General features: G+C 45.3%; 1 protein-coding gene and 2 non-coding genes across 3 annotated transcripts; all 3 read right to left on the bottom strand.

The window, feature by feature from the left end:
* Positions 1-24215: 24215 nt before the first annotated feature.
* Positions 24216-24324, bottom strand: LOC120677062. Its single transcript, XR_005676129.1, has one exon. It is a non-coding gene; the product is annotated as a small nucleolar RNA R71 (small nucleolar RNA).
* Positions 24325-45795: 21471 nt separating this feature from the next.
* LOC120677049 lies at positions 45796-45901 on the bottom strand. The gene has a single exon (XR_005676113.1). It is a non-coding gene; the product is annotated as a small nucleolar RNA R71 (small nucleolar RNA).
* Positions 45902-58852: 12951 nt separating this feature from the next.
* LOC120674772 lies at positions 58853-70920 on the bottom strand. The gene is made up of 6 exons (XM_039955898.1): positions 70773-70920; positions 61002-62437; positions 60490-60621; positions 60220-60399; positions 59361-59685; positions 58853-58863 (listed from the first exon to the last, which is right to left on the bottom strand). The coding sequence occupies exons 1-6, from the start codon at positions 70918-70920 to the stop codon at positions 58853-58855; spliced, it is 2232 nt and encodes a 743-aa protein (XP_039811832.1).
* Positions 70921-72089: the final 1169 nt, after the last annotated feature.

Raw genomic sequence — 72089 nt, 5'->3', positions numbered from 1 at the left:
AAGATTCTTTCAGCACCGGTTGAACCGGTGAGGCATCGGTGCATTGCATCGGTTCAACCGGTGGTCTCTGCGTCAGCTGTCAGGACTTCAACGGCTACTTCATGTTGTGAGTGACCGGATGAACCGACGCTACCCCACCAAGAGGCATCGGTTCTTCCGGTGATACGCAGATTTTCAGCTAACCGTTGGAGCAACGGCTACAAGACTTGGTGGCCTATATATATGCCTCACCCCGTCCATTTGAAGTGTGCTGGAGTTGCTGAACATCCCAAACACACCCAAGAACATCTCCAACCACCATAGAGCTTCATTGTACATCATATAGGCTTAAGCACACTTGTGAGAGTGCTTAGTGCTTGTTTAGGGATTAGTTCTTGCGAGAGCTCCCTTGAGAGAAGTCTTGCTACGGCAAGCAACTTGTGATCCGTCGTGTGACCCTCCGTCTTGGTGTGGAGTGGCAACGACACTTTGTGCGGGGGAAGAGGAGGCCCCCTCCTTGGTGGAGAAGCTCCATAGTGGATTTCGGCCGGGTGACCGAGAGAGACGGTGGCGGTGCACTAGACTCGGTGTCTTGTGCGCACTTGCCTTTGCTTGCCGGCATCGCCTTGGTGGCGTAGTGCAAGACGGTGATCGGAAGAGCCTCGGTGTCCCGTGGACGTAGGCGTTTGTGCCGAACCACGTTACATGACCGTGTCTACTCGGGAGTTTGCATATCCTCTCCCTTACCGCTTTACTTACCGCATTACGTTTCCGCATTTACTCTTTCTTGCTTACCTTTACTTTCCTAGTTAGTTTGATTAGGATTGGCTATAGGTTGCAAGTCTTTTGGGGTAAGTAGAGGGTAGCATAGATAAACCTTAGTCATAACTAGCTTGTGTAGGACGTGTTAGGTTTATCTTATGCAATTAGATTGAGCCCTAGGATAGAAAAGCGATTAGCGACCCTATTCACCCCCTCCCCCTCTAGGGTCGGACACCCCGGTGATCCTTACACTAGTTGTAACACCTGGTTTACAAAAGGACATAAACCGAGCAATCATATACGTGCCAGGATCAAGTCACACGTATATGCAATAGAATGAAAAATATATCACAGCACATATCATGTAAAAAGATATAATAAAACGAGTACGAATGTTATTTATTACATGAATGACAAAAATGTCTGATATAACAGAAGCGTAAAATACATATACGAAAACTCTCGGAAGCTGGGCGCCACAGGGAATTCGACTGGGAGATGAATGCCTAGAAGTCCTCGTACTCCTGGTAGCTCCGGGTGAACTCCGCGTCGGCAGGAACTGAGCAGCAGTAGGGTGTCCCCAAAGAGAACAAGAGGAAAAGAGTAGAGTAGGCAAGAGTGAGTACACAACTTGTACTCAACAAGTATAACACAAACTATGAGGCTCTAGGGTTGGCTGACTCAACTGCATTAGCTTTTAATCTTAGCAAAATTTTATTAAAGCTATTTACTACAAGTTGATGAATTACCATACCCCGGTTACATAGTAATTAATCAGAATTAATTATGAACTACTGAGAACCAAACCAAACCACCTGGGGAACCCCCCTAATCAAAGGAATATAACCCCGCTAATCAAAAGGAGGATCTGGGCCGCTCATGACCGTGAGCACGGCTAGTATACCAGTTTTACACTCTGCAGAGGTTGCACATCTTTACCCACAAGTCGTGAGCTACGCTAGTTGTTCATCACACTTCCGTAGGTGAGATGACTAGCAAACTCACTACGAGGCCGTTACAAAGAATCTCGTTGGTAAGGAGTAACTGCGAGGGTTGGATCGGCGATGATGGAGCAGGTCTAGTGGGCGTCAAGTCACAAAGCACAGACGAGGCCACTCTGTACGAGGGCCATAGAAGCTTACCACCCTTTCCCCGCAGGTAAGATACTCCAAACCAAAAAGACCTAATTAGTAAGCCAAGACCATCCCATTCCAGTCTTGTGGTAGCGCTGTTGTCCCAGGTTGTCGCTCTATGAACCGGTCCTTAGAGAGAGTGGCCAACCAAGCACTAAGCACCTTGCTGGCCCCCTAAACCATGTTTCTAGAAAAACCAATTTTTAACGAGACGTGAGCCACTCAAGCACAGAACACAGATGACGACTCTCAGAATTAAGTTGCATATACCATTAATCAAATTAAAAAAAAGACCAAGTGTGTTATAGCGCGGCACCTAGCACAACTAACCAAAATGCAACCCAATGGATATATATAAAGGATATAAAGTGGCTAGGAAAGTCCTTATAGGCATACAATATTAAAATGCAGTATGAAAATGTATTTAAAAGTGATAGGCGGTTCATGTTATACTTGCCTTCCTCAAACTGCTACTGCTACTTGAAGTCTCCCGCGGAAGGTGGCTCCTGGTACTCCTCCGACTGCTCAACGTTTACTCACGATCGCAACGCCAAAACAAAGTCCAGCACATACACATACATGCAAACAAGGCAAAAACTAAGAAACAGTACAACATTACATAAATACAGCAAATAAAACAGAGCTAGAACTATTGTATGCGTTGCAACGATCACGTGGACATAAAGAACGCCTAAAACGGAGCTAGAACGCGAAATCTAGGGCTAAAACAAGATTTAAGGACTAAACTGTGAGAAAACTAAGGTTTCAGGGGCTTTTGCGCAAAAAATAGGGACTAAAATGTAATTAATGGATAGATCCAAGGGCAAACTCGTGCAAACACGCGGGCTGGACTGTGGGTTCGATTTCTGGAAAGCTCAGGGGTCTAAACGTTAAAAATAGGGCTTATCTGGAATTACTTTTGAACTAACGTGGACTGTGGGTTGATTCAGGGAAAGCTCAGGGTCTCTTTAGCAAAGTTTCCAGGCCGAACCGGTACCAAGGGGTTCGGATCGTCGGACCGCGATCGAACGGCTCGGATCATAACAGTTCAGGATCTAATCGTGAGCGTCGGCTTCAAATCGGACGGCTGGAAAGCGTTGACGCGCGGGACGGTGGCGTAGGGTCACCGGAACTGGGGCCCCGCGGCGGCGCGCGGCTGGATCTCACCGGAGTAAACCGAATTCGGTCGTCCGGGGGTCAAATCGTCCTGGGCTTGGGTCTGGGATGATCTACGCGGTACGCGTAATCTACTGGCGGCCTTGGCTGGGCTCGGGGAGGCCTGCAATAGCGAGCGCGGCGGTGGCGGCGGGTCTGCGCAGCGGAAGACGCCAGTGAGCGCGTGCGTGAGCAGCTCTGGGCACGGGAACAGCTGCGAACAGGTGTATGAGCGTGCTCAAGGCCGAAGTAATGCGAAATGGGGTCGGTGCGATGCTGTACAGGGCTGCAGGGGCAAGGCCGTGGCGGAGCACTGGCAGCGGCGTTCCGGCCTCGGGACCGGCCTACGGGCCACTACATCTAGCGCACAAGGAAGGATAGTGTAGGTGGAAGCTCACCGAGGGCCTGGAGTGGAGAAGGCTACAGCGCAGGACGGCCGGCGTTATGGTCTAGCGGCGGCGCTTGACGGAGCTCGGGGAGGAGGTCGCTGCAGGGGTGCTCCGGGGTCCTGGCTCCGGGGTTCGATGCGGGGGTGATCCTGTGGAAGTGTTGCGGGAGTCAGGGTGGCCTGAACATCGCCGGCGGCGTGGAACTGCGGCGGCGGAGGAAACTTACCTACGGCAGATCTCGGTCAAATTCCGGCGAGGGCGCGGCTCGGACCGGGGCAAGCGGGCTCAGGGTGAAACCTGGGCTCGGGGCGGAGCTCTGGCGGGGGTCGGCAGGAGCGGCGGCATGGAGCTTCTGCACGGCAGAGCTAGGCAGGGGTGGTGGCGCAGAGGCTTGGGGCGGCGCTAGGGTGGCAAGATTGGGCTCTGGAAGGTGCGTAGGGGCCAATTAAAGGCCTGCGGTGATTCTGGGCATGCGTGCGCGCTGGAAGCGGTTGCGGTGATCGCGGCTGAGCAGATCATGCAAGAAGCGGATCGCGCTAACCACACGGCGTGATCCCGGGGCTCGGCGCGTAGCTTCTAGAAGGCAGGGCAGGGTGCGCTGAGGCTGGCCGGTGGCCCTACAGGGTCGGGGTGGTCCACGGGCAGGCGAGAGAGGGGCAGAGCAGAGCTGAGCTGGAACTCGGGCGTGGCACGGAGAAAGGAATGGAGGAAGAAGGAAGCGCCGGCAGCTGGGCTTGGAGTGTCGGTGAGAGAGAGGAGGCAGCGGCAACGCGCAGTCTGCTGGGAAAGGGTGCCGACATGTGGGCCCGCCCTGTCAGTGAAGAGGGCGCGAGCGGGCCGTGCGCTGGAGCGGCTTGAGCGGGTGGCAAGCTGGGCCTGCGGGAGGAAGCAGGCCGGCGCAGGAGGAAAGCAGTGGGACTGGTCCGGCTGGGCTGCTGGGTTGGGTTTGGTTTCTTCTCCTTTTCTATTTCTTTTCCAAACTTCACTCAAATCTATTTGAATTGAAAAGAAATTTGAATTCAAACTCCTATGCACTCAACCAAATAAAACTTATGCACCAGCATGAGTGCACAAACAAGTTTAAACCTAGAAAAATTTTATTTACTTGTGAAAGAAAATTAAATTAAATGCAAGGCTAAGCATAATAAACCTTAGAAATTTAAATAAACCAATTAAATTTATTACTAAATACTGAAATTTAAATTAGGGTGTTACAGCTATCTTGTACATTTTGAGCTCGTTCAAACTCATTGCCTCTCGAGTCTGTGTTGATGGCCATAATTTCACATTCTGAGCCATCAACTTCTCAGAAATAATATGAGCTTTACACTTTGTTCCATTCATATTTTATTTAATTCTAATGAGTTCCACGAGTTTTGGATGAGTTGTGATTCCAGGAACAGGTACACCAAAATAGAGTAGAATTGGGCAAAATCCCAGGCCGGGCGGCCTCTCCTAGGACGGCCGGCCTGGCACCTCCAAAGACATGACCCCGGCTTCGAACCAGTGTCAATGTGACACATTCAAGATGCTCTAAGTCGAGGATTAGGCCTTGGTTCCACTGGAAACACTGAAAGGCCTCAACATCCATCCAAAGATCCACAAGGCAGCCCAAGTTCACAAGTATTCCGAGAACCCACTTCCCTGGAGACTACACAAGACCAGTGCAGAGCCTCGGCCAAGTCAGAGGCCGAGATGGGCCAGAGGGAGGCCAGCCGGCTTAGCAACTGCAACACCAGCGCAAAACCAACAGCCAACCGCCTCCAGGAAGTGATCAGAGCCATTGTCCGAAAGACGGCGGCCACGTGGCGGCACCCTCAGGCCGGCCGGCCTAGGGGAGGCCGGCCGGCCCCACTTTGCAGCGTCTCAAGCCCCGGCTTCGAGTGGAAGTTAAGCACACCGACCTTACCTGCTTTCAACTGACGCTACAGAGGATAACTACCGGTTACCGACCTTGTGACGTGTAAGGATCGATGGACCAAGAGGGGGCGGGGCGAATTGGGCCTTTTTCAAATTTCTAAAAAAAATTTAAAGCAACCTTAACCTATGCAATGCTAGTAAGGCTCAATTCACCAACCGGCTAACTAAGCAAACTACACAAGCTATAAATAAAACCACAAGATATGAAACTAAGCAAGGTAGAGCTAAGTTATGATCTCTAAGGTCAAGCACAAGAATAATTGCATGAAAGTAAGTGCTTGAAAGTAAAGAGTGGGCAAGAGACAACCGGATTTTTTCCCGTGGTGTCGATGTGTTGGCACACACCCCTAATCCACGTTGTGACACTCACTAAGAGTCTTGTCACCTCCCATGTCACCGAGACGAGGGCACTCACTAAGAGTCTCCGTTCACCATCCCGGCGTGGTGGAGCTCAAACAACGTACAAACTTCTTCAGGCTCCCACAATCCTTGGCAAGCTCCGGAAGAAATACCTTCAATCACCAAGATCGCCTAGGTGCTGCCAATCACCAAGAGTAACAAGCTAGGGCCTTCACTTGAGCAAGAACCGATCACCAAGAACGGATGCACACAAGCTTCTCTCTACTCAAGTCCTTAGTCTTGCTTATTGAATGTTTGAATGAACAAATGTGTGGAATATGAAGCTCAAGGTGGCTCTCAACAATAGTATGAGTGTATGAATGTTGCCTGGTGTCAAGAGTAAGCAAAATGACCCATTGGAGGGGTATATATAGGCAGTTCACACGAATAGAGCCGTTGGAGAAAAGCTGCCAGAAAAGTACGCAATGCCGGTTAATCCGATGGTCCTCCAATTGTCATCGTCGGTTTAACCGATGAATGTAAACTGCCCATTTGGAAAACTAGCCATTACAACTCGGGCAGATTAACCGACGTATCATCGGTTTAACCGGTGAGTGTAGTTGTCCACTGATCAACTGAAAAACCAACTCTCTGGACAACTGCACCGATGTTAATTCAAATCCATCGTCGGTTTAACCGGTGAGTATAACTTTTGAAATCCCTGGAAAAACCATCTCTCTGGACAACTACACCGACGTTAATTTCAAACATCGTCGGTTTAACCGGTGAATGTAACCTTGAATCACTCTGAAAAACCAACGTTCTGGACAACTGCATCGACGTTAATTTGCATATCGTCGGTTTAACCAATGTATATACTTGTCCAGACTCTGATAACTGCGTTTAACCGACGTATATAAAAATGGAGTCGTCGGTTATGCCGGTCTATAGACTTTTTCTGATTTTGCCTTTTCTGATTTGAGTCTTGAATGAAATCCAAATATTCTTGAGATATAAGTTGAAAACCACTTATTTGAACTTCTTTAGAACCTGAGTGACCATAGTGTGCATCCATTTTTGATTGACCATGTCCATGCTCAAGTTACTCAGCCTTAACCCCTCTTAGTGTCCTTCTCAACTATAAAGATCCTTAGTCTTGGTATATAAAACCTCTACTAACCGAAGTGTCCTTCTCAACCTTGCGACACTTAGGACTAGAAAGATCCTTAGTCTTGGTATATATTTGAGTTGAATACCGAGATCACCTTTTTGAATAAAGAAATTGAGGGGCCTCTTTAACATATGACCAAATGAGCAATAATGTTTTATTAAGCTGCACAAACTCATTAGTCACAATAATGGTTGTCATTAATCACCGAAACATACCTAGAGGGCCTAGATGCTTACAATCTCCCCCTTTTTGGTGATTGATGACAACACAAACATAAATAATAACGAGAGAGCGAGAAAGATAATACAGGAGAAACTCAAGCAAACTCGAAAGAGAACCAAGGAGCTCAACGGCTCAAACGGAATCCATAGATATGTCTCAAAGCACAGCATACTCAAGAGTCAAATGTACATATCCATGAACTAACATCAAATGAGATATAAAACATCAAAGTCCTGTAACTACGAGCTCTCTCTAGCTCTACCCTCCCCCTGACTCCAACTCCCCCTAACTCTCTCCCCCTTTGGCATCAAAGCACCAAAAAGGCGAGCTACGGGTCCGGCTGTCGCGGTACGGCGAGGAACGGTCCGGGTCGTCGTCGTCAGACGGAGAGCCCTCGGTGACAGACGGGAGCTGAGGGTCTGAGCTAACTGGAGGTGTAGCTGTCGTGGATGCTCTCGTGCTGGCACTGCCTAGAAGAGGGTCCGTAGAAGTGGTAACCGGGTCAGTAGAAGAAGTGTCAATATCTGAATACGTGACTGCTGAAGCTGCCGGCTACGTCGACTGTGGAACTATAGACTCCTCTCCTCCTCCCCCTGAAAGTGGTGCCTGTGATACGACGGGGAGGGCGACTGACTGAACCACTGACAGTGAGTCCTGAAAGAGCGTAGTTGCTGGCAGTGGCGAGAAGAGCGGACAACCGGTAGACCCAATTAGTGCGGACATCGAGAACGTGGTCTCCGGTGTCGCCGAAGTAGCTGGGGCTACAGTAGGGGCTGGGGCTGGAGTGACTGCAAGCTGAGGTGCTCCAACACCCTGAAGTCCTGGCTGCTGAGGGGCGACTCCGGTGTGAGTGTAAAGCTGTGTGATCATCCCGAACATTGCCATCATGCCCTGTTGCATCTGCTAGAACTGAGCCTCTGTCCTCTGTGAAACTCGGTCAATGAGCCTGACAAAACGCTCCTCGCCTGCAGCACGCTCTCGGGCAGCCTCCCTCTGAATGGCTGCAAGCTGAACCTCATGGGCTCTCCTGGCCTCCTCCTGTGCTATCCGATCCTCTCTCTGCTGAGTGACAAGCTGCTGAAGGAGTGAGGTGAGCTCGGATGGCTGAGTCACCTGGGACTCTGAGACAGTAGTAGCTGCTGGTGACGAAGGAGCTGGCTCTCTGGACCCTCCTGCCTCGTGGTCGTGACTGGCTGGTGCTGCAGGAAAGTACTCGTCGTCCTCGGAGGAGTCTCACTCAAGCTCAGACCAGTGTATCTCATCATATCCTCCGGGAAGCTGTGCCTCTGCTGCTAGAAGTGCCTCGTCCTCCTGTGCTACTCGGGCCTGCGCCTCAGGTGACAATCGTGCCATAGTAGCTCTGTCTGCCTGTCTGCCCCTCCTCCTGTCCTGAAGTGCTGTGGGACGGCAGACCGGGAACCTGGGGGCCTCATCCTGATGGTAAACTGCACCGAATGGTGACTCAGCTGGCACGATCATAGAGCAGATATAACTGATCCAGTGAGCATAAGAAAACTGACGTACAACACCCATCCCATCAGGGATCACATCCTTGATCTCAGCTAGAATAAAGTCCACTATATCAAACGGCTCGTGAGTGAGGATGTGAAGTAGTAGCAGCTGCTGCAGGCCTGTGAACCCCTCTAGGTAGCCACTCCTCGGTAACAGAGTCCTCCGGAGGGCCATGTGAACTGCGTATGCCTCTGGGGTCCGCAAGCTGGGGACTCTGGCATATGAGACTGGAAATGGCCGGCGGAAGCACTGAGAGATCGCCTCGTGAGAAGGTGCAATCCCGCCAATCATCGCCCTGCGCAGTGGATCTGCATCTCTGTATACCCTCTCGTGCAGGGAGACATCGACCAAGTCGACTCCAAGGATCCCTGCAATGGTCGCCCTCGACACACCAAAAACCTGGCCTCCAAACACGAAGTGCACGGCTCTGCGCTCGGGAGCTATCCAGGCTGTGGCATAGAACACTCTAACCCAGTCCTCTATATATCTGTTCCGCTCTATCTGAAGTAGCCTGGGCAGACCTCTGAAGTGTGCAAAGTGCTCTCTGACATCTGCTCCCCTACGGCTATCCTCAGAGAGACCCAGTCTAGCACTCTGTGTGGGAAGATCCTGTGCCCTCGCCTCTGGTAGGTCTCATAGAAGCTGGCCTGAAGAAGTGTCCAGAACCTATGGTCGACCCTGCTATCGTGGGTCACGGGGAACAAGTCCTCCTCTACTACACTCCACCTGAGCCTCTTGACCTTCGCCGCATTGGCCTTAGTCAAGTTCTGGAGCAGCACACCTGGCTCCAGACGCACAACAGTGTCCATACGGAACATTGCGCGCTCGGCCTCTAGGGCCTCAGCTCTGCGAGCTGCTGCTGTGGACCTGCGAGGCTCCTGTGGCTGGTGACCTCCTCGCGTCCTGGGCCCGGTGCGACGCTCGGTCACAGGTGGAGACTCTACTCCAGGGGACGTCTGCCGAGTGCGGCCAGAACATCGTAAAGTCGGTGACCCCTGAGCACTCTCTCCCTGGGACTGCTCTGACTGCGCTGCATATGAATCTGCATCTGACTCTGAGTGTGACTCTGCAGCTGCCTCAGTCGTGGCCCTGGTGGCCCTGGCACCACGGACCCTGCCCATACCTCGGCCTCTGCCCCTGGCTGGCTGCTCCCTGATACTGAATGTGGCGGAACCACCCAAAAATACTGGGCCCGGTTGCACTGATCTTTGTTGCTAAGCAACTCCGACCCAAATTGGCACTCACCGGTAGTTCCTCAAGTGAAGCCTCGATAAAAGCCACGCTATTCCAGGATCAGCAGACAACACTCACACGAAGGTGAGCCCAGAGATTACAACACAGAACATTTCATACATCTCAGAGTGATTACAGCGGAAAAGAAATTTATTACAAACCATGTTCAAAGTAGTAAAGTTCTACAGAGTTCCATCTACTCAATTATTCAAGTCTCATTGTTCAGCGGAAGCATTAAAAGATAACTAGCGAGATAACGTGACGCATCGATAAAGCCCGTACGAATGCATCACTCAGCGGGAGGGTGATTAGCACTAGCTGAAGGGCCATCCCACTCAACAGACCAACCCGGAGGCAAGGTACACGGCCAAGTAAGACTTGCAAACAGATCTTCAAAGTTAGTACCTGAAAACAGTGCCACAAGCAAGGCTGAGTATACTAATACTCAGCAAGACTGACCCGTCTCCGGATATATCATAGTCCGATAACTAGACATGCAAGGCTTTTTGGTTTGTGGGGTTTGTTTGCCAAAAATGCCGCTAAGAGTTGATCCTTACTTTCAGGTTTTACCTAGCCAGATTCTAGTTGGATTTAACCATTCTAAGTTTGCAACTAACTCTACACAAACATGGTAGAGCAACCATTTAATCAACCAGCAGTATTATCATCATCAGGTTCCACTTGTTACTCTATGTGACCGAAATCATTAAGCAATCTCATGCCGTGAGAGGCGGACGATTCCGAATCGAATTTCAACCTGGCCAGGGAAACCTAGACCACACGCATGGGGATCGACTTCGCTCCCGCCCACGCTACTCTTCCCCTTTATTTCCAGTCCGTGGATCCGGAACACCCTCCCCGACTACAGAGTCCGACCACTCTGCACCCGTACGTCGCGACAAAAATATAAACCCTACTTCTATCAGGAGGGTGCGAGATCGTTCCACTTGCCGGTCCAATCAGGTACTTAAGCTTACCGATTACCATATTTCTCGGTATGTGGCTAGTACTTTCAAACGCTTAACGAAATGAGCCACACACCGCGACCTTAGCCATTTTTGACTACACCAGCGGGGTATCACGACTACACAACCCCGCCCGTTGTCCTTATATTTCAGCAGGAATTAAAGGCAGTGAAATTCCTATTTGCTCGCGAGAGGCAGGAAACCACTCGACTTCTACCGTACCTATTTAGCATGGCAACTAGTCGATAAAAAGATCCGGTAGCATACATAGGTTCCTAGGGACCATGCATCTAAGGTTTTCGATCAACTCCTAGAAAACTTAAATGTAGAAAACAAAATATTACAAAACATTACTAAAAAGATAGCTGAATGATAATTCGGAAATAGTGGGATTATGCTCCGGGGCTTGCCTTCCTGGGCACTGTCAGGCAGAAAAGCTTCTGGGGCTTGGCCCAGGTCTTGAGACAAGTTAGCATAATTCAGATTGACCTCCTGATCCACACGAGAGTCCGCGGGCACCAGCTCGTAGTCACCGTCCGCGAGATTAACCGTTTCTATATGCAATGCAAGATTATGAGTCACTCATGGATAACGATTCCTTTAAGTTGTAGTTCAACAAAGTTGAATTTAGTGATGATTTTACTTTTCATTTCATGGGCAGTCGTTTATAGAGTAGTAAACATAACTACGTTTCTTCATGAATGAGTGGGGGTTTTGGTTTTCATTTTCAATTTCAACACATAGCATGCTTCCATTATTTCATAACAACAAAACTACTAACGAGCTAGTGATAAAAAACTCAAGTAACACAGATCCAAACTTAAGCATTCATGGTATAAATTTCAGCATCTACCATAGAGCACAAACTATAACTATTCATGAAAAAGGATTACTCTAGTTGCTTCATCTTTTTGTACAGAATGTTCAACATGGGTTCTGGTGCTACAAAATTTATGGGAGCAACTTCAAAGCATATACTCAGCACTGAAATTGTTCCAGATTTTATACGCTTATACAGCAGAGGTGATGAAAAGAATAAAAACAGCAAGCCATTAACAAAGATTAATTCTACAGAAAGTTTTACTAAGGATTTGGTTCTCAAATTTTTACCAGAGACTATTCATGAGCTAAACATACTCCAGAAAAATTTTCAAGATTTATCTCTGAATGATAAATTAGTTATGCAGTTAACTTAGCATGAGTTAGCATAAATTTCTCAAGGTGCATTTGATCAGAACTGTATATGAACTTTTTATTACAGACAGAACATACTCTAAACAAGATCATGCCCAAAAATCATGATCATAAACATTGTGTATTACTCAGAACAAAAATAGTAAATCTAGCCCTAAGATGCTAAGCATGTTTATTCATCAAAGCAGAACTCAGTAACTGCAGCTCAAAATTTTTAGAAAGGAACACAGAGCTAAAAAGAGACTCCATAAATAAATATAGATTTTTCTGAGCATAAGAACTATATATGAAGAATTAAGTTGATTAAACAAGCATAAATCATGGTATATAGCAATTGAACTCTAATAAATCTGAAATTTAGGGATTACCAGGGATTAAGTGGCACATGCATGCATTAAAAATTTCAGAGCAAGCCCATGTTTATATTTTCCAGAATTAAATTGAGAAAGCTAACAACAGATTAGAGAATCTTGATTGTTCCAATATGATAACTATTTTGGTTGGGTGCCATCTTTTTACTGTAATATTAAAATTCCATTAGTGATAACATATCCAAAAATCAAGGTCATTTGATGAGCAGAACTTCATGAACATGCATAAGGTGGTTTTCTTATTCTTTTTCCTCAATTACAATTTGTTGGGTTTCTGCAGATGTGACTGTTACAAAATTTGTAGATTTTGTCACAAGGATTCCAGATCAGTTGAGTTTACATTTTTCTGATTTTTCTGTGATTTGTTTTGTATTTTAGAAGTTCACTGATATACACTGGAATACTTGCAGAAACACCCTTGAACGAAAAAAAAAGAAATTACAACCGGGTCCTTCGCCGGCCTTCTCCGCCGTGGCATCTTGCCGGTGGTGTTCTGCGATGCAGGGCTTACTGGGGCTGCCACGGGGAGGCGCGTGGGAGAGAAGGGATCGAGGAACACCTACCCTGGTCGGCGTTCGAGGGTGGGATGCACGGATTCGAGCTCGTCGGCGTCGATGGCGGGTCGGTTGTTCGGTTCGCCGGCGCTGGAGGTGAAGGAGGGCTCGGGGTAGGGGAACAGGGAGCGCACGAGCATGGCGGGTGCTTGTGGATGCTCCTGGGGTAGCTGTCGGGCTCGGTCTCCTTCGGAGCTGGCCGGTCCGCGGTGAGCCTGAGCTCGCCGGCGGCGGCGCAAAAGGGGAACGGCGTCGGGAGTCGGTTTGGGTTCGATTCCGCGCGTGTGGAGCTTAACTAGGATGTGGCGAAGCTGCTGCGGTGGTCGGAGGGGGCAATGTAGGGCTGGGTTAGCCGGTCCGCGCGAGCTGGATCTCGGCGGCCATGGCGGAGCGACGGAGGGAGGAAGAAGGAGGAGAAGGGGCGCGACGGTGGAGTTCTGGGGGTCTTTATAGGCCAAGGAGCTCCTGGGCGAGGGATATAGCTACTGGGGGCGGTTGATTTGGCCCTGGGTGAGTCGACGGCGAGCGGGCGGAGCGGCAGCGGCGTGGCGCATGGCGGGGGGTGTCGTGGCGGCTCGGGGAGCGGCCTGGGACGCGTGTGGGCGTGGGAGGGCGCCAAGGGGCGGGCCAGGTGGCGCTGGGGGTTTTCCCCGGGTCCATTTGGCCGCGGGCACGTGGTGGACGAAGTCCACCGGCAGCGTACGGCGGGCGGCGCGAACAGAGCAGGCCGGGGGAGAGAGAGATGGAGATAAGGGCATATTTGTGATTTCTGAAAATCCAGGGACCCCTCGGCAATCTAAAAATATCTTCTATTTAGAGGGCTCAAATGAAAAAGTGTTGAATACCACTTTTGCATAACTTTTCAAGATCTACAACTTTCGTGTTATGCAAATTTTCATTTGAAACTCACATTTTGAACTATTGGTACATTTGCAAATTTGCACAAAAGGACTTTAGTTTTATTCAGTTTTTGACTTGATTTTGGCTGAAGTTCAATTGAGCACATGTCAATTGAAACACCTCTCACGAGCCAACTAAAATTTTGTGCACAACTTTAAATTAAATTTTGAGTAGCTTTTCACTCCTTTTTCTTTTCCCTTTAATTTCTTTTATATGATTTGTCTTTTATTTGCCCCTTTCTCTTTGAATTAATTTCCCAAATTTTTATTTTTAGTTTAACTAAGGTACATTGATTGGATTTAAATGTACTGACACCAGAGGTGTCACACTGAACGGACGAGCACGGCTTGATGCCTGCTCCTCGGCAGCCTTGGCCACCATCTCGGCCCTATCGGCCTCTCTCTCTGCTCGGGTCCGCTTGCGGACGGGCTTCTCGACCACAACCTCCTTTCCCTTCCTCTTCTCGCGACCCATCTTGGTCAGGCAAACTGTCGAACACCTCGCGAGCTCTGAGCGAGTGAGTGAACTGCAACGCAAAGTGAACGGCGCTACTGCATGGGCGGCTCTGTGGCGGTCAGCGGCGGCTCTATGCGTGGAGGTGGCGCTGAGGTGCACGGCGGCGGCGGCGGCGGCGCACAGGCGGCGTGGAACAGCGACGACGGCTGCGTGGGCGAGCGGCGGCGGCTGCGTATGTGAGCGGCGGCGCAGAGACGGGTAATGAACGGGCAAAAAAGTGAGGGAGTGCACGTGGGCAAGAGATATATGACAGGTGGGCCCCGCGATTTTCCTTAACGCCAGTTAAACCGATGCTTAGGTTTAGAACGCCGGTTGACTACATCGGTTCAGTTCACCCGAGACTCCAGTAGAAACTCATCTGAAGGCCGGTTGATCCGACGATATGCATTTTGAACTCGCCGGTTGAACGCTGCTATCACCAGTTGATTGTTAGGTCAGATCTGCGTTATGCTCACCGGTTGATTCGATGCTCTGACATTTGCATACGCCGGTTGAACGCCTGAATTTGACTGAGCTGAGACAGAAACCTAGTAACGCCGGTTAAACCGATGGGTATAGATCCATTAAGCGTCGGTTTAACCGGTGAACCCGAAAATCCTTCACTCAGCTCACTCTTCTATGCTAAGTACAATAAACTTATAAAATCCAACTAAACACAAGTTAATGGACTTGCATAGACGACTATACCCCTCAAAATATTTAGGATAGCATAGAGCTTAGTAATTTTTCTTTTCGAATACAAGGAAAAGCCGCAAAGTGAGACAAAGCGCCAAATAAAATGTATGAGCCATGTCATAGGAATATTAAAGATAGAGAGCTTCAAACTCATCATGATATGACTCATTAGGCAATAACGCACCTAACACTTTACTCTTTTCACTTTTCATGAATTAAGATCTTGCATATGAAACAAGTCTCATTTTCATCAAGTGATCTCCTTTGTGACCCTTACGCATGCAATGATGGTGCAAGCTACAACCACATGCGAAAGAAGAGTAAACTTGAAGTGCACATCTATATGACAAGAAATGCATAACAAAAATTTAAGTTCTACTTGTCAAGTTTGAACCCACAGGAAGCTTCTTCATGATGAGCCTTTCTACAAGCCTAGAGGAAAACAAGTGGACCACCACCTCTAGCTAAACCCATGCTCATCACTATCTTACCATGGTTAGGCATGTGTCCTATATATATGAATTTTTCTATATGACATGGCAACTTACATGACGTTTGCCGCATCTAATACATTAAGCTCATTCCTTAGCCTAACAAATGTACTCTCGTCTAATGGTTTTGTGAATATATCCGCCAATTGCTCCTCGGATCTCACACCTTGAAGAGATATGTCTCCTTTAGCTTCGTGATCACGCAAGAAGTGATGGCGAATATAAATGTGCTTTGTGCGAGAGTGTTGAACCGGATTTTTGGCAATTTTTACGGCACTTTCATTGTCACAAAGGAGTGGTATCCTATCTAGTTTCACACCAAAGTCCAAAAGAGTTTGCTTCATATATAAGATTTGGGCACAACATGCACCGGCCGCTATATATTCCGCTTCTGCGGTGGACAAAGCCACGGAATTTTGCTTCTTACTCGACCAAGAAACTAGAGAACGCCCAAGCAAGTGGCAACCCCCGGAAGTACTCTTGCGATCCACACGGCTTCCGGCAAAATCCAAATCCGAGTATCCCAAGAGATCTAAGCTAGCGCCTTTGGGGTACCACAAGCCTATACTTGGGGTGTACTTGAGATACTGAAGGATCCTATTCACAGCCGAGAGGTGTGATTCCTTTGGGTTTGCTTGAAAGCGGGCACACAAGCACACACTAATCATTATATCGGGCTTAGATGCGGTAAGGTAAAGCAAAGACCCTATCATAGAACGATAGAGGGATTGATCAACCGGTTTACCGTCCACATCCAAGTCGAGATGCCCATTGGTTTCCATGGGTGTCTTGATCGGCTTGCATTCATCCATCTTGAACTTCTTCAAGATATCTTTAGTATACTTTTCTTGATGGATGAATGTCCCTTCTTTCAATTGTTTGACTTGAAAACCAAGGAAGAAGGTCAATTCGCCAATCATGGACATCTCGAATTCCCTAGACATCATGGTAGCAAACTCATGGCTTAGTGAATCATTAGTTGAGCCAAAGATAATATCGTCAACATAAATTTGACAAATGAAAAGATCCCCGTTGATGTCTTTTGTGAACAATGTGGTGTCCACCCTCCCGATCTTGAAGCCTTGTATGATTAGGAAGTCACGAAGCCTCTCATACCAAGCCCTTGGAGCTTGTTTGAGCCCATAGAGTGCCTTGTGCAACCTATAAACATGGTTAGGATTCCTCGGATCTTCAAACCCGGGAGGTTGCTCAACATAAACAAGTTCATTAATAACACCATTTAAGAATGCACTTTTCACATCCATTTGATATAACTTGATATTATGATGCGAAGAGTAAGCAAGAAGAATGCGGATAGCTTCAAGTCTTGCGAACGGAGCAAAAGTTTTATCAAAATCCAAGCCTTCGACTTGAGAAAACCCTTTTGCCACAAGTCTTGCTTTATTGCGTACCACCACCCCATGTTCATCTTGCTTGTTTCGGAAGACCCACTTAGTGCCGATGATGTTCTTGTTTTTCGGAGGAGCTTCAAGGACCCAAACTTCATTGCAGGTGAAGTTGTTCAATTCTTCTTGCATGGCCATCACCCAATCCGAGTCCTCAAGTGCTTCCTCTATGCTAGTGGGTTCAATACAAGAAAAAAATGAGTAATGTTCACAAAATGAAGCATGCTTAGAGCGAGTTCTTACTCCCTTGGAAGGACTACCAATGATTTGATCAATTGGATGATCCTTGGAGATACGACCATGCTTCACTAGCAGTTCATGCGTGGATGTTTATTGGGGTGGATCATGGGTGACTTGTGCTTGTGGTGGAACATTTTGCTCTTCTTGTTCTTGGACTTGGGGTGTTGGCATTGGAACACTTTCTTGAGATTGTGGATCATCTTTTTCTTTATCTTCATCCACTTGGGGTGCCATGGAGGTGCTTGGTGTAGATGAGGAAGGTCCTCCCCCTTGATCATTGCCTTCATGCACCTCTTCCGGCTTGATATCCCCAATGGACATCTTCTTCAAGGCTTCATCAATCTCCTCATCACCTACATTGTCATAGCCAATAACCTCCTCTTGGGAGCCATTAGATTCATCAAACTCCACATCACATGTTTCTTCAACTAACCCGGAGGTTTGATTGAATACTCTATATGCTTTGGAGTTTGATGCATAACCAAGAAAGAATCCTTCATCACATCTACTCTCAAACTTACCGAGCCTTTTCTTCTTATAAATGAATCATTTGCAACCAAAGACTCGAAAGTAGGATATATTTGGTTTCTTCCCGGTGATGAGCTCATATGGTGTTTTCTTGAGGAGTCGGTGGGGATACACTCGGTTGGATGCATGGCAAGCCGTATTGATTGCTTTCGCCCAAAACTTCTCGGACGTGCCATAATCATCCAACATTGCTCTTGCTAGAGTGATTAGTGTCTTGTTCTTTCTTTCCACCACTCCATTTTGTTGAGGCGTGTAGGTGGCGGAGAACTCATGCTTGATGCCCTCTTCATCGCACCATTCTTCAATCTTCATATTCTTGAACTCGGTGCCGTTGTCACTCCGGATCTTCACAATTGGGGAGTTGTACTCCCTTTGAGCTCTTCTTGCAAATGTCTTGAAGACTTCCGGAGTTTCACCCTTATCGCCACCAATGCTCTTGTATGTAGTTGGTCCAAAAAGATCCATGTGAAGTAGCTCGAGCGGCTTGGAGGTAGACAACATCGTCTTGATGGGATGATGTGTTGCAACTTGTTTTCCGGCTTGACATGCTTTACATAATTTGCTCTTGTCAAATGTGACATCCTTCAAGCCGGTGATCATCCCTCTCTTGTTTGCTTTCTTGAGGTTGCTCATGCCAATATGAGCAATTCTTCTATGCCAAAGCCACCCAAGAGACGACTTGGTGAATAGGCATGTCATGGAGCTTGTTTGCTTTGAAGAGAAATCCACCAAGTAAATGTTGCCATGCCTAAACCCCGTGAAAACCAATGACTTGTCTTCTTCAAGAGTTACTACAACACCATTCTTGTCAAAGGTACACGTTAGTCCAAGATCACATAATTGAGCAATTGAAATGAGATTAAAACTAAGTGCTTCTACAAACAAGACATTAGAAATAGATAAATCGTTAGAAATTTCTATTCTACCCAAACCTAAGACTTTCCCCCTTGAGTTATCACCATAGGTGACATGTTCATGATCACCGGGGTCTTCAAGAGGGGTGAACATGCTATCATTGCCGGTCATGTGTTGAGAGCAACCGCTATCAAGTACCCAATGTTTTCCACCGGCTTTGTAGTTCACCTACACACATGAGAATTCACTTTTGAGTTTTTGGAACCCAAACAAGCTTTGGGCCTTGCACATGTGTGACAAGAGCTTTTGGGACCCAAAGTTGCTTGGGGAGCTTCTTCTTTGACTCCTTAGTGATTTTGCCAATGAATTTGGCCTTCACCTTGCCCTTCACTTTACTCAAAAGAAAATGGTTATTTTGAAACATTGATGAGCAATTCTTTGGTAAAGTGGGAAGAGGGCGTGATGGTAAGGTGCACTCCCTAGTGTGGTGCCCGGTGACTTGGCAATATTGGCAATATGAATCAACTTCCTTGATGAAGCTAGTCTTGATCTTCGGAGAAGGAGTAGTGCCTTGATTTGGCTCCGGAAATGAACCAAGACCTCTCTTGCCATAGTCATGAGCATTGTTGAAGAGAATTTCCTTGTGGATGTATTCTCCTCTTGAGAGCTTCTCCACACTACTCTTGAGGCTTGCCACTTGATCCATCAATTCCTTTTCCCTAGAAGGAGCAAGCTCGGGCACAATATTAGTAGCACTTGCATCAATGAGTAGGTCATCACATGAAGTAGACGTATTGACCTTTTCAATGGTTTCATTGACAAAGTTCTCAAGACTCGGGTCAATTGCTTCATAGGCAAATTCAAGTTCTTGATATTTGTGAGCCAACTCCCTATGCTCTTGTTTAAGCTTTTTGTGGCTCTCTTCAACTTGCTTAGCAAGTACAAGTGACTCATTGTGCTTTTTGAGCAAGTCATTGTACTTGCCAAGCGAATCGGAGTGGGCAAGCTCTAACTTGGCATGAGTGCTCTCAAAAATCTTGACTTTGCCCTTTTCCCTCTTGATAACGGATGTATACTCATTAATGAAGTTAGTAAACTCATAAGGGTCAAGCTCATCATCACTATCATCTTCAATCTCACATACCTTAGAGTTACTTTTGGCCATGAGGCACATGGGAGGTGGAGGTCGCGATGGTCCTTCATTGGTGAGAGCAATGGTGACGATGTTTTCTTCATCACTTGAATCTTCACTTGATGAGACATCGATCACCCATTCTTGTTTTTCCACCAAGAAGCTTCTCTTGGTGTGGCCTTTCTTCTTTGGGAAGAGCTTGGTCTTCTTGTCATGGATCTTCTTCTTCCCAAGTTTCTTGTTCTTGTTCTTCTTTTCATCTTCATCATCATCGCTTGAATCATGGCGATGCTTGCTCTTGTTGTCCTTCTTTCTCTTGTCCGGCTTGGGATAAAACGGGAGAGATGTGACCTTTTTCTCCACAATTGTAGCATGTTTTGTTCTTGACATCTTCCCTTGTACGGAACATTCTTCTTTTAGGGTCAAAGTTGTAACCCTTCTTGTTTATCTTGTCGCTCAAGCGTGTGAACTTTCTTATCATGAGAGCAAGTTCTCCATCTTCTTCATCATCGGATGAGCTTTCATGATGATCTTCCTCTTCATTGCTTGAGCTTGATTCTTGCTTGATCATCTTGAGCTTGCGGTGCTTGTTGGCCTTGGTTTTGAGAGCGATTGTTTTGCTTGTAGTTGGCTCTTCGGACATACCAAGGATACCCATTTCATGAGCGCGAATTTTGCCCACAAGCTCCCACACTTCCATCGTATCAAGATTCTCCTTTTGAAGCATAGCATTGATGAGAATCTTGCGGTTGATGGAGCCACTGTCAATTTTAGATACTTCAAGAGCATTAATGTCCTTGACAATGACATTCAAGCGAGAATACATATCATTGCAATTTTCATGAGCTAGCATTTTAAAAGAATCATACTTAGCTCTAAACAAGTGATATTTTTGCTCACAAACTTTTGTGGAGCCTTCATGAATTTCAATTAGCTCTTTCCAAATATCACTTGCTAAGTCCATGCCATTTACTCTAGCAAAGACTTCCTCACTAATGGCTTCGAAAATTGCATTTCTAGCCTTTGCATTCCACTTTAATTGTTCGGGTGTGGGATTTCCGGTGAACCCGGTCTTAGTTGCTAACCACACTTCGGGGGCAATCGCATCAAGATATGCGGCCATGCGAACTTTCCAATAAGCAAAGTTCTTGTCCTCGAAGTGAGGCGGCGAACCACCCATCTTGGCCATAGCTCTAGGTGGTGAAGCCTAATAATCCAAATGAGCAACGAGGCTCTGATACCAATTGTAAGGATCGATGGACCAAGAGGGGGGGTGACTTGGGACTTTTTCAAATTTCAAAAAAAAATTAAAGCAACCTTAACCTATGCAATGCTAGTAAGGCTCAATTCACCAACCGGCTAACTAAGAAAACTACACAAGCTATAAAGAAAAACACAAGAAATGAAACTAAGCAAGGTAGAGCTAAGTTATGATCTCTAAGGTCAAGCACATGAATAATTGCATGAAAGTAAGTGCTTGAAAGTAAAGAGTGGGCAAGAGACAACCGGATTTTTTCCCGTGGTGTCGATGTGTTGGCACACACCCCTAATCCACGTTGTGACACTCACTAAGAGTCTTGTCACCTCCCATGTCACCGAGACGAGGGCGCTCACTAAGAGTCTCCGTTCACCATCCCGGCGTGGTGGAGCTCAAACCACGTACAAACTTTTTCGAGCTCCCACAATCCTTGGCAAGCTCCGGAAGAAACACCTTCAATCACGAAGATCGCCTTGGTGCTACCAATCACCAAGAGTAACAAGCTAGGGCCTTCACTTGAGCAAGAACCGATCACCAAGAACGGATGCACACAAGCTTCTCTCTACTCAAGTCCTTAGTCTTGATTCTTGAATGATTGAATGAACAAATGTGTGGAATATGAAGCTCAAGGTGGCTCCCAACAATTGTATGAGTGTATGAATGTTGCCTGGCATTAAGAGTAAGCAAAATGACCCATTGGAGGGGTATATATAGGTAGCTCACACGAATAGAGCCGTTGGAGAAAAGCTGCCAGAAAAGTACGCAACGCCGGTTAATCCGACGGTCCTCCAATTGTCATCGTCGGTTTAACCGATGAATGTAAACTACCCATTTGGAAAACTAGCCGTTACAACTTGGGCAGATTAACCGACGTATCATCGGTTTAACCGGTGAGTGTAGTTGTCCACTGATCAACTGAAAAACCAACTCTCTGGACAACTGCACCGACGTTAACTCAAATCCATTGTCGGTTTAACAGGTGAGTATAACTTCTGAAATCCCTGGAAAAACCAACTCTCTGGACAACTGCACCGATGTTAATTTCAAACATCGTCGGTTTAACCGGTGAATGCAACCTTGAATCACTCTGAAAAACCAACGTTCTAGACAACTGCACCGATGTTAATTTTCATATCGTTGGTTTAACCGATGTATATACTTGTCCAGACTCTGATAACTGTGTTTAACCGACGTATAGAAAAATGGAGTCGTCGGTTAAACCGGTGTATAGACTTTTTCTGATTTTGGCTTTTCTGATTTGAGTCTTGAATGACATCCAAATATTCTTGAGATATAAGTTGAAAACCACTTATTTGAACTTCTTTAGAACCTGAGTGACCATAGTGTGCATCCATTTTTGATTGACCATGTCCATGCTCAAGTTACTTAGCCTTAACCCCTCTTAATAGTGCGATTTCTACAAAACTATAAAACCTATACTAACCTAAGTGTCATTCTCAACCTTGCGACACTTAGGACTAGAAAGATCCTTAGTCTTGGTATATATTTGAGTTGAATACCGAGATTGCCTTTTTGAATAAAGAAATTGAGGGGCCTCTTTAACATATGACCAAATGAGCAATAATGTTTCATTAAGCTGCACAAACTCATTAGTCACAATAATGGTTGTCATTAATCACCGAAACATACATAGAGGGCCTAGATGCTTACATGAGGGCTATAAAAGGAGGCACCATCCATCACTTCAACACACACCATTGGAGCTCTTCTCTTCCACTTGTACTTTCTAAAGTAAGTTAGTAGCTTGGGAGTTAGAGTCGAGTCGAGCTTGCTCGGGATTCCGGAGTCATCAGAAGTCTGGTATAGCTCTTGTATCTTTCTTTTGACTTTATTAATATAAGTTATCTTCTTTACTTTCCGAGTCAGCTTTACTTTCCGTAGCCTTTTATTTACTCAAGTCTGAGGTTCAGCTTGAGCACGGAAGTTTTCCTTTATTTTAGGCTAAGTTATCTCTCTTAGTGATCGGGAACTTATCTTACGTGTTTTCTCGCCCAGACTAGAGTATCTCAAGTTAGTGCTCTAGGTTGAGGGGGATTTCTCTCGAAGGCCTTGAGAGAAATCCTAACACCGAGTGCAGACGTGGTGTCTGACATTAGTGTTAGCTAGAAAGTGTGTTCCACCCCACGGAACCGTTGTGGTAGTCGGTAGGTGGTGACAGCCCTATCCGTCCTTTGTAGTCTACCACATTCGGGTGTTTTCATAGCAGTAGTGCAGGTTGCTGTTGGACTCCCCTCTCATCTCTTTATGAAGTCCTTCCTCTTCAAGCCGCCGAAGTTAGCTCTGCTTTCCCGATAACTAGTTAGGTGTTTAGTCTGATCTAGAGAGGCTAGCTCAATAGTTCAGAAGTGTATCAGGTGTCTTATCTCACTCGTTGTCCTCCCAGCTGCTAGCTGTCTAAGGTTTAGAGTCTCCATGTGTCACTCGGTCATTGCTTGGCCACTTATCCTACCTACCTATCTGGCTTACCCCCGTCTAGTTAGTCGGTCGATTAAGCTAGTACGGTTATCAATCGATTTACGATATTCTTTACCATAGTGCTTCCTTGAGGAAAAATACGATACCCTGGAATACTCCAAGGTGAAGTGCTACAGCGGTGATGCTGTGCGCTTGCAGAATATCTATTCTAATCGGGCATAAGAAATGCCAACAAGCATTTCTGGCGCCGTTGCCGGGGAAACAATTGGCTAAAGATATCGTAGATAGTTTGATAAACTCTACTAGTCTGTCACTGCTAACCCTAGCGGGCTTATCACTGCTCTCTCCATCTTTTGATCAATGCAGAGTAGTGCATGACCGGTTTCGACCTACCAAGTAACTTCCACCCAAATCCAGAAAGAATTGGGAGAATCGTGAGACGCCGTGTCATCCCACCACAGAAAAAGCTCACTTGGCCTATCAGTTCACCTTCCACTTCAGCATCCCCATCCATGGCTCAGAAGACTCTTCGTCAGTTTTCTGCCCTGTCCAGCAGCCACATTCCTGCTGGACTGAATGCCAACCAAGCCGGCAATGACGGCTTTGAGCTGAAGACTGGACTCGTGAACATGGTCCAAGCAAGTCCGTTATGCGAAAAGGCATTTGAGGATTCCAACGCCCATCTCCAGAACTTCCTGGAGGTGAGTAACACCATCAACCCCAAAGGAACTACTCTGGATGACGTCCGTCTTCGCCTGTTCCTGTTCTCACTGCTCGGGAAGGCCAAGACGTGGTTCTACTCCAACAAGGAAGCTTTCACGACTTGGGAAGCTTGTTCAAATACATTCCTAGCCAAGTACTTTCTAGTAGGCAAGACCAATGCCCTACGAAATAGGATCACCGGAATTCAGCAATTGCGGGATGAGACCATCCCGGAAGTCTGGGAGCGTCTCTAGGAGTACATACAAGCATGCCCACACCATGGCATAGAAGTGTGGCTGATCATTCAGAACTTCTTCCATGGCCTAAATCAGCAAGCCTAGGACCACGTTGACGCAGTTGCGGGTGGTTTCTTCCTTTCTCTCGATGTTGCAAGAGCAAAGGCGCTGATTGACAAGATAGCTTCCAACCAAAGTTGGAAAGGAGAAAGGTAGCCAGCCCGTCCTAGGGGCATGCATCAAATCGACACAGTCGACATGTTAGGTGCCAAGTTGGAACTTCTGATGAAGAAGCTGGAATCTCCACAATAGGAGGTTAATCAAGTTTCAGAGTCTCGTATGACATGTGAAACATGTGGCGAGACTAGGCACTCGGGCACTTCGTTGGGAGTAACAACAATCCCAACTCAGGATTTTGTCCTCAGCAGGGTTGGAACTCCAAGCCCAACCTCCCCTTCGGTCAACAACAAGGTATGAATTTCAATAACAGTTTTCAGCCCACATTAAAAGACCTAGTGTATAGACAAAAGTAAATAAATGATAACATTAGTAGGAAATTTCTTACTAATGACAAGATCTTAGAATCTATGGCTGCACAACTAGAGGGATTTAATTCCGTTATTAAAAATCAACTGAGGTTTAATAAAATGATAGAAACTCAAGTAGCTCAGCTTGCATGTTCATATCCTAACATTAACGCGGGGAAACTGCCCGGGCAACCGGAAGTACCCTCAAAAGAAAATGTTAGTGCGGTGACCACGCGTGGTGGTAAGACCACGCAAGAGCCACCTTTCCCAAAGGATGCAGGAAAGCAGCGGAAGACCGTAACCGCTAGCAGTGCCAATATTGAAGACGAAGAGCAGGAGGATGATGACGACTCCAACACACCTGCTACCCAGGAAGACCCTATGGAACCCCCAAGAACTTCACGGGACTATCATGACACAACTGCCTTTCCATTTCCGGAGCGGATAAGCAAGCCAGTGGCCAACGAACAATTCGGCAAATTCGTCGAGGTAATCAAGAAGTTATATGTGAATATACCACTTCTTGACGCTATGCAGGTACCCACGTATGCCAAGTATACCAAGGATATTCTTGGAAACAAGCGGACGCTGCCCACCACTGAGGTCGTGCAGTTAACGGAAGAGTGTAGCGTAGCTATACTCGATCCTCTCCTGGTGAAGAATAAAGACCCAGGCTGCCCCACCATCACTTGCTCGATCGGGGCTCAACATTTCTCCAACGCCCTCTGCGACTTGGGAGCAAGCGTCAGTGTCATGCCCATGGTAGTTTACGACAAAATTAACCATCATGCACTTGCCCCTAGTGCCATGTGTTTGCAGCTAGCAGATCAAATGGTCCGCTATCCCGTGGGAATAGTAGAGAATATCCCGGTGAAAATCCAAAATTTCTATATTCCCGTCGACTTCGTCGTGCTCGACATGGAAGTCGACGCCAAGACGCCGCTCATCTTGGGCAGGCCGTTCTTGAGCACAGCAAACGCCCACATTGATGTCGGAGCTAGAGAGATACAGCTCAACATCAATGGCCAGCAGGAGAAGTTCTCCTTCAAACCGAAGGTCGAACAATGCAACCAAGTCAAAGAGGTCCGAAGGAAGAAGAAACCCGAGAAAGAGACGAAGAAACCATCGCTTCCAAACATTGAAGCCCTCATCGCATTCGTGGAGAATCTACGGATTCAGGAGGAGCTGCGACTTCAAGAGGAAGCGAAGCAAATCAAGCTTCACAATCAGAGGAATGCTAAACGTCGAATCCAGCGTAAGAAATTTTTGGAATCACAGGAAGTGAAGGTCGAAGCACAACCCACACTCAAGAAAGTGTGGGGGAAGAAAGTGTCATCGCCCAAGACTCCATCCGGCGATGACAATCGAACTGAAGGAATGGAGAGACCGGCTCCGGACTCAAAACCCAAGCCCTCGCCATGAGGTACGTGGCACATAACCATCATTAGCATTGCATATACGATAGTTTAAATTTTTCCTTGCATAAACATATTTTCAACTTGCATAGTCATGCATTGAATTTCAACCAACCCATGTTTAAAATTTGAAAGTTTTGCATTAGAGAACTTTACAATTTTTTTTTGAAAATCATTGGCCGAGCTCTAGGCCGGCCGGCCCCACCTAGGCCGGCCAGCCCCACCTTTCTTTTTTTTGGCAGAGAACAAGAGGCGATGGGCAGCAGGAGTAATAACGAAGCAAGGGACAAAGGGGCAGGTCGTGCAGCCCCAGGGAGGCCGGCCAGCTCCTCTCCTCCGCCCATGTCCCATCATCACCGACGGTGGCAGCAATAATCGCGAGCCTAAGAACTAGAGCATCGACGTGGAGCCATGAACGCCGCTCAGGGGGCCGACCGGCCTAGCCTCTGCGCGCGGCTATAAAAGCCAGCCAGGGCGACGATCTTCGGTGCACCAGAAGCTCAAGTTTTCGTGTCCCAGCCCGAGCTTTTAAATCTCTTCTCTCTTCCTTGAGTTTCTTGCCCAATTAAGCTCTTTTGAGTTGATTAGGAGAAGAACTCAAGTGATAGCTCGCCTAAAAACAAAATTTGAGTAGTAATTAGTGAAGTTCATAAACCAGAAAACACAAAAATATTTCCCTTCTAAATAAATGGAACGCTGAACGTTGAACGTTTGTGGTGGTTTGACACCCCGCAAGAACGACTAACGACTAACGCTAACCCCCCTCTTAACTTCTTGTTTCCTTCGGGTATTGCTCGTGCTAACCTTTTGCAGGCATCATGATAACCTGAGCAAAGGAGAAGGTCAAGAAGGCGTTCTCGAGAAGATCGAGAAGCTCGCGGAGTTCCTCGTCTTTCTCAGGATAACATGTCGGTCGACTCCGGTCACCGCTCACATGCATCCCAGGAAGAAGAGGAAATTCCCGCAGTCCCACGCAGCCGCTTCCGCATCAGGATCTTAACGATGGTCGAGCAGATCGTCTACAAGAATGACTACGAGTGGCAAGCACTCGTGCTGTTGAAGAGGCAAACTTATGCCCATGCCAAGAGGTTTGAAACCCATTTCCTCATCATGACGGGATTCTTGCAAGACATGAACCAAGCTTTCACTGCCGTCGGATGGGAGAACTTTGCCGACATCGTCGAGCCAGGTTCGCACCACTTGACCATGGAATTTCTTATGTCTCTTACCATTGAAGAAACCAGCACTGAAACTAAAGTTTACTTTCGTTATTTAACGAGCAATTTGAAATGACTCTCCAACAATTTAGTGTTGCTTTGGGTTTTAATAAAAGATGCATCTTAGACCCCAACACACTTGTTGAGCGCTATCAGTATGATCGTAGCTCTTGGTGGAGTGAAATTTCTAATGAACCCGTGAGTAGTAAGAACAGCATAGTTTCAATTCATAATCCTACTCTGAGGTTTCTCACCACGTGGCTCGCCATGGTTGTGCATTCCTGCATAGACCTTTGCCTCTGCAGCTCGCCTGAGCTACAGTGTCTGTACGCTATGGCGAACAAGATTCGCTTCTCGCCCATCCGGAGCATGCTTGCTCATTGGCAGAAGTTGATTACGACAAAGGCCCCATCGACATAACCCCACTGGTCACCCGTGTGGCGACGTATGTCAAAGCGATGGAGGGCGCCGAAGTCACCTTCTTGCCTGAGACAGAGGCGTACAGATACGAGGTCAGTCTTGAGCATTTTGTGCAATGGCACATGATGCGGGAAGGGCCAGGCAATTCGATCTTTATGTGTTACCCCGGGTACGATAGGGAGATCGAGCTTCCATGCCCGAGACTCTCTTCTACTCGATGAAAAGTCTAACATTGCAGATGGAGAAAAGAGAACCCGCATGACGGAGTGTTGCAGGTCCACAGACGAGGAGCAGGACTCGGCGTGGACAAGCCGAAGCAGGTCCTTCACGACATGCCTCGGCACAGCCGGGGCCGTCCACGGAGAACATAAGCTTCGAGGAGGCGTACGGTCATTACAACTATGACTCGTACCAGGCCGGCAGCAGCGGATTCGCCGGTGGACAAGGACCATACTACCCCGTAGATATGCATTCGTCCTATGGTCCACAGATGGGTCCCTCATCCTCAGCATGCTTCAACTATGAGGACCCGAGTCTTCGGAGCATCGCGGACCTTTCGAACCGCATCAGCACACTTAGTATGCAGCAGCAGGAGATGCAGGACACGGTGGCACATAACACATAGCTCACTCGGGAGAGCTGGGGGTTGACCTCCACTTTGCAGTATGACGTCTCGAACGTCTTCATCCACCTTGGGCTGGACTATCAGCAGTCCCAGCCGTACCAGTAGCACCAGCCATACCAGCAGGAGAACAACGACGACGAGAGGGAGAACAACAACAACGACGAGGTGGACAAGGATGACGATGATGAGGACCCCGACGAGGGGAGCAGGACTTCGATGAGGAGGACTGAGCTTCATCGAAGCTTGGGGGGGAGTCACACCGCCAGGTAAGTCATCGCACCCGTTCTTTCTGTTCAGTAGCCATGCTTTTAAAAAAATAACAATAGTAGTAATAAATAATCTCTTAACAAAAATCCCAAAAATATTTACATGCTTTGAATAAAATATATGAGTGGAAATCCGTGTAAGCTCTGTTTAAACTCTGTATGTGCCTCGTTTACAGCTTTTTACTCTCCTAGTACCTGAACTAGTTGGCACATAGTAGTCCCACTGAAAATCTAATTGTGTGGAGGCATGAGTTCAATTTCTGAAAGTCTAAGTTGTTGCGGGATTCGAGATAGCGCAAACCAGAATTTAAACTGCTTGCTCTAGTAGGGAACCCCTCGAAATTCTTTTAAACTAAAATTTTGGTGAAGGTTTCCCATGGTAAAAATGACCCATCCAGAGCCTTATATTGCATAAAATGTTTTGAGCTATCTGAAGTTACATTGAGCTTTGTCGAATGGTGCATCCACTTCGGGAATGGTACTTGCCATCTATAGTTCTTTATTCCACAAAAATCTACCATTTGCTAGCCCAAACGTAACTGGCCTGTCAGTCACTCACTCAGGGTATTGACATCCACTCTTGCCTGCTATGTATACCCGCAATCACCATCTCATATACCACAAGTTCATTCCACAAAAATTTCCCCATTCAAAATTCCAAAGAAATTCAAGATATTCCAGCAAAGGAGAGTGGAGTTATCTTCTTAAAAAAAAAGAGAAGTCCACTCTCCATTTCAAGTTGCAAATTATGGAGTTCAAATAAATGGGAAGCCATACACTCCATCCATTCCATACCCTCCAAAAACCCCATGTTCCATGAGACCTGGATTTGGCTAAGTACCGACCTCGGCTTGGATCACCCTTCGGCTAAGCAATACAGGTAACCAAGGTATGCATACATCTTTCTACCCATAAACTCCACATATCAGCTTTAGAGATAGGAAGAAGATGGTCATATTTCTCGACCATATGTGAGGATCATACACCTTGAGCGACTCGAGAGTAGTGTTGGGAAACCTGAACCTCTTTCGAAAATTCTTGCAAAAATCTGAGTTGGGAACCTGAACAGGTAGTAGGGAACATTCGGTGAAGGTTGTTCAGTCCAACAACCGCTCAAGACCGAGGGATGAAAAACAAATACGCCCCATCTTCTAGAACCTTAGGTATGAGCCAACTTTTCATAAGTACATACGGGAAGAGTAATATGCTATGCACAAGGTACCTGCAAGGGGGTAAACATTGATGCAACTCCTGATCCATCGAGCCTCAGTTTAAGCTTTGCTCGAGGACGAGCAAAAGTTTAAGCTTGGAGGGGTGTTGACGGCCATAATTTCACATTCCAAGCCATCAACTTCTCGGAAATAATATGAGCTTTACACTATGTTCCATTTATATTTTATTTAATTCTAATGAGTTCCACGAGTTTTGGATGAGTTGTGATTCCAGGAATAGGTACACCAAAATTGAGCAGAATTGGGCAAAATCCCAAGCCGGGCGGCCTCTCCTAGGCCTGCCGGCCTGGCACCTCCAAAGACATGACCCCGGCTTCGAACCAGTGGCAATGTGACACATTTAAGATGCTCTAAGTCGAGGATTAGGCCTTGGTTCCACTAGAAACACCGAAAGGCCTCAACATCGATCCAAAGATCCACAAGGCAGCCCAAGTTCACCAGTATTCCGAGAACCCACTTCCCTAGAGACTATACAAGACTAGTGCAGAGCCTCGGCCAAGTTAGAGGACGAGATGGGCCAGAGGGAGGCCGGCCGGTCTCCCCCAGGCCGGCCGGCCTAGTAACTGCAACACCGGCGCAAAACCAACTGCCAACCGCCTCCAGGAAGTGATCAGAGCCGTTGTCCGAAAGGCGGCGGCTACGTGGTGGCACGCCCAGGCCGGCCGGCCTAGGAGAGGCCGGCCGGCCCCACTTTGCAGCGTCTCAAGCCCTGGCTTCGTGTGGAAGTTAAGCACACCGACCTTACCTGCTTTCAACTGACGCTACAGAGGATAACTGCCAGTTACCGACCTTGTGAGGGCTATGAAAGGAGGCACCATCCATCACTTCAACACATACCATTGGAGCTCTTCTCTTCCACTTGTACTTTCTAGAGTAGGTTAGTAGCTTGGGAGTTAGAGTCGAGTCGAGCTTGCTCGGGATTCTGGAGTCGTCGGAAGTCTGGTATAGCTCTTGTATCTTTCTTTTGACTTTATTAATATAAGTTATCTTCTTTACTTTATGTGTTGGCTTTACTTTCCGTAGTCTTTCATTTACTCAAGTCTGAGGTTCAGCTTGAGCAAGGAAGTTTTCCTTTAGCTTAAGCTAAGTTATCTTTCTTAGTGATTGGGAACTTATCTTACGGGTTTTCTCGCCCGGACTAGAGTATCTCAAGTTAGTGCTCTAGGTTGAGGGGGATTTCTCTCGAAGGCCTCGAGAGAAATCCTAACACCGAGTGTAGACGTGGTGTCTGACATTAGTGTTAGCTAGAAAGTGTGTTCCACCCCACAGAACCGTTGTGGTAGTCGGTAGGTGGTGATAGCCCTATCCGTCCTTTGTAGTCCACCACGTTCGGGTGTTTTCATAGCAGTAGTGCAGGTTGCCGTTGGACTCCCCTCTCATCTTTTTTTGAAGTCCTTTCTCTTCCAGCCGCCGAAGTAAGCTCTGCTTTCCCGAGAACTTGTCAGGTGTTTAGTCTGATCTAGAGAGGCCAGCTCAATAGTTCAGAAGTGTATCAGGTGTCTTATCTCACTCGTTGTCCTCCCAGCTGCTAGCTCTCTAAGGTTTAGAGTCTCCGTGTGTCACTCGGTCATCGCCTGGCCACTTATCCTACCTACCTATCTGGCTTACCCCTGTCTAGTTAGTCGGTCGATTAAGCTAGTACGGTTATCAATCGATTTACGATACTCTTTACCATAGTGCTTCCCTGAGGAAAAATACGATACCCTGGAATACTCCAAGGTGAAGTGCTACAGCGGTGATTCTGTGCACTTGCAGAATATATATTCTAATCGGGCATAAGAAACACCAACAGTCTGCTATGCACATTTCTTACTCTGACCATACACGTACACAACATCAATCACTGTCCGTTAGGGTCAATCATACAAAGGCTCATCATCCCCCTGAAACAAAAAGAAAACAAGTAAAGTGAGTCATCATACTCATGGATCCTTGTTCGCTTTAAAAAAAAGAGAGAGGGGAAGATGATAAGAGCAAAAGTATAGATGACGGACAAGTGTTATTGTTTACACATGCACATGGCCAAAGTATTTGAATGGCATTGCTACTTAGAGACACTTTGTTTGAGCTTGCAAAAATAAATGGAGAAGGTGAGCATATACCTTTGTTATCATACAAAAGAGAGAGGCTTTGCCTTGAGAGAATCATACACCACGAGCATCGTAGAGTTTGTCCTATTTCAAAAATCTGAAAACCCTCCAAGCTCCGAGAAGAAAGACTTGCATTGATTCTTGGTAACAAGTTCTAAGGATCAATAGACAGAAGTGAAGATGTTAGCATCCTGGAATCCAAGGTATGCAAAGAAAGCTAAGAAATAACTCTTATGTGTGGTTTGAGTTCATGAAACTAGTCTTCGCTCTTTTCTCGACCTTATTGCTCGGGGCGAGCAAAGTCTGGCTGTGGGGGTGTGTTGACGGTCGATATCGATGGTTTTCGCCCGACCCCACTTCTCAGCCTCTGACGTCGCCCTTTCGAGTGGAGTTGAAGCCAAGGAAGAGGTAGCGTAGGCTTGCAGCGGTTAACCATTTCACCGACCTTGGTAGCTATAAATAGGACCCCCTCACCTCACTTGTAACACACACCATGGGAGCTTGAGTGTCTCACAATTTCAGTTCCATCCTTAGTAGAATAGGGAGAGTGTGAGGTGAGAGCTTTGGCGGAAGCCGGGCTAAAGGGGCGGAGTCGAGTTCTCTCGACCTTACCCCATCTTGTACCCACCTCAGGGGGAATCTTATAATCAAGTAAGATTTTCTCGCTTATCTTTAGTTTCTCGCTGGTTTACTTTTTACTTAAGTTACTTTCTTAGTTGCTCTCTTTGATCTGTGGGATCCCTTGTCTGCGTGGATAGCAAGTTCTATCCATTTGGGGTTTCTTCTTGCCTTAGCGCGAGGCGGAAGTCAGTGACTCGATAGTTTAGGCGTGGTGCTTAGGCTTGGTAGTTACCTCGGGTTGTGTTCCACCCCATGGTACCGCAGTGGTAGGCGGCAAATGGTGACAGCCTTGTCCGTCCCTAGTAGTCCACCACGTTTGGGTGCTTTCATAGCAGTAAGTTGCCAAAAGTATGTTGGGCCCCCTCTCATCCCTTTCAGAGCCCTTCGCTTAGGCTGCCGAAGTAGATCAAGTTAGTAGCTTTTCAAGTGATCTTAGTAATTAGGATTCTATTTGGAGATAAGCCCTCTACCCTCGTACCTCTTCTCCTTAGCGGGTCAGGCTGAAACGCTCCAGACCACTAGTCGACGCTTATCATTCCTTGGATTCGATATCCCAGGCTTACTCACCTGGTGAAAGCTACAATCGGACTCTGTGCGCTTGTGGAGTAATTCATTAGGCTAAGGAGTGCCAACAGTGGCTAGCCTGGCGACCCAAGTACCGCTCATGTCGATTCCTTCTTCGGCTGGCCCTAGCCGAACAGATGAACAACCAAATTTCGAGGTGCCTTATACTACAAAGTCATATGACGAACCCCCTTATTCAAACTGTTACCTCATGATGTTTGGAATGATTTGGTTAAGCATACACCCATTAGCACTACATAGACGATGTCACATGCTGATCCCTCTACACATCGTCTAGCTTCTAATGCAGAAACATCCGTGGGCAGAAATTATGAGGCCGATCTTGCTAGGATGAAGGAAGATCTAACCAATATGTTTAAATCTAAACTTGGTTTAGATATGGGTACAACCCGTTTGTACCAAAGGCCTTATTCTAATAGTTTTGAATTGGTTCCTTACCCTGCTGGTTGGTGTGTTGCTGATTTCACAAAATTTATTCGTGATGATAATAGATCGACTTGCAAACACATCAGCCAATATGTAGCTCAACTTGGGGAAGCTGGTTCTAGTAATGCTTTACGTGTCTTGTCATTAACTGGAACCCATTTTTCTTGGTTTTCTTCGTTGCCTTCAAATTTGGTCCACTCTTGGAACGAATTAGAGCAAAAAGTTTCATGATCACTTTTATAGTGGAGATAACTATGCAAAATTGACGGATTTAGCATCTGTTAAATAAGGTAGAGATGAATCTATTACCGATTATTTTAAAAGATTTAAAGATATAAAAACCAATGTCTTAATTTGTCAATTTCCAAAAAAGATTTGGCGCATTTGGCTCTTGGTGGGTTGCATTTGCATTTTATAGAAAAGCTTGATGGTTATGATTATTACTCCCTTAATCAGTTGTGAATTAGAGCTTTGGGCCAAAAGTTCAAGTTTATAAGTTCCAAAGATACCTATAAAACTCATCGTTCTAACACGCATATTGTTGAATATGATTCCGACACATCGGACAATAAGGAGAAAGAGGTATATGCTGCTAAGTTTGTTTGGCCCTCTTCGGCCAAACCTTGCTCTTGTTCATCACTTAAGTCGACTCAAAAGAATCAGCAAGATGAAGTAAAGTTTACTTTTGATGTGTCCAAATGTGATCGTATTTTTGATGAGTTGTTGAGATTAGGACACATCAAATTGTAAATGCAGCGAGCATATTGTAAATGGCATAATTCTTCATTTCATGCGACAGATGACTGTAATATTTTTCGTCGGCATGTACAATTAGCCATAAATGAAGGAAGTTTGACCTTTCTTGAGATCAACATTGACATGGCTCCCTTTCCTGTACACACCATTGATTTGAACAACACGAAGGTGCTTATTCGGCTGAAGCAAATGTTGACGGCCATTATTTCACATTTTGACCATCAACTTCTCAGGAATAAAATGAGATTTTGCACCATGTTCCATACATATTTTATTTATTTCTAACAAGTTCCACAAGTTTTGGATAAGTTGTGATTGCAGGAGACTTTGTATAAAAAATGAGCCACATTGGACAAAATGTCCATGCCACCTGGCCTCTGCATAGTGAGCCAAGTCAAGGATCTAGGGTCAAGGAAAAACATTCACATTGTCTTTGAGCCATGGATTGGAAGTCGGTTTGATTAAATGGACCGAAAGGCTTCAACTAGGATCAAGGGACCCACATGTCATCGAGAATTCAAGAAAATGTCAGTGAACCACAACCCTAGATGATCCTCAAGCATTGATGTGCAACATCGGCGAAACGGAGGGCCAGGCACGGAAGCCACAGCAGGGATCGGCCCAATTTCATCCTTTAAAGCAAGAATATCACATCAAAGAAAAGAAGGATGGAGTGAAGCCCATGTAGGATTGATTCTAGGAAGGCTGCAGTTGATGATGTCATGCAGATTGGCAATGTCAAGATTAATGTCAAGGACACGAAAAAGGGGCCGATGGTTTTTGGGGAATCGATTGATTCATCGTTCCAGATGGTTTTTGGGGAATCGATTGATTCATTGTTCCAGAAGTCTTTCATGACCAATGACCATGAAGCCTGTAGCAACAACTCCAAGGACAAGTACTCTCAACCTTGGTGGTGCCCACCGGGGTTGACTCATACCCAAAAAAAAAGGTTGTAGCACCTGCGTCGACTACAACAGAAGAAGCAGGAAGATGAGAAGCTGAGGGAACACTTCGACAAGTACAAGCCTATGATCCCTCATGGCAAGATGTGACGGGTTAAGTCAGTTGATCAGCCAGTAGGACCGATTGAACCACTTCAGCCTACTGGTCCGACCGGTATAGCCGACCGGTCTGACAGCCAGGAGAACCCGGTCAGACTGGTTGAACCTACAACAGAGTAGAAAGCCAGATTGGTGGCGCCCATTTCAGCTCCTTGTGACATAGAGACACCAGTGGCTCCTCCAGCACGTGATGATGAGGAGTTGGTGGACTATGAGGCATCTCCCGAGCACAACAACATGGAAGTCTGTTAACGCGAAAATTTCCCCACGGCTGTAGGGGGAAACTCCCGCATTCCACGTACACTAGGGCTAGGGAGATATGCTTTGCTCCGACGTACCAAACCCAAGGGAACGTGTGTGGTGCGATAGGCGTGCTAGTCAATTTGACCAACAATTGACATGAGAATAAATGTTAGATGCAGGGGGCTATCGACTAGCCAGCTGATGCGGATGATGCCATCAATCAGCTACCGTACAGCCGATCATGGGGTGCAAGCCATGGTTAAAACAGTGTGACCTGTATGCAACATCTGGATCCAAGTCTAAATCAGCATGTGTGATCAGATCATGAAGGGTAGCCGATCAAGATAGATCTAAGCCGGATAACTTGTGACAAAAACTTAAAGCAAACTAGATTAAATGGATTAACCTAGCAAGATCTAAGCAGATGACGATAACTTGAGGTAGAAAGCTTAGAGCAAGCCAGATTAAACGGGTTAAACCTAGCAAGATTTAAGCAGATTACTAATAACTTGGTGATAAAAGCAACAACAAGCTAGATTAACAGATCAATTAACCTAACAGATTGATAACTTTTATTGACAAATTGGTTAGCAAACTAGACCCTGCTGGACGGATCTAGAGTGCTCGATAACAGGTGAATAAGTTAAACCCCGCCGGACGGATCTAACTTACTCGAAATTTTTGAATGCTATAAACTAGGAAGAAGCAATATGCCATCAACCTGGATCTGACTACGCAATTCGACACGGAACTTACCAGAAAACGATTAACATGCCTGCCGAGAAGAACTCCGAAAAATGGAAAAACCTACTACAACTAGGGCAAAATCACCGTGCGGAAGCATAGAGGTACTGATTGTAAAGAGTTTGTTTGGATGTGGTTGATCAAAATTTGCAGATGATTGAGGTATGCTATTTATAGCCTAGACCTAACCTCCCTTGCCGATACGGCGAGATTACAACTTGATAAACACGAAACAAACTTGCCTAACAAAATGACACAAAAAATATAACAAATAACTTGCCAATATAATTGTGTTGGCTCCTTTCTTATCTCCATCGGTTGTGACGCTTTCTTCCTAGCCCATAGGCCCAACTTGCCTTAGCTTCTTCTTTCCTTCCAGCATCGGCCCATTCTCATCGGCCACCTACCCAAGAGATTGACATGTGCTAAAAAAAATAGTGTAAACACATGCCTCCCAATTTCGGAGTGAAATATAATTTTCCTCCCGAAATTCTTCTGTAGTCCGATCAGTCCTCTTCTCCTCCATGTGGGCTCTGATTCCACATAGTTGACTCCTCATGTCCCATGCGAGTGGCGAGTTGAAAACTCTTCTTTGTCCCTAACTCTTCGCCTTCCTGGCCACTCATTTGGAACGCTATTGGCGCTCCTTAAGTACCCATTTTATCCCTTGTTTATCCTTAATAATGGCATGAATTTAATATCAAAATCACTAACCGTCCTAACCCCGGCCTAATTATTGGTCATTTTCACACTTGCACATATATTTTGGAGGAACTTCGTTTTTGCAGGTTTTTGGCCAATTTTGGAGCATGAAATGACGAGGCCCGTGATTGAGCGCCAACACGAAGAAAGACGAAGGCCAAAGCCCAATGGGAGGACCAAAGCCCATGTTGATTCGAAGTCCATTCATGCACATCCATCCTCCAAGAGAGCCCAAAGGACCAAGCCCACGAAGATGAGATCAAGATACTTCGGGATTAAACAAAGCAAATGATGATTTAAGGAAGGATTCACTATCCTATCCTTTCCTCGAAGATATCTCAAAGATAACGACGTCCAAAGGGGTGCAATCGTGAAGGACATAAACTCTAGAAGATGTGAGGAGTCTACACGCGAAAGATGAGACCGAGGCGAGCCTGAAAGAGGGTAGGCCGGCTGGCCTAGGCCCATGGGGCCGGCCGGCGCCCGTTTCCGAGGCGGTTCGGCCTCCCGTTCGACCGATGGCTTCCTCGGCTTATAAATAACTCGCACCTTATTCAACTCGCAGCATCCATCCACCCAGAACTCGACGAAAACCTAGGGCCAAGACCAGAGGGAGACGACGGCTGCCGCAAGTCTTCGAAGTTGTCTAGGAGATGGCTTAGGCTGCCCCTAGCCGCCATGGCCTCCCTGCGAGGTTGTGCCATGGTGGAGTTCATGAGCTAGTTGGAGTCGTCAATGGTATGTACTCGGTGGTGACGATCCAAACGAATCTATTATGTGAGTAATGATAATCATGTCTTCCGAATCTATTAGCGATCATGTCTCTCCTTTTTGATTTTGTTCTTGCCTTGGGTGTGCTTATTCCTAGATCTATTCTCGAGATAGATTGCATGGGGTGTTCTTGTAGCTATGGTGGCTAGGAGTTCATACCTGATCTACCCAAGGGTTTCGACACGTCTAGCGTGCTTCAGGGCGCTTTTGTCCAAAGGGAGTGTCGTGACAGGGCATGGCCTGAGTAGGGGGTTCCCGAGGGGTTGGGTTGGAGGTTTTGATTTAAAGATGCTATTGATTGAGATGCATGATTTATTTGCTCGTTAGCTTGAACTACAACTAGATGACGATAGGCCTAGTCATGTGTTTGGTTTTGCTATGGTTACGCCTATATTCATGGATGAGATCAACCTTTACACAACACTCATATCTATTAAAGGTTACTCTATATGTGCAATTCATGCTTCATGTTAGGATAGATCCGTTAGATTAGATGGAAAACCTTGGGTAGTTCTTTGTCGATTCACGGATTGATAAACCTTGGGGGAATACTCTAAGGGAAAAGCTACACGATCCCATGCGCTTGCGGTATATAAATTGGGGCGCTAAGGAGCGTCAACAAACGCCTCGGTTCTTCTTCTGTCTTTCACCCTCGGAATTACTTCCAATCGACCTCGCAATCAAGACGTTTCTTCTTCCTTCGATCGATTCATCTCTTTGACCAAGGCTTTAAATAACATCAATCAGTACAACCTACCCATCAAGCTCCATCAGCCTTCGCCTTCCTTGCCTCAGAAAAACCCTAGCCTCCTCAACAATGGCGGGAAGCAAGCACGCAGGGGAAGGTTGCTCCAACCAACCGCCGGCCATCTGGTTGATCCAGCCTTTATCAATCGAATTTAGACATTTCCATGGTCAACCAAACAATAGTTGAAACTCATAATCAAAAAACTTGCATCAAATAATGCCATCACTTGGAACTTTTCCAGATTTAATAATTTTACAAAATTCCATCCTCTGAATCAAGAACATGAAGCTCGGATAACTAAATTGGTTGTAATGAAAATCATTCAATCTGATAGAGATCTTTACTCTAGCTCATGCCGTCAATACAAAAAACCTAGGGAGTTTGTAACATCTCCTCGGTTCCAACTATTAACTTGCCGATCTCAGATAAGAACAATATGAATAACTAAAGATCAGCAAACTCCAAGAATTGCTAAAATGGCTTCAGAAAGATCTTATCTCTGCCACATCAACCAATTGGTTGACAGATGCCCTCTTGGATAGTCATCATGCGAGTAACAGAAAAACCAAAATCAGGGTGACTTAGCCAACCTTTTTCTGATCGATAAGCAAGACAACATCAGAGCCAAACCATTCAGCCATCAATGATCTATTTTGTTGATGCTTTTTTGCACTAAGGGTGATACATGACATATCGACCGTGATACAATCGATGCTCGTAACAATCGGCTATGCAAAATTGAATCAACCTTTGTTTTAAAATACTGAATTATCGATATTCAGCAATGATACATAATATTGTCCATACAAGTATTAACTTCCAGAATAACTGCTGATCCAACGGAATCAATGCACTCTAACCCTCTTTTTCTTTTTGCTCTTTTTATTTTATGCTAAAGGCGATACACTGTATTGTCTATGTTCTGTCTCGCTTCAAATGATCAAGATGATTTCTCCGAGCCAATTTCTTGAACTATGTCCATCTTGAAACCAGCCATCTTTAAAGTGTCACCTTGCCAGGCTTCACCAGATATGCACCTCATGCCAACACCACGCCAGACTTTAGGATCAGCTGCTGCAATGTCGAAAGATGAATCTGTATGGACCACCTCTACAAAATATCCGATCAACTGAATCAAGCACTGATGCATATTTGATGGAATGCAACAATTGGCATGAATCCAATCTCTGCCAAGAAGTACAGTGTATGAATCTTTGCCATTGATGACGAAGAACATGGTAGGTATAGTCTTGCTTCCAATCATCAAGTCAACGCACCCCCCGAGCTGGCGATACATCTCCTTCGAAGTCAGTAAGCATCATTTTGGTTTGGACTAGATCTTCCTCGCCAAGCCCAAGCTTTCTGAATGCTGCATACGACATGAGATTCACCGCAGTGCCTCCATTGACAACCTTCTTAGTCATTGGCTTGCCATTGACGTACCCTTTGAGAAGCAATGGTTTCAGATGTTTGTGTTCCCTGTCTTCTAGCTTCTCGAACGTGGCCTCAACAGGATCTAGCAAAAACTGCACCACGGCCTTCTCGATGTCATCTAATGGGGCCTTGAACTCCATCGGCAAGATGAAAACCATGTTAACCGATGCAGCCTCAACTTCATCGGCTTTCCATTTGGCGCCACACTTGTGACCTGGGTCACCGTTCCTGATGAGCATGTTCTTCCCTTTGCTGACGCTCTCGATCACATAACCTCTGTATGCATCTCTTCTGGGATCGAGTCAACCCTCCAGGACACCATTGATTTGGATAGGTATCGGGGTCTTGCTGATGATCTCCCTGAGGTTCTGGATCCACGCATATAGCTCATCAGAAACATGAGCATTGGCTTCTGTTGACGCTTACTGGAGACCAATTTCAAGCGTCAATTTGATCAGAAAATCATGAGAGTTTGCATTTCTTGCATTCATATTTATCTAAAATAATTTAGGAAATATGCAATGTTGGAAAATGAGCTAAAATGCATGTTACTAGCACCTTATGACCCAAAGGAGAAATCGTCGACCAATCAGAGCGCAAGAGGCTCAAATGGATCAAAGGGCCTGCATGTAGCAATAAACCGACATACTAGAAGCTTAGGCATGCGGATGAAGGACTAGGGGACACATGGCAACTATTAACGCTTGTTAGTGACCAATTTCAAGCGTCAATCTGATCAAGAAAATCTTTAGAGTTTAAATATGTCATATGTATATTTATCCTAAATATAGCCAAAACCCACTATGCTCTTTGAAATTACACAATGTTGGAAAAAGAGCTAAAATGCAGGCTGTGAGGGCCTTATGATCCACGGGAAAAATCATTGACCAATCAGAGCACATAATTCAGGCTCACACGGATCAAAGAGCCTACTTACAGTAGCAAACTGACTTACCAGAGGTCCAGGCACGTGTGTAAGGATCACCGGGGTGTCCGACCCTAGAGGGGGAGGGGGTGAATAGGGTCGCTAATCGCTTTTTAACCTAGGGCTCAAATTAATTGCATAAGATAAACCTAACATGTCCTACACATGCTAGTTATGACTAAGATTTATCTATGCTACCCTCTACTTACCCCAAAAGACTTGCAACCAATAGCCAATCCTAATCAAACTAACTAGGAAAGTAAAGGTAAGCAAGAAAGAGTAAATGCGGAAACGTAATGCGGTAAGTAAAGCGGTAAGGGAGAGGATATGCAAACTCCCGTGAAGACACCAAGACACACGATTTAACGTGGTTCGGTTAGGACACCAAAGTCCCTCCCTACGTCCACGGCCACTTGTCCAACACGAACAAGTGTGATGCCGAGTCTCTTCGCTTGATCACCATCTTGCGTTGGCCACCAAGGCACCCGGCAAGCAAAGGCTAAGTGCCACCAAGTCACCAAGACGAGGTCACCGCCACCGTCTATCTCGAAGTGTCACCACAGCACCGTCTTCACTATCGGAGCTTCTCACCAAGAGGGGTCTCCTTCCCCGCACAAAGTGTCGTTGCCTCTCCACACCAAGTAGGAGGGTAACACGACGAGTACAAGTGTTTGCTTGCCGTAGCAAGACTTCTCTCAAGGGAGCTCTCGCAAGAACTAATCCCTAATCAAGCACTAAGCACTCTAACAAGTGTGCTTAAGCCTATATGATGTACAATGAAGCTCTATGGTGGTTGGAGATGATCTTTAGCTCTTGTATACTTCCTTGAACTCCAGCACACTCAAATGACCCGGCCTTGGTGGTATATATAGGCAGCATAAGCAAATATAGCCGTTGGAGAAAAGCTGCCAGAAAACTGCGTAACGCCGGTTAATCTGACGTACCCCAAAAGCCATCATCGGTTCAACCGGTGTATGTAAACTACTATTTGAAAAACTAGCCGTTAGCAATCAACCGGTGTATCACCGGTTTAACCGATGTAATCAACCGGTGTATGTAATATTAGCGTCGGTTTAACCGGTGAGTGTAACTTCTTCACGTTCCTCCAAAAACCACCTCTCTGGACAACTGAACCGATGCAATTGAACGATGCATCGTCGGTTCAACCGGTGTAGGTATTTTCCTCGGTCTTCATCTGCCAATGCACTGACGTATATAACTTTCGTAGCGTCGGTTCATCCGGTGTAAAACCCTAGCCTGCAGACCTTCTCTATGATTGCACCGGTGAGTTCATTTTGCCCTACGTCGGTTTAACCGATGATAGCAAAATGCCTCAATCCTTGTCCCTTTGGGCCTTGCTATGCCTCTCTTCTCTTTGTCATCACTTGAACCTAAAAGCCTGAGAATAGTCATCTTAACAATCACATTAGTCCAAGTGTTGTGTGTGTCATCAATCGCCAAAACATTATATTGAAATATGGCATGAGAGGCCATTTTCGCTACAATGTGGAACATTGACAGGAGGACACGTGGGAGGTCACCAGTGCAACCTGGAGGCGGTTGGGGCTGCCTGGCAGTCGGCCGACCACCATGGTCGGCCGAGTAGGCCCAGGTGCCACCGACCTCCAACCTCTGCAAGAAGCTTCCTCCCTGCTTCCTTAAGTCGGTTCAAGGTGCCAGGACTACTGCAACTCGGCGCAACAATGCCCATTTGCACCCTCTATAAATATGAGAGGGGGGGGGTAAGAATGAGGACAAGCACAAGTTGAAGCTCTAACTCTGTTTCCCTCTTGAGTGGTTCTAGGCTAGTGGAGCTTAAGTGAAGTAGTTGTCAGGTTGCCGGATGTGATTCGGAGAATAGGTATGGTTTGGCTACTAGTTCTCTTTTGTAATATTCAGTCGTGCGTAATTGACTTATCTTACAGTTATTCTTATTTGCATGATTTATGCCATGCGGTGTCAGATATAGAATTCATGGTTAATTTGCTTTGTTACTATATGCTTTGCCTGGTTAGAGACTTAGTTCTAGTTAACTTTTACATGCTCCAGTATTCGTATGTTTGCTCTAGTATGATATCTGTCCATCTGAAGGGTGGGGGCTCCACGCAGGATACTAGGGTATTGCTTACTAGTGTAGACATGGTCTCTGGGTTAGATAAGTGTTGATGGCTTTCGCCCTTTCCCATGGTTTGTAGAGGAAGCTTGTAGGTGGTGACAACCTGTTGTCGGTCAAAACCCACCAGCGAGCAGCGACAGGCAACACGAAGAGCCGGGAGGTTGCCGGGGCGCTGGCAGGCACTGCTTCCTCGTCGACGGCCCGCAATTCCAGCACACGCGCAGCTTGTGAAGACGCAGGGCGTGCCACCTGACCTATACCCGATCAGGAAGGTGCGAACGTGCTTGCAACGATTTGCCTGCATACACAAACACGTGGAAACATAAGTCCGAGCCGTGGTCGGCTCCCCGGGACGACTCTTGCATCGGCTTTTAAAGAGCCGATCGAGTCCCGGTGTCAGATTGGATCTGTTTACATCCGAATATTGATAAATAAAGCAAATAACGGTAAAGCTGCTTCAATTAAATCTAATTAATCTAATCCATGATGGCAAAAGCTTCACTGCTATACCGGAACATCCTACACGTGACTGGGCCTAATGAACGTAACAGATAACTAGACCATAACCCAAAACAGAGGCCTAAGAACTAGCAAGAGCCGATTCCCGGAACAATCCCTATTAAGGTTAAGATAAAGCATCTAAAACACCACCGGATCATCCAACCCGTTTGCAAGGCCTAATCTAACAGATGTTACGCCAACTCTTAGAGATAAGAGCAAACCATAACATATTAGATCTACTAGACATAAAAGAAGCAGGGTGTTGCCTTTACGCAGCTAGCTCTACGCAACAAGAGCTAGTACAAGATGATGGCATGATCACGTAAAGACAACATGATATTCGTAGATGATAAGCAACAAAGCACAACAAATCTACTAAAAGCCATGCTACGAACATCGAGATAACTAGTACTACTCGCCATAAAAAATGCTTCAGTACGAGTAATACCAAGGTAAAAGCAAGAACAACGCTGCCCTGATCGCGAGAAGCGATCAGGGCAGCATGGCGCTTACTTGGATGAAACCCTAGGATTAGGGGTGGCGATGTGCCGAGATTGTTATTTTTTGCGAGACGTGATGACGTTCCCTCCTTCATGAATAACATAGGGTACATATTTATAGTCTGGAGACTTGGGAAACAATCTAAACTAATCTTGTCCCGATCGGACTCTATCTCTAATCTCGAATTAAATCTAAAGATACATGGCCCATGTGGCCCAAATGCTCACGCAGGAGCCGATTTACAAGCCTTCTTCAATCTTCTGCTTTAAGCCCATCTTGCTTTTGGCCCATAAATTAACCCTGTTAATTTATGGCGATAACACAACCCTGTTTATTGCCATCATAATCGTCCACGTTCGTTTAGGGGGAGGGGGTAGGAGGGTTATAAAATGCTGTGATGGTTTGACAGTCATATCTTTCAGCCATTTGCATAGTTCTCCCATGTATTAGGAATAACTAGATAAAGGCTAACCATATTTTGCGCAAAGTATAAAGTGCTAGTAGTCTATATAAATGCCTTAAGAACATTAGAGAGACCTGACTAACTAACTTCTACCTAGCTCCCTGCATTGTTTTACTTTTATCAGAGCTGAGTTTGCTTGGGTTTCACACTATCTTCATCCATATTTATCTTACCCCTGTTTATACATCTATATATTCTATTAAGATTAGTTCATCCTACTTACCTACACAATTTAGTCGCCGTCTTCCCTACAGAAATATAAATGACACCCCAGAATACTCTCTGGGTAAAAATTTGCACCGGTGATTTCGTCCGCTTGCGGGATGATTCCTGGTTTATGAGAGCAAGTTTGGTTTTCAGTAATTTCTATATGAAATGTCGAGGCATTGTTGGCGCCACTGGTGGGCATTTCTGATGCCATTACCAGAACCAGGCTGAACAACCCTGTATCTAAAGTAGACGTTACGAAATACCAACAAGCATTTTTGGCGCCGTTGCCGGGGAAGGCATAGGTCAATTATGTAGGCAAGGTCATGAACAAAAGGAAAATGGAATATTCATTTGCTAAACAGGCTAACTTGGCTTGCTTTCTCTTTTGTTGTGATGAAAACAGGGTAGTGTATGACAGGTTTTGATCTACCACAAAACATCACACAGAATCCATAGTTGCTCTTAAGAAGAGTTCGGCCTCGTGTCGTACCTCCTTAGCGTACACTCACAGCATCAGAATTAGTCATCAGTGCGCCATCCGCTTCTAACTCCATGGCTCAGAAGACTCTCCGAGATTTCTCTGCTCCTTTTGCCTATAATGTCCCTGCGGGCCTGATGTCAACACTGGGGGGAGAAAATTTCGAGATCAAGACGGGCTTAATTACGATGGTGCTGGCCAACCCTTTCTGTGGCAAGGCCAATGAGGATGCCAGTGCTCACCTCTAGCAATTCCTTGAGCTTTGCAGAACTTTTGTTATCAAGGGAGTTTTGCAAGATGCTATCCGGGCTCCGATTGTTTCCATTTTCTCTTATGGGGAGAGCGAAGCAGTGGTTCTATGCTAACAAGAGTTCAGTGAATACCTGGAATAATTGCACCAAGGCATTCCTTGCGAAGTTCTTCCATCGGGCAAAACCAATGCCCTTCGTGGAAGGATTTCAAGTTTTTAGCAAGCGTCCAATGAGACCATTCCTGAAGCTTGGGAGTGACTTCAGGAGTACATCCTAGCGTGTCCGCACCACGAGATGGATAATTGACTCATATTACAAAGTTTCTACAATGGACTAACTCAGACAACCCGTAATCATGTAGATGCTACTGCTGGTGGAGCTTTCTTCTCTCTGACCCCTGAAAAAGCTACATCTTTAGTTGAAAAAATGGTTTCCAACCAAGGTTGCAGCGATGATCAACTCCAATCACGTCAGCAGGGCATGCACTCCATCAAGGAAGTGGACATGTTAGCTACGAAGATTGATCTCCTGAAGAAATTTGAGGGATATCAACAAGATAAGGGTCAAATGCAGAGACTTCAAGCCTTAGATGCTCACATGACATGCGAGGTCTGTGGAAATACTAGACACTCGGGCAATGACTGCCCAGAAAACCAAGGAGAAGCCATTTTCATCAACAACAGTGGGTTTCATCCACAAGGAGGTCAGAGGTGGAACCAACCACACCCATTCTATCAAGGAGGCAATGGGAACTCAAATTTCAATCCCAATCAGCCCACCTTGAGGGATTTAGTCTATGTTCTGGCAAAGATCAACGATACAATCTAGAAGAAACTGACTGCCAATGACAAGTCCCTGGAGACTATTCAGGCCAAATTGGTTGGATTCTCTACCGCTATCAAAAATCAGCTGAGCTTCAACAAAATGCTTGAAACTCAACTAGCTCAGCTGGCTGCTACTACTCCTGCCATTGATACAAGGAAGATTCCAGGGCAACTTGAGTCCACTCTAGAAAGTGTCAACACAGTAACTGCGAGATGGGGGAGCCTCCACGGAAGGCACATTACTCTAGCTATATTGAGAAGCTCACACAACCAAAGAGAGGATCATGAGGTGAATTAGCAGTATCAGTCGGAGGAGACACCGGGTCGCCAATGATCAACTGCTCGATCTATGATTGTCACTTCGAGTAGGCCCTATGTGACCTTGGAGCAAGTGTCAACATTATGCCCAAGACCACATTTGAGAAACCCAATTATCCTGCTCTCTCCCCTACTATGATGTGCGTTCAACTGGCTGACTCTACCATAAGATAACCTGAGGATATTGTCCATAATCTTCTAGTACAAGTCAACGATACTTTCGTCATTGCGGATTTTGTGGTTCTCAATATCGAAGACGATCTAGGGATATCTCTCATTTTTGGGCGACCATTTCTGAGAGACGCCAGAGCAATCATTGATGTTGGAACTGGAAGGATCAGCCTCCTCATCATGGGAAAGAAAATGAAATTCAGGTTCGAAAACAAAAAGCAAGAACTGTTCCTGAGGATGACAAAGGAGAAGGGCTGCACGGTGAACCCGGCTGGGAAGACTGGGAGGTTCATGAGCCTTCAACAGAGTCGGCCTGGGAAGACTGGGAAATTGATGAGCTTCCAACCGAACCAGAATGGGAAGAAGGGGAGATCAGCGAGTCTCCCATAGAACCAGACTGGGAGGAAGGAGAAATTTGTGAATCACCAACGAAATTAGCTTGGGAAACCTACAACCAACCGTCCAAGGATCTCTCTCCCGCGCCACCTGCAACACCAAAGAAGACCAAAAAGGCATGGCGCAAGAAGAAGACGTCATCGTCCACCACTACTTCTCCAGGTATGGACGAATCAACCAGAACCTAACCAGGTATGGAGCAAAGTCCTGCTCATTGGACCCCAAACCAAGAGCTAGCTTGGGGGAGGTTCCCTCTCCCAAGTAAATTTATCCTTTACTGCTTTTCATAGTTAAAATAAAATAAAATTTATTTCCTTCATCAAATTTCCCTTTTTGTCATATGCTTATTAAATGCTTAATCTCTTTATAGTTGAAGGGATGAAAATTTGCTCTTTTCTGCTTATTTTATCTGTCTAGTTAATAACTTTGGAGCTTTCATAAATTTTAGTTTGTTGGCTTGATAAACTTCTTGCTAAAAACCTGAAAATCCTACTGGTTGAGCATGTTTAATCTAAGTCTAAGCTGTTGTGAGTTTAGATGTGGTAATTAGAGCAATATGATCTTTTTCTAAGAAAAGCGTAAAGTCTGGAGTTTAATTTTTGCAAACAAATAAAATAAGAAAGGCAAGTTCCTCAATGATGCAAAATACCTACTAGAGCCATATGAGTACTGTTGCAAAACCTTATCCATATGCTGCTTGTTATTTCATTGAGTTTTGTCAAATTGTATTACCCTAGCAAGAATCTTTTCATACTTTGGGATCAAGATCACGTACACACCCATGATCATGTGCAAAATTCCCACACTATAAATTAGCATTATCCATCATCCATCCATAAAATGAATAAAAAGAATGAAAAGATGCATACCCAAAGAAGGTATGACACATGCTCAAAAGGTGTGTCAAAAGAAAAATGAAAAGATGCATGCCGAAATAAGGTATGCCACATTCTCACAAGGCATGTCAAAAAAAAATGTATAGCACATGTCCATGAAAAATAAAGGAGGGATGATTCATGGCAAGGAGTTAGTCATATCACCACTTGTTCCATTTCATTCCATACACATGCACATCTTGATCACATTTGTATGATTTGGTTTCTTCATGGATTCGCTCTTTGACTTGGCAATATATGAAGTACAAGTATGCCAAATCTTTTGTCCTACCTTTAAGCTCCACAAAAGCCCTTTAGTAGGAAAGGAGAAAGGCATCCTTGCCCTGGTAAGGAATATATACATTGAGTGATTCGAGAGAATCATTTCAGGAACTTTACCTGGCTTTTTGAAAACCTTTCTAAGAAAAACCTCCAGATGGATTGTTGATCTATGAATAAGTGAATGTGGCTCTATGCACTGTTCTAACTCTTAACATGAGGAGAAGGCTAAAAGCCCCATGGATGAGTATGGGATAAAGCAGAGGTATGTGAGCCAACTTATTCAAATTCATAGATAGGCTACTTTGTTATAAATTCTTACATGACAAGTAAGTATGGCTTAGAGTGATTTTCTGATCAACAAGCCGATTCGTCCAACTTTGCTCGGGACGAGCAAAGAACAGCTTGGAGGATCTTGTTGACGCTTGTTAACGACCAATTTCAAGCGTCAATCTGATCAGAAAATCTTTAGAGTTTAAATATTTCATATGCGTATTTATCCTAAATAAAGACAAAACTCACAATTCTCTTAGAAATTACACAATGTTGGAAAAAGAGCAAAAATGAAGGTTGTGAGGGCCTTATGATCCATGGGAAAAATCATCGACCAATTAGAGAGCAGAGTTCAGGCTCACACGGATCAAAGGGCCCACTTACAGTACCAAACCGACTTACCAGAGGTCCAGGCACAGAGAACATTGACAAGAGGACACGTGGGAGGCCACTAGAGCAACCTGGAGGCGGTTGGGGCCACCTGGCAGTCGGCCAACCATGGTGGTCGGCCGAGTGGGCCCAGGTGCCACCGACCTCCAACCTCTGCAAGAAGCTTCCTCCCTTCTTCCTTAAGTCGGTTCAAGGTGCCAGGACTGCTGCAACTCGGTGCAAGACCCCCCCCCCCTTTGCACCCTCTATAATATATGACAAGGTGGGCGGGGGTTAGAATGAGGACAAGCACAAGTTGATGCTCTAGCTCCATTTCTCTCTTGAGTAGTTCTAGGCTAGTGGAGTTTAGGTGAAGTAGATGTCGGGTCGCCGGATGTGCTTTGGAGAATAGGTATGGGTTGGTTACTAGTTCTCTTTTGTAATGTTCGGTCGTGTGTAATTGACTTATCCTGCAATTATTTATATTTGCATGATTTATGCCATGCAGTGTCAGACATAGAATTCATGATTAGTTTGCTTTGTTACTATATGCTTTGCCTAGTTAGAGACTTAGTTCTAGTTAACTTATACATGCTCCAATATTCGTATGTTTGCTCTAGTACGATGTCTGTCCATACGAAGGGTAGAGGCTCCGCGCGGGATACTGGAGTATCGCTTACTAGTGTAGATATGATGTCTGGTTTATGTAAGTGTTGAAGATGCACTACTAGAAAACGAGCCTTCAGAACCGGTTGAAGAGGTGCTTAGGCACTGGTTTTGCAACCGGTACCCCCAAACCGAGACCATTGGCCTCAGTCTAGGACACCGGGTTTTTCACCCGGTGCCTTAGGAATCCATTGGTACCGGTTGATTTTTCCAACCGGTACAAATGAGTTTTTCCCTATTTTGCCCAAATTCAGTTTTGTTTGTTTTATTTATTACTGTTTATTCTTTTATAATTGCTAAGCGCACCTGAGCTCTACAGTACTATACGTTCATTGGTCGTACGTGTTCGATTTCCCAGAATATTTGAAACTAACTAAAAGAAGTCAAATGCGAGCATACAATTAAGCTAATTAGATAAACTAATATATTTATAAATACACAAACACCAAGGCATCACGTTTAGAAATATTTACAAATGTACAAATCATGTTTGTAGTCCAACTACTGGGCCCCTCAGGACGTCGATGGAAGTCCTCTATGGATTGACCGTCGTGGTAGAACTCGCCTCTAGGATCCAGGATCTCGTTCAAAATGAATCCGGCGAGCTCCTCGCACACGGCGTTGATCCGATCGGTAGAATAACATTCATCCCCCATTTGAGCCATCTATAATTTAGAAAAAAAGAACTAATATATAAACATCATGTGTGTTAGTATAATTATGAGAATGTACTAGTGAACGGTTTGTATGTACTCTTAGGTCCTCATCAGTAGACTTCCCACATGGAGTCATGATGTGAATGTAGTAGCATACGTAGTACCCGCACCAATCAGTTTCTTGTTTTTGTCTCGCACACTTAAGGAGAAACAAATAAATTACTCAATTTAGAAAAAAATTGGGATTACTTAAGTAGACAAATCTTTGTGAATAAACATACCGGATAATCCATTTTAATGTTCAGTTTGGGGCTCCATTGACCACGTCCTTTGTTTGTTTTCACAAATTTTTTCCAAACCCTGCGCTCAAAGTTGTGTTTGATATTCAATAATTGTTATTAACAGAAAAAGGATTTGATTGTGCAAACTGAACTTACCTGTTCAAGGGGTCTATGATATGTTGGATTGCGGACCTTGTATTTCTCATTGAGTCAAACACTACAAGACTGCCGGTGTCTATGGAAAGTATGAGTAAAATCCAATGATAACTGCAGATATAGATACGATATATACATACATGCATTAGATGACTTAGTATTTATTTAGAAATATAACAGAGGATTGAGTCCATCAAGGCTTACCCAAAGTTGTATGGTATGTATATATAGGATTTGTAATTTTGCCTAGTCAACGAATCGTATATGTTTTGGCATGTTGCTGTGTAATTTTCATTAAGCATTTTCTGGTTGACTAGCAACGGAGACATGAAGCCGATCTGATGGTGCCATCCATGTTTTCGGCTTCTTTGAATCTACTGTCTAAATGATATAATAGAAATTATATATGCACACAGATAATTATGTTCTTGTTAACAAAAAGTATTAAGGTAGAGGTAAGTGATACTTACAGAACCCAAATGGTGATGATAGAGATGTTGAGGGATTGTCGATGGTAAATGTGATATAAATCTTCGAAGTACTCCCAGAAGTCGTCCTCCCCGCAGAAGAAATCATGGTCACGATACTTGACTAAAAACATTTTCCCTTCGTCATTCGACATTCGCAAGTACCATCTATGCAAATTGAAAATCTGCGTGCCTAGACTTTTCTCCTCTTCCTCAGTGACAAAAGGTTTTCCATGCTCGAATGAAGTAAGAACGGGAGCGATAGGGATTTTTGCTTCCTCGTCCTGCCCCGTTGCATGCTCTAGCGTTAATCCAGTTTCAGAAAGAAATATCACCGCCTGTAGGTCCGCCTGGAGTTGTATGTCCGTCGGGTGTAGGACTGGCAACCCTGGCACCCGGAGGGGCTCGAGTTCTTTTTGTTGTGTGCCAAGCTAAGGAATGGTCTTGCCACATTTTTTCTTCATATTTCTCACCTTTTGTGCCTTTGTTAGAGTACGATCATAGTCCGAGGGTAAGCTTTTCGATTTTGGTGGGTTGTCTAGGTTCGCGAGAAGCTTTTTCCCTAATTCTAGAGGTACATTTTCCCTCGGTGGGGGACTTTAGGCTTCAACTGTTCTTTTATATATCGAGCAGTCTCCTCTTCCAACTCCTTAGCGGTCTTCTCGTAGGTCAATTTTCTTTCAACTGTTTTCTGCTTCTTCTTTGAGGGTCTAGCCGCTGGGAGGGATGCTGTCTTTTTCTTTCCTTTTTCTGGTGCAGGAGGAGTTGGAGTACTCGTGGCCCTTTGCGCCGGCGGAGACGGTGGTGAGGGAGGTGGTTGTGGGGACAGCAGTGAGTGAGGCCACGGAGACGGGTGATCGGTCTGCACGGGAGCCGTTGTGCTTGCAGTAAGCTTGATGTCGGACTTGCGCCATAGAACGACCCCGTGCAGTGCATCTCCCAATGTCTTCTCTCCATCCCCTCCAACGAAGTCGAGCTCAAGATCCTCATTGTTTCCAACTATCTGCTCAACTGTGACGGAGGTGTAGCCAGGGGGTATCGGCCTTCCATGAATTGTAGTACAAGGATTCAGGGGCAGGGCTGACCCGTATGCGACATGAATGGATATATTCTTTGCTCGCACATGAAGCTCGCACGGTGTCGGTATGGTGACATCATCCACTGGATACCTCTGGTAATACCGTCGTTGCCTCAATCTGGGGTTGTTGTTCAGCTTGTACGTCCGGCGCCGCCGTGGATGCACAGATGCTGCGTCACTAAGAGGCCAGGCTTATCACAACATTCGGGTGCGACCCAGTAGCGCCCTTGTGGCTCAGAGCTAGCTGCACTGCCTCATTGACCCTGGCGTCCATCTGAGATTCCAAGGACGCAACCTTCCTGTTCATCTCTTCTTGTATGGCACGGAGTTTCTCTTCTTGTTCGGCTTTGCTCTTTCGGCGAGTCTTGTAAGAGGAATCTCCGGCCCAAGAAACTTTCCATGGGACCACGCCGATGCTGCGGACTCATCCAGGGTGTTCCGGATTCTTTAATGCTCTGGTCAGCTCATCATTCTCCCTTTGAGGCTGGAATGTTCCTTGTTGGGCCTCATCTATTGCTGTGAGCAGATCGCGGGACACTTCTTGCATATGCTCGGGCACGACCAAAGTTCCATCCAACTAGTTTAGTGTCACGCTGTTAGCAAATAACCACCACTTGGATCTATCCGGCCAATCCCAAGTCATCGGCCCGATGCCTCTGTCCATAAGGTCCTACTCCATCTTCTGCCATTTTTTTTATTGCCTTCTTGTACCCTCCAGCCTCAAGGTGGTGGCTGTACTTCTTATTTGCTGCATTCGCCTTGGCCTGTTGGGATTTTTCTTGGGCTTCCTCTGAATGTTCGTATTGTTTGAACTCCCCCAGTATGGTTTAACTTGAGGAAGATCGTCCCAGTTCGGCTCCTTATCCTTCTTGATGTAATTGTTGTACAACTTCTTCTTGAAACTTGCAAAGGCAAGGGTCATCTTTTTCAAGGCACATTTCTTCACAAGTTCTTGGTCAACTCCTTTAGGAAGAGTGAACATATCCTTGAGTTCTGTCCATAACATTTCCTTCTAATGTGGAGGCACGGTGTGTTGCTGTTCTTCTGGTTTGCTCAATTTCCATAGTCTTGTGGTGATCGGAATTCTTGCCCGAATAATAACCCTACATTGGTAGACAAATTTCGTGCTAGCAGCCTCTGGAGCACTTGGACAGCCCTCCGTGTCCACTTCTGTGACGACCTGTCTTCCCTCCATTTTCTTGGTTGGCCGGCATCTCCCTTTTGATTGGCTCAACGAAGTCGATGCGGTGGTCGACTAAATTACAGAAAACATATGTTAATCGCAAAACTAATCTACCGAAGTCACCATGCATATATAATTAAGATATGTACTGGAACGTGCTACTGATGGTTGGGCGGCGGTGCAAAGTCATCATCTTCTTCATCGCCTTCTCCATACATATTTAGAAATGAATCAGCTGTCCGAGCATCTTCTTCACCGATTTATTGGGCGGTGTTGGCCCTCGTATCTTTGTTTATTGCATCCAACATGTATTGCCCGGCGGCCTCCTCATCACCGAAGGGGTCCATCTATCCTTAACTGAAACCGTAAAAATATGTTAGAGTATGTGTCCATCCTTAACTGAAGCACGAGAATTCAATTCTTTGAACGAATGTGTGCGTATGTGTGTGTGAGAGAGAGTGTGTGTCTGTTAGAGAGTGTGTGTGTGTGTGTGTTAGAGAGAGTGAGTGTGAGTGTGTGTGTGTGTGTGTGTGTTAGAGGGAGAGAGAGAGTGTTTGTGTGTGTGTGTGTTTGAGAGAGTGTGTGTGTGTGTTAGAGGGAGAGAGAGAGAGAGAGTGTGTGTGTGTGTGTTTGAGATAGTGAGTGTGAGTGTGTGTGTGTGTTAGAGGGAGAGAGAGTGTGTGTGTAAGTGTGTTATAGCAGGGAGAGAGCGAGAGACCGAGTGTGTGAGAGGAGATAGCGAGAGGTTGGGTGTGAGAGAAGGAGCGAGAGATCGTGTGTGTGATCGAAGGAGACAGCGAGAGTTTGCGCGTGTTTGCGTGAGCTAGTTTGAAATGAAAGTACAAAAATTCACTATATAAAGACATGTACATCTCATAATGACACATTTGAATTAAGAATTCAGAATTACGTAATTGACATTTACATTGAATAAGGACATAGAAATACACATGTAAAGAAAAAATAATTAAAGGAAAAACTCTATCCATAATTCAATTCTAAGAATATCTCTATAATTCACATCTATTTAATATATAATAAAGGAAACACTCTATCTATAATTTAATTCTACAAATATCTCTATAATTCACTTCTACTTTATTATAAATAAAGGAAACACTCTTTCTATAATTCACTTGCACTTAATTTATAATAAAGGAAACACTATATCCATAATTGAATTCTAAGAAATATCTCTATAATTCACTTGTATATCTTAATATATAATAAAGGAAACACTCTATCTATAATTTAATTCTAAAAATGTCTCTATAAAAGAAATTCTAGTCCGATAAATATCTCTATATATCAAAGAAATTCTAGTTCTATTCATTTGGTAACACTCTAGATGATATTTGAAATAAAAGGAAAAAAAAGGTAGGCGGCCACTAGTACCACGTCGGGGACGACGGGGCGGCGTCGGCGTCGAGGGTCGAGGCGGTGGTGGCACGCAGGGGACGAGGCGGCGCCGGCGGCGCGCAGGGTGGGGGGCGCAAGGCGGGTTCGGCGGCGTTGAGGAGGAGGTAGCGCGCGGGGTCATCGAATGCGGCCGGGGCGGTCGACGTGTGCGTGTCGTCGAGGCGGAGAGGGCGGTGGCGTTGAGGTGGAGGCGGCGGCGGCGCACCGAAGACGTACGGGCACGGCCGCGCGGGGGCGTCGAGGAGGCGCGGCGGTGGACGACCGGGCGGCGGCGGAGGACGATTGTCGGAGGGGGCGACGGCGGACGATCGGGGGCGTCGAGAGGGCCGGCAGTGGAAGGAAGAAGTGAGAAAGAAGAGAGAACAGGGCATAGCCTTTTATACCATAGAGCCCTTTGGTACCGGGTGAAAACTCCACCCGGTGCCTAAGAGGGTCTAAAGCACCGGTTGGGAGTCCACCCGGTACTAAAGGAAACCCATAGGCACCGGGTGGAGAACTCACCCGGTGCCAAAGGCCTCAACGGGCAGGAAATGAAAAGGGCCTAAGGCACCGGTTAAAGTTAAAAAACCGGTGCCTTAGGCTCTTCTGAGTAATGTACTTTAGATATTTTGCCGCCTTCAAAGTTGAAATCACAACATAGCTCAATGGAAAGCCAAAGATATCTATGCGCCGCGGCCTAGGTTCGATTCCAGGTCACCCATCTGTTTTTGGCAAACACATTGGTACCGGTTGAAAATATCAACCGATACCAATAAGTTTTTACAGAAAATTGCATAATACATCATTTTAGTTGCATAATAAATCATTTAAATGCATAAAAAATTTGATAATTACATAATAAATCAGATAATTGCATAATAAATCATTTAAATGCATAATAAATCAGATAATTACATGATAAATCATTTAAATGCAGAATAATTCTATTAATTACATAATAAATCATTTAAATGCAAAATAAATCAGATAATTGCATAATAAATCATTTAAATGCAAAATAATTCTATTAATTGCATAATAAATCTGATAATTGCCATAACAATCATAGATAATCATTAATAGCATGTTCACAGAAAATATTACAAGACATAATCATTCAACTAATGGAATATTAATGATGGTTCGCTTTACAATCGCCCCTTCATTGTGATCATGGTGTGCGTAGGGAGCCTCCTCTTCGGCTAAAAGAATACTTGTGTCAACCTCCACTGCGAATGGAGTCATATCTTCAACCTTGTTGTATTCTTCTTCATCTGTGACATCGTCGACTCCCACAATTTTCCTTTTGCCTTCCAGAATAATATGGCGCTTTGGCTCATCTCCGGCACCTAGAAAACTTGATTTATTTCTGGACTTGTCCTTTCTCGGTTTGCTAGACATGTTCTGCACATAGAAAACTTGAGTGACATCTTTAGCTAGGACGAATAGTTTGTCTCGATAGCCAAGCTCTTTGAGGTCTACCATTGTCATTCCGTACTCGTCGATATCGACACCTTTTCCTGTGAGTTTAACCCATTGGCAACGAAATAGAGGGATCTTCAACGGGTTATCCAAGACATAAATGTCGAAAGGATATCTAAAACTTACTCGAGCGAGGCGACTAAGGTGTCCTCACCTGAGGACGAATGATTCTTAGGACAAGTTTGTTAGGATGAACCCCGTCGGGTTACCCAAGATGAGAATGTCATAAGAGCACTTGGAGTAAACCATAAAGGCTACTCGAATGCGGCTTCGATGCAGCATTCCGGGTAGTATTTGAGATGGGGTATTTTGCCATATGAGCGAGGGCCAAGTAATCGATTTGCGGGTGAAATCAACTTTTATTTTGGATTTGTTGATAATGGGGACGTGGGTTCCCGATCTTTCGTCAGGTTCTGGATAACTCTCGTTGTAGGCGGAGCGAGACACACCGATCCGGCTTCAGATCCTAAGAACTGAATCCAGCAATCTTAGCATCACAACTCCTCTGGTTATCAATCGTGTCACAACCCGGTTGACCTCGCCAAGAAGGCTAATCCCTGCAAGCGCAACGAAGAACACAAGCAAGAACTCGAAAGAACGCAGCTCAATTGAAGTGACTCTGCAGATGAAAGATTAATCTCAAAGTTGGGGTCTCACAAACCGACACGGCGGCGAAACTGTTCTCTACAGAATAATCTAAGAAAAACCCAAGTCTCACGATGGCAGCGGTGGCTGATAATAAAGGTTTAGGTCGTGCAAGACCTACTGGACACGCCCCTATTGGGCTCCATCACGATACACGGGCCATCGGCCCAAAAACAGTGACACAGCACCGGGACAGATTCTGGATGTCAATTTCCACAGATGATTACCGTCGAATACGGATGAATTTGGGCCTGATACTAGAGCCATTAGAAGCGTATTGAAATTATCTTTCCATCCATATCAAGTGTGCCCAAATCCGACTTCGTATGCAACCTGGGCGTCCGTTTTAGTGCTGTCTGTTCCTATAGTCCGAAACTGAAACGAAGTCGAATCGGTTTGGGCCTCCATCTTGATCCGGACGTCCTTGCTAGTCCTCCACGCCTCCAAGGCCTCCTCTATGCCCTTGCTGGTCCTCTCCTTTGTTCCTAAGTACAATTAAGTCATTAGGTAGCAATCTATTCTCAGATTCACAATAAACATTACTTAGGAACGAGCTCACCTGTAAGTTCAATTGTCGAGCACGTGCGCGAGTAATAGGACCTTGTATATCATCTTGAGGAGTGTCGTTTGTATCCGTAGGAGTGATGTCCTCATCATCCTCCCCCTCTTGAATTGGAGTCGTCCTCGACTCAAGCTCATCTTCTTCTCCCAAATATGGCCTCAAATCTGAAATGTTAAAGGTGGGACTAACCCCAAACTCAGGAGGCAACTCAAGTTTATATGCATTATCATTAATCTTTTCCAAAATTTTATATGGTCCAGCAGCACATGGCATCAATTTACACTTTCTCAAATATGGAAATCTTTCTTTTCTCAAATGCAACCATACTAAATCACCCGGTTCAAGTTTAACTTCATTTCTACCTTGACTACCAGCAATTCTATATTTCTCAGTCATCTTTTCAATGTTCTCTTTAGTTGATGCATGCAATTTTAAAATAAAATCAGCACGCTCCTTAGCATCACTATGTACACGCTCAGTAGTAGGTAGAGGCAAAAGATCAATGGGAGCACGAGGGTTAAAACCATACACTACCTGAAAAGGACTTACCTTGGTGGTGGAGTGTTCCGTCCGATTATATGCAAACTCCACATGTGGCAAACACTCTTCCCACATCTTCAAATTTTGTTTCAATATTGCTCGCAGCATTGTAGACAATGTTCTAGTCACCACCTCTGTTTGTCCATCAGTTTGGGGATGACATGTTGTAGAAAACAGCAACTTTGTCCCCAATTTGTTCCATAGCGTGCGCCAAAAATGACTCAAGAATTTTGCATCACGATCTGAAACAATAGTAGAAGGCATACCATGCAAGCGAACAATCTCTTTGAAAAAGAGGTTAGCAATATGAATGGCATCATCTGTTTTATGACAAGGTATAAAATGTGCCATCTTGGAAAAACGATCGACCACAACAAAAACGCTATCACTCCCCCTCTTCGTCCGAGGCAATCCCAAAACAAAGTCCATAGAAATATCTGCCCACGGAACCGAAGGAATAGGAAGAGGCATATACAAACCATGTGGGTTCAAGCGCGACTTAGCTTTTTGACATGTATAACTGCGAGCCACGAACCACTCAACGTCTCTCCTCATCCTTGGCCAAAAGAAGTGTGTGGTCAAAACATCCTCCGTCTTCTTCGCACCAAAATGTCCCATCAAACCTCCTCTATGTGCTTCCTGCATCAACAAAAGATGAACGGAACCAACTGGGATGCAGATGCGGTTAGCTCTAAACACAAATCCATTATTTATCACAAACTTGTTCCATGTACGACCCTCTTTACAATTCAGCAACACATCTTTAAAATTAGGGTCTAGCGCATATTGTTCTTTGATCGATTCAAGCCCAAAAATCCGACAATCAAGTTGGGACAGCATAGTATAACGTCTAGACAAAGCATCGGCAATCACATTATCCTTCCCTTTCTTGTGTTTGATAATATAAGGAAAAGATTCAATAAATTCAACCCACTTAGCATGTCTACGATTCAGATTATTTTGAGAACGAAGATACTTAAGCGATTCATGATCGGAATGAATAACAAATTCCTTAGGCCATAAATAATGACGCCACGTCTCTAAAGAACGTACAAGTGCATACAATTCTTTATCATACGTAGAGTAATTCAAAACAGGGCCATGCAATTTCTCGCTAAAGTAAGCAATGGGTTTACCTTCTTGCATCAAGACACCTCCAATGCCAACTCCACTAGCATCGCATTCAAGCTCAAAAGTCTTACCGAAATTTGGAAGTTGCAACAAAGGAGCATGTGTAAGCTTGTCCTTCAAAGTGCAAAAGGACTCCTCATGTGCCTTTCCCCAACGGAACACCACACCCTTCTTTGTCAACTCGTGCAGCGGCGCAGCAATGGTGCTGAAATCTTTGACAAAGTGGCGATAAAATCCTGCAAGACCAAGAAAACTCCTCACCTGTGTGATGGTCTGGGGAACCGGCCAGCTCTTTATGGCTTCAATTTTAGTCTCATCCACCTCAATTCCCTGTGGAGTAACAACATAGCCAAGAAAAGAAACTCGATCTGTGCAAAAGGTGCACTTGTCAAGGTTACCAAATAAACGTGCATCACGTAAAGCATTAAAAACAGCACATAAGTGATCCATATGTTCATCCAAAGACTTGCTGTAAATCAAGATATCATCAAAGTAAACCACCACAAATCGTCCAATAAAAGCTCTTAAAACTTCATTCATTAATCTCATGAAAGTACTTGGTGCATTAGTCAAACCAAAAGGCATTACTAACCACTCATACAAGCCGAATTTAGTCTTAAAAGTTGTTTTCCATTCATCTCCAAGTTTCATTCTAATTTGGTGGTAACCACTACGCAAGTCAATCTTTGTAAAAATTATAGCGCCACACAACTCATCAAGCATATCATCAAGTCTAGGAATAGGATGGCGATATCGAATGGTAATGTTATTTATGGCTCTACAATCAACACACATATGCCAAGTACCATCTTTCTTAGGAACTAAAAGCACAGGAACGGCACAAGGACTAAGGCTTTTACGTACATACCCGCGGTCCAAAAGCTCTTGGACTTGGCGCTGAATTTCCTTAGTCTCGTCGGGGTTGGTTCGATAAGCAGCTCGGTTAGGCAAAGTCGCTCCCGGAATCAAGTCGATCTGATGCTCAATTCCCCTCATAGGTGGCAGTCCGGGAGGTATCTCAGCTGGAAAAATGTCCTCAAACTCCTGCAAAAGGTTAGCGACAACAGGAGGTATCGAGCTAACATCATCATCAAGGGAAAACAGTGTTTGTTTGCACACCAAAGTGTAGCAAACATCATCATCAGAAATTTCAGCAAGGTCGCATTTTCTAGCAAGTAAAACTCCACCCTTCAATTTAATCCCATCAGTCTTGGAACTAGGTGCAGACTTATCATTTTTAAGTGGGTAAACAGAATTAGCAACTTGCTGATTTTCAGATTTAGTTTCATGCAAAATAGCAGCTCGTTCTTTTTCAGCTTGTACAATTTCAGCAGGGGTCATAGGAAGCAAAGTAATTTTCGTTCCCATATGCATGAAGGTGTAAGTATTACTTCTACCATGGTGTAAAGCATCATTATCAAATTCCCAAGGTCGACCCAACAAAAGCGAACACGCCTCCATAGGTACAACATCACAATCTACAGAATCAGCATATGAACCAATGGAAAAAGAAACTCTGCAAGACTGTGTTACCTTAGCTTTCCCCGCATCATTAAACCACTGAATATAATATGGATGGGGGTGTGGACGTGTGGCCAATCCAAGCTTGGTGACCAAATCTGAACTCACCAAATTATTGCAACTACCTCCATCAATGATGACACGCGCTCGCCGATTGTTGATGACGAAGAAAATCTGGAACAAATTATGGCGTTGAGCTTCTCTGGTTGTTGTGCCTGTACGCTGAGCACTCGTTTCACAATGATGCTCCTGAAGGCTGCTGTGTTCTCGCTACCCAGAACATGGCCGCCCTCCGCAGCCTCTTCTGCTTCTTCTTCTTCTTCATCTTCAATGTTGGAGGCACTAATGTAGCTATCTTCTGTAGCAATGTATGCCCGCTGACTTGGGCAATCCTTCCGCACATGTCCAAATCCATGGCAGCGGTGGCACTGAACGGTCGTGCCTCCCATCGAGGCCACGGAGGACGAACTCTTGGCTGGCTCCTGCAAAAGCTTTTTACCTGAGTCTGAAGTTCGCGCAGGAGATGGTTTTGGCATTGTGGCAGCTTCCGAAGCTGCTGGTCGCTTGTTGCTCGCAGGTGGGGGCAATCGAAAAGAGGAAGGCTTGGTCAGCCCCGAAGATGGCGCCGAGTGTGGGGTGTAGGTGGCCTTGCTCCTGCTCTGCAAATCACGTCCCTGCAACTCCTTCTCTGCAAGCATGGCAAACTGAAACAACTGGTTGACAGTGTGAAATTCTTTGTAATCAACAATGTCCTGAATGTCACGCCTCAAACCCGAGTAAAATCTACATATAGCATCCTCAGTTCCCTCAACTATGGCACAACGCATCAAACCCTTTTGAAGCTCACCATAATAATCCTGCACGGTTTTATCTCCCTGTTCTAAGTGCATCAATTTCTTACGCAAATCTCTATGGTAAGATGGGGGAACAAATCTATCACGCATAGCAGACTTAAGATCATTCCAAGTAGTAGGTGCAGCATCCTCAGCAATTAGACCGGTCCACCAAACGATAGCAAAATCTTTAAACTCACTAGTTGCTTGTCTAACTCTATGTTGCTCAGGTACAAGGTGTGCACTAAATTTCTGCTCTACTGTCATCTCCCAATCAAGGTACCCCTCAACATCATAATATCCCGAAAAGGAAGGTATGGTAAACTTAACCTTAGCATAAGGATCATCTGGTACACTATTCTGATTACCTTGATGGTGGTTGTGGTTGTGGTTGTGAATACCACCCATACCTTGTGTATTGCGGCGAAGACGATGGCGTAGCCGTGCTTCCCGTGTGGCCGCTTCATCTATATTACCATTGTCATCATACACCATGTCCTCATCTTGATTGTTCTGTTGACGAGCCTCCAGCACATCGATCCTGTCAGTAAGCGTGGATATCCGCCTGTCAACCCTCTCAATGATTTCACCAAGCTTGAGGCCTATGATCACCTCGGTGACTGCCTTGGTGACGACCTCGTGCATCTCTCTCTTGGCATCATCTAGCTGTTCTTGGCTAACACACTCGTTGAAGTCCTTGGGAGTATGACCCCCACTTCCATCATCACCTGCCATGGTAGACACAAAAACAGGAACAAATAGTGAAGGTTATCCCTAATAATTTGACTACTCAGGTGGTGGTGCCTCTCAAGGTCACAACTAAAGAGAGCATCTTACAAAGCCCTTACAAGGTTCTTACCAGCGCGAGCAGTGGATGGTACAACCGATGGCTGGTTCGTGATACCTGTGAGGAAGTGGTACCAAGATTGCAAGATCCTCTGAGTGTATTGATCTGAAGATAATATGTGGAGCTTTGGGAGGCTCAAAAGTATAAGTATGTGGAACACAATTCAAAATCAGATAGCAGTGCTGAATAAACAGCACTGGTATGGGAGGCTCAAAAGTATAAGTATGTGGAGCTTTGGGAGGCTACCTGTGAAGATAATATGTGTAGCTTTGGGAGGCTCAAAAGTATAAGTATGTGGTCCAAAAGCACACTTGTCCTAGTTGCTGGCCTATACGTGTCCTAGAACAGTAATGGTAACAAGCAGGATCAAGATCAAGTATGGATATGATAAACAGCACTGAATCGGGCTCAACGGAGCTCGTCGTGAGGTGGAGGCACTAGTAGAAATCAACTTTTTTTTCTTTTATTTTTTTTGATATTTTTTCTCAATCTGCCTCACTAGAATATGCGTCTCACAAAATTTCAGCTCGAACGGCTATAAGATGTGGCCTATGGAAATTCTGCAAAAACTTTAAAAAGCGTGCAGAAACTTCTGAGCTACAACAGACAATTTTCTGATGCGAATTTTGCAATTCTGAATTCACCCAATCCGGCGTTGCCGGGGGACAGACAGATGCGAATTTTTTTTCTCTTGTCCGAAAAGTTAAATTTCACCTGATTCCGAATCCGTGTGCGAGAGTTATGGCCGTTTGAAGTTCGGGGTCCGATTAGGGTTTCTGTGGAGAGCAAAACCCAAACCGGGTGGTAAGCGATGGTGGATCTGATGGCAGCGGGGATGGAAAAACACTACTGGACCAAAACACGAACTAACCAGCAACAAGATGATGAACTAGGACACAAAACTCAACACGACGGACTCTGAAAAAGAATTATGCAAAAGGCTAAACACGGCTATGGTACGGGAAAACTAAACCCTAATTTTTTTTTGGCTTTTTCGTGGACTATGGGACGAAAGACAACAAAAAAACACTCGAACTAAAGATAGATGTAAAACCTGACATTAAACCTGAGTCTCTGAATACCAAATAATGGGGACGTGGGATCCCGATCTTCCGTCAGGTTCTGGATAACTCTCGTTGTAGGCGGAGCGAGACACACCGATTCGGCTACAGATCCTAAGAACCGAATCCAGCAATCTTAGCACCACAACTCCTCTGGTTATCAACCGTGTCACAACCCAGTTGACCTTGCCAACAAGGCTAATCCCTGCAAGCGCAACGAAGAACACAAGCAAGAACTCGAAAGAACGCAGCTCAATTGAAGTGACTCTGCAGATGAAAGATTAATCTCAAAGTTGGGGTCTCACAAACCGACACTGCGGCGAAACTATTCTCGACAGAATAATCTAAGCAAAACCCAAGTCTCACGATGGCAGCAGCGGCTGCTAATAAAGGTTTAGGTCGTGCAAGACCTACTGGACGCGCTCCTATTGGGCTCCAACACGATACACGGGCCATCGGCCCAAAAACAGTGACGCAGCACCGGGACAGATTCTGGATGTCAACTTCTACAGATGATTCCCGTCGACTCCGAATGAATTTGGGCCTGATACCAGAGCCATTATAAGCGTCTTGAAATTATCTTTCCATCCATATCAAGTGCGCCCAAATCCGACTTCGTATGCAACCTGGGCGTCCGTTTTAGTGCTGCTTGTTCCTGTAGTCCGAAACTGAAACGAAGTCGAATCGGTTTGGGCCTCCATCTTGATCCAGACGTCCTTGCTGGTCCTCCACGCCTCCAAGGCCTCCTCCACGCCCTTGCTGGTCCTCTCCTTTGTTCCTAAGTACAATTAAGTCATTAGGTAGCAATCTATTCTCAGATTCACAATAAACATTACTTAGGAACGAGCTCACCTGTAAGTTCAATTGTCGAGCACGTGCGCGAGTAATAGGACCTTGTATATCATCTTGAGGAGTGTCGTTTGTATCCGTAGGAGTGATGTCCTCATCAATTGAGATTATAGTAATTGTAAAATGACAGACTCTGACTCTTAAGACCTACCCCTTGCCCGTTAGATGTGAGCAATGGTTTACATGGCTGAATAAAACTATTCAAAAATAAAACTTGTCGATACAGTAGTCGACTAGATTTTAGGTAGTCTTCTTTAGGAGATGTGCCCCAAGGGCCTTGCGGATAGAGTCACACTTAAAGATCGTGTGAGAGCTCTTCGAGTGGATGAAGCACTTGTGTTGTAGAGTCTTGTTAATCCTGGGTCCGCCAAGAGATGTTTCCCCATGATGTGGGGTGCGCGGTTTACCTTGAGGACGGGTGGTTACCGGCTTGTACTTCTTGAAGGATGCGGAAGCCTTTGGTGGGATGCGGTAGTTGGAAGAAGGGCTGTAAGCCTCGACTTCTTTGCGCTCCTTTCTCCTTGAGATGATGACATTGCGCGCGTCACGGCCAACATTGATCATGTTGTGGAGGTCGCAGTTGGAGTAGTCGTAGTTGTCATCCTGCTGATCCTGCTGACTGTTGGCTAGGCGCTGGCGCCTAAATGCCCTCTTCTGGTTAAGCAGACGGCAACGCTCGTAGAGATCTTCTACTGAGGGCTGCTCTTCCAATTGCACAGTGACTGTCACTGCTGGAGGAGGTGCAGGCGGTTCTTGCTTGATAGTAGCTTCGGCTTCTGTGATTGTGGGAGGGGTAATTTCCATGTTTTCGGAAAGGTACTAGTCAAAATCATCAGAATTGTAGTCGTCGAGGTTGAGACACTCCGAGGGGTCACCCTCAGGTTCCTGAACTTCGGAGATGCGAACCATGAGGATTTCACGGCAAAGATCTTGAATCTCTTGGTCTGTTTGATTGAGGACGGGTCTAGAGGGGTGCTCTGCTGGAAGGGTAGATCCGTTGGCTGCGAGCCAGAGGTATTGAGATCTTGTGTCTTCCTTAGGTGCACTGTCCGTCCTTGCGGCGTTGTATATATGACCAAGTTAGGGAGAGAGTCCTGATCGGACTTGGAGTTCTTAGTCGAGTTGGACTCAACTTGCTTGTTGTACTGGATTAGTTTATCCAGCTCGTCCTCTGAGTTGGAAGAGTACTCGGATTCGGAATCGGTTAGTCCACCGATTTTAGAGTATGTGTACTTTGGGTGAGCGAGAAGCGGGATGCCCATCTCTACACGGAGGGCGTTTTCGTTCATCCACTGTAGCCATGAATGAGTGGGAGTCAGCCCTTCAGTCTCCTTGATCCAGGGTTTGTCGAAAATCGACTGACTGGATTGTTCAGGAGCTTTGGCTTTTCCCTTTTTAAGTTTGTCCAGTTCCCAAAAAGCATCAGCATGTTCTGGTGGATTGGCCATATCATTCATGAACAAGTCGATGTTGTCTAACCAGTTTTCGAGATCGTCAAATGGTTCGAAGTTGTCGAGGCTATTCATGAATTGATCAAAATCCTGATCGAACGAGGACTCAGTTGGTTCAAGAGTCCGAATGTGAGCAGATTTCGGTGAAGGGTTTTGAGGTATCCTGGTGATAGATGGTCCCATCCGAACAAGCCGGGGGTTTGTCTCACCAGATCCCCCGCAGATTCCTCCTCCCGATTTCTACTCCTTGTTTTGCAGGGTGCCTTCAGCTATCTTAATGCAATCGACGAGCTTGGAATCCACTCGGTTGATCCCTGAGAGTATGTCATCCAACCTTTTCTGTGGCGGATTCAACACTTCTGGGTTCTGCTGTGATGTAGATGGGCCAAGAGCAGCTTCTGCAAGTTTGATGCAGTCCTCAACTGATCGTGAGACTCGATCTACTCCAGCGAGTAGTTCTGAGTTGTTGATCCTGGGGCATTTGATCGTCTTGAGATGAGTCAAGTATTTTCCGAGGGTTTCGGAGAATTGAGTTTCTTTGGTATCAGAATTTGTGCCGGACTCGGCTAACTCAAAGGGTCGAGTTGGAGTCGACACGTTTTCTGCTTTACCCAAACCGAGTTCGAGTAGAACTCTTTTTTCATCGAGATCTGTTGTCTTGCAGATGTTGGCGAGATGAGTGGTGGTTTTCGATTTAGGCGAGTTGGGCATGACAAGGTGGCTGGAGAAGCCTCCCGATCCGTCTACCGTGCATGCCCAGGGACCAAAAGCGAGGGTTGTGCCCTTAGGCACGTTGTCGGCATCGCTTGATCCGGCCATCGAATTTGCTGATGACATTGTCGAAGCCCCTACCTGGCGCGCCAGCAGTCAGTGTTACCGCCAAGCCTGCTCAGGGATACCCTTAACAATAAGGTTTGTAGGTAGGGATCGACTACTCTGGAACTCGATGGTGCAAGGAACACAAAGATTTAGATAGGTTCGGGCCGCGAGTTGTGTAATACCCTACGTCCATATTGCCTTAGGTGTTGATGATTATTTGGAGGGGGTCCCTGCCTGCCCTTATATATCCGGTGGGACAGGGTTACATGGAAAGTCCTAGCCGAGTATAGTTGGAGTTCTACTATAACACAATCGGGTAGTTTCTTTTGTACTGCAGCTAGTTCTACGCCTATTCGGGTAGTTACAAAAAGGTACATCCATAGGCTATCTCTTACTCTAGAACATTCTATGCCTATAAGCAATCCCGCTGCCCCGGGTCTGACATTTACGTGTGCGAATTTCTTCTCTTTCAAACAGTCGAACATATTTTGCTTCTCTTCCTTACTAAGAGTGTAGCATGCAGGACCTAGGTAATGATGTCCTTTATCCCTTTTTTCTGGATGTAGGGCGGCCCGTTGTTTCATACATTGAAGATCTTGCCGCGCTTCCAATGTATCCTTTGGCTTACCGTAGACACCAAGGAAGCCTAGAAGGTTCACACAATGATTCTTTGTTAGGTGCATCACATCAATTGCGTAGCGGACCTCTAAGACTTCCCAATAATGTAACTCCCAAAAAATACTCTTCTTGTTCCACATAGGTGCATGTCCGTCATCACTATGCACTGATCTGCTGCCAGGTCCTTTTTCGAATACTACTTTTATATCTTTGACCATTTCAAACATCATTTTCCCACAATGGTGGCTAGGCTTGGTACGATGATCTGCCTTTCCACCATAGTGAGCATGCCTCCTCCTTAATGGGTGCTTTATCGGAAGAAATCGACGATGACCCATATACACGATCTTTCTATAGTGCTTTAGGTACGTGCTGTCGGTTCCTTCTAAACAATGGGTGCATGCCCTATAACCCTTATTGGAATATCCGAAGAGGTTGCTTAGTGCTGGCCAATCGTTGGTGGTTACGAAAAGCAATGCACGAAGGTTAAAATGTTCCTCTGTGTGCGCATCCTGCATACGAACACCCTCCTCTTTCCACAACAATAGAAGATCCTCAATCAGTGGTTTCAGATACACATCTATATTGTTACACATCTATATTGTTACCGGGTTGCTTCGGGCCGGGGATAAGCACCGGCATCATAATGAATTTCCGCTTCATACACAACCAAGGAGGAAGGTTGTATATACATAGTATCACAGGCCAGGTACTATGGCCACTGCTCTGCTCACCGAAAGGATTCATGCCATCTGTACTTAAGCCGAACCTTATATTCCTCGCATCATTTGCAAATATTGGGAATGATCTGTCCACCTTTCTCCACTGCGACCCATCAGCGGGGTGTCTCAACATATTATCTTGCTTACATTCTTCTTTGTGCCATCACATCAATTTAGCATTCGTTTTATTCATGAACAAACATTTCAGACGTGGTATTAGAGGGAAATACCACATCACCTTGGCAGGCACCCTCTTCTTGACACGCATCCCCTCAACATCGCCTGGATCATCTCAAGGGATCTTATACCGGCATGCGTTGCATACAGGGCATGAATCCAAATTTTCATACTCACCTCGATATAGGATGCAGTCATTAGGACAAGCATGTATCTTCTGTGCCTCTAATCCTAAAGGACAAACAACCTTTTTTGCCTCGTATGTTGTCTCCGGCAAGGTGTTACCCTCAGGGAGTAAAATTTTTATAAGTTTCCACAACTCCTCGAATCCTTTGTCAGACAAACCATTTGATGCCTACCATTGCAACATTCCAATGTGGTACCCAACTTCTTTTGGCCTTGTTTGCAATCTGGGTACAACAATGTTCTATAGTTCTCTGACATATGCTTCAGATCTCTCGATTCCTTTTATGTTTCGCAAACTTTCTCTGCTTCGCGCAGCATCTTACCCAGATCATCTTCTACATCATGTCCTTCAGCATCTTCTTCAAGCTCACCCATTGCAGTGTCATCAAAAAAGGCACCGTAATTGCCTGCAAAGTCAGGAATCCTATCCTCTTCTTCTTCATTATTATCCAGCATTATTCCTCTTTCTCCGTGCTTGGTCCAAATATAATAGTTTGGCATGAAACCACTACTGAACAAATGACTATGGATGGTTCTTGATGATGAGTAATTCTTCTCATTTTTGCAGTTTTTGCATGGACAGCGAACGAAACCACCGTACTTGTGGTTCTCAGCAACTTTTATGAATTCATGCACACCATCGATGAACTCCATTGAACGCCGATCCGTCATGTACATCCATTGCCGACTCATTTGGGCTCACATTTCATTTATTAACATCAAACGAGTGTCAACATAAACCATTTTTAAATAAACATTGGAAGTAATAATAATAATAAATTGAATGAATCAATGATTGATTACGAAACAAATTAAATTGGAGTGTCATCAAAATTATATACTATAAATATATATTATGCATGCCTAATATAAAAATAAAATAATCCAAATCCTAACTATATATAAATAAATAGTTATCTTATGCCTAATAATTTATATAACAATAATATAATACCATAAAACTAAATCAGGTCCAAAATACATCTACAAATATTTATCATGTGTATAAACTAAATCAAATGCTAACTACATCCTCAAAATTAATTTGCTAAAGTATTGAAAACAATATTACTAACCTTTTAAAAAAATTGAAAAAAAATCGCCCCCCCCCCCTCACTCAGCTGCCATGAACAGTGAGTTCACGGCAGCTTGGAGGGGGGAAAGGGGCGGGGTATTTATAGTGGGGGCACAAAGGCACCGGTTGGTGCTGATCAACCGGTGCCAAAAGTAATTGATCAGCAACGATTGAATTTACCAACTGGTGCCTATGTCCAAGGCCAGCACGGGGTCATGGCATGACCCGGTGCTAATGTCTGCTCCATAAGCACCGGGTCGTGCCACCACCCGGTGCCATTGATGTATAGCCAATTTGGTACCGGCTCATGAAATTAACCAGCGCCTTTGTTTGTGCATTGGCACCGGTTTGTGCTGTGGTGCGCCATGCCAGCGCTCAGCGCAGGCCAAAGGTACCGGCTATTGTTACAACCGGTACAGATGCCTCACATTAGTACTGGTTCAAACAACAAGTGGTACTTTTGACCTGGATCTTTGGCCTATTTTCTAGTAGTGATGTTGTCGTTTCCCATGATTTGTAGAGGTAGCCTGCAGGTGGTGACAGCCCTATTTAGTGCTATTGTAATCCTCCATGTTCAGTTAGGGGGTAGGAGGGTTATAAAATGCTATGATGGCTTGACAGTCATATATGTTAGTCATTTGCACAGTTGTCCCTTGTATTAGGAATAACTAGATAGAGGCTAACCATATTCTATGCAAAGTATAAAGTACTAGTAGACTGTATAAATGCCTTAAGAACATTAGAGAGACCTAACTAACTAACTTCTACCTAGGTCCCTGCCTCTTTTTACTTTTATCAGAGCTGAGTTTGCTTGTGTTTCACACTACCTACATTCATATTTATCTTACCCCTGTTTATGCATCTAAATATTCCATTGAGATTAATTCATCCTGCCAACCTACACAATTTATTAGACGCCTTCCCTGCGGAAATATACATGACACCCCGAAATACTCTCTAGGTAAAATGTTGCACCGGTGACTCCGTCTGATTGCGGGATGATTCATGGTTCATGATCGTTTGGTTTTTAGTAATTGGTATATGAAATGCCGAGGCATTATTGGCACTGATGGCTGGCATTTCTGATGCCATTCCCAGAACCGGGCTGAACGACCCTGTATCTGAAGTAGACTTTACGAACTACCAACCGCAACCCACCAGCCAATCATGTCTGGGAGGTCGCCGGTCACAGAGTCCATGAAGGAGCCACCGTCACCCGTGCGGTGGTGCAGACATTATCCGGAAATGACCGCTAGACCCTGCATCCGGTCTTCCCTCAAGGCGAGGTGCGGGAATACTTCGAGGAGCTCATCGACAACCTCGGCATGGTTGCCACCCCCATCGGCGAAGAAGTCAGCCTTGACGCGGTGATCAGCAACGTCTTCGTCGATGAGTAGATTAGCCATAGAAGTAATCTCAATTAGTAGTAGTTAGCCGATGTATTAGCCTGATCATACAGATCAGCCTTTGTAAATTAGTAATGAATGAATAAGCTCTTTCCCCTTTTCGTTGTGCCTCGACGTTCCAACTCATGATCTTCTTTCTCATTGGTCAGTTTTTCAGCATCGAAGAAGACCATCTGGTTGATCCAGCCTTTATCAATTGAATTTAGACCTTTCCATGGTCAACCAAACAATAGTTGAGACTCATAATCAAAAAACTTGCATCAAATAATGCTATCACTTGGAACTTTTCTAGATTTAATAATTTTACAAAATTCCATCCTCTGAATCAAGAACATAAAGCTCGAATGACCAAATTGGTTGCAATGCAAATCATTCGATCTGACAGAGATCTTTACTCTAGCTCATGCTGTCAATACAAAATACCTAGGGAGTTTCTATCATCTTCTCGGTTCCAACTATTCACTTGCCGATCTCAGATGAGAACAATATGAATAACTAAAGATCAACAAACTCCAAGAATTGCTAAAATGGCTTCAGAAAGAACTTATCTCTGCCACATCAACCAATTGGTTGACAGATGCCCTCTTGGATAGTCATCATGCGAGTAACAGAAAAACCAAAATCAGGGTGACTTAGCCAACCTTTCCTGATAAGCAAGACAAAATCAGAGCCAAACCATTCAGCCATCAGTGATCTATTTTGTTGATGCTTTTTGCACTAAGGGCGATACATGACATATCGACCGTGATACAACCGATGCTCGTAACAATCGGCTATGCAAAAATGAATCAACCTTTGATTTAAAATACTGAATTATCGATATTCAGCAACGATACATAATATGGCCATACAAGGATTAACTTCCAGAATAACTGCTGATCCAACTGAATCAATGCACTCTAACCCTCCTTTTCTTTTTGCTTTTTTTATTTTATGCGAAAGGTGATACACTGTATCGTCTATGTTCTGTCCCGCTTCAAATGATCAGGATGATTTCTCCGAGCCAATTTCCTGAACTATGTCCAGCTTGAAACCAGCCATCTTTAAAGTGTCACCTTGCCGGGTTTCACCAGATATGCACCTCATGCCAACGCCACACCAGACTTTAGGATCAACTGCTGCAATGTCGAAAGATGAATCTATTATGACCACCTCTACAAAATCTCCAA

Source organism: Panicum virgatum, chromosome 5N, assembly GCF_016808335.1.
Source record: "Panicum virgatum strain AP13 chromosome 5N, P.virgatum_v5, whole genome shotgun sequence".
Lineage (NCBI taxonomy): Eukaryota > Viridiplantae > Streptophyta > Magnoliopsida > Poales > Poaceae > Panicum > Panicum virgatum.
Note: the sequence above shows the minus strand (reverse complement) of the source record. Positions and strands in the feature narration are given on the sequence as shown.

Bases quoted from the DNA above. Each gene is read 5' to 3' on its own strand.
- LOC120674772 (XM_039955898.1), bottom strand. From the start codon at position 70,920: ATGGCTAATCTACTCATCGACGAAGACGTTGCTGATCACCGCGTCAAG. The intron at 60,622-61,001 runs GTAGTTGCAATA...TCTGAAAATCAG, and splicing joins GCGTGTCATCATTGATGGAG to CAAGTTGCTAATTCTGTTTA. The intron at 59,686-60,219 runs GTACGTAAAAGC...GTTACTCCACAG, and splicing joins AGCTTTTGGACCGCGGGTAT to GGAATTGAGGTGGATGAGAC.